The following is a 72,089-nucleotide window of genomic DNA, read 5'->3' on the forward strand; positions in this document are numbered from 1 at the left end:
AGTGAAATGGGGTTTTATAAATGGGGGTGTTTGTTTATGGGTTTGAAACATTGAAAATCAATACTGTACTGACTCTCAGGAGGAAAACGAGCTGTTTTCCCCCCTAATGGAGTGTTTGAGACAGTCGTTGCAGAAACTAATGACGGGGGTTTATTTTTAATGGTTCCTACCGGGCATGTCAGGAGCTAACTCCCTCATGTCCTCTCCTGATTTCTCTTGTTCTCTCTCTCTCTCTTACACACACACACACACACACACACACACACACACACACACACACAGAGTTTAAAACCTTTATTGCATCTTTGCTCTGTGAGCAGGACTCTGAGACTATTTAAAGAAAATAAATAAATATGATTCGTGCCTCCCTTCTGCCCGTGTTTGTCCGCATCTAGCCCAGGTCCGGGCATACAGTAGGTGCTTCGTAAATGCTGACAGATGCAATAAATGCACCACCTGCGTGGCTGTCTCAGTGTTTCCTGGTTCCGGCAGTTCTCTAAGCCTTCCACATCTGCCGGCATGTGGGGATGGTGAGAAGTGGACATTCTCAACCTGGCCAGCCGCGGTACCTGCCAGACAAGGAAGTGAGGCGACCTGATGGAATTCAGTCTGGCCAGGCCCAGCAGCCTACCTGGGGAGTGAGGAGCTCTGTGTCCCCTCTGGAACCCCTTATGGGCCCCCTCTATAAGGACAACAGTGAGCACAGCCAGAGTGGCCTGGTAACAAGGCCCGTTCTTTGCAATACCAAAGCCAAAACAGGGAAAAGAAAAAGCAGCTACTCCCAGGGTGACAAAGGGTGTTCCTGATGGCAATGTCATGGATGGCTTTACCAGAGCCAGAAAAGGCCGATTCTCAAATTCACGCGAAGGAGACCTCATCCACTCTTACCTATTTTGCCCCAGATCAGAGCCTAGCCCAGCTTCTGGAACTTTCGGAAGTCCCGAGGTCAGAGGCTGGATGGCCAGCTGTGAGCAAACAGGGACAATTCTGGGCCTCTCGGGACTGGGGGATGCTCTTAGCTGAGCCAAGGTATGTTTCAGACAGAACAGAGGTAACACGCAGTTGTGGCATCACAACCAAAGAGGAATTTTTCAATGAATTGACTATGTTTACTCAGTTTTGGCTATACTTTTAAAGGAACATTTATTTATCTGGGGGACACGGAGGTAGATGCATGAGGTCACCTTGAATTAGATCAGTTGCAGCTGGGTTCGATGCTGCTTGTCCTCCACCAGGCATTTGAGTCTAGATGGAAGTTTTAGAACAGTTTCTGGTGTGCTGCTTAAGAGGAGAATGATTCTTGTTTCATTGGTGGTCAACCCAGGACCATAAGAAAAAAACAGAGGTAATTAATGAGAATAATTATAGATAATAATAATAATAATAATAGAGAGGACAAGGAAAGGTTTATCATGTTAGTTGTTTCTCTGATTTGGAGGAAATTTATGAAATAGAAATGACACCTGTATTAGGGCTCTCCAGAAAAAGAGAACCAACAAGATATACATGCAGAGATGGGATAAATCTAGGATACGTATATAACCAGTAGAATACAGGTATATAAAGAGAGAGAGGGAGAGAGAGGAGAGAGATTTAAGGAATCAGAAGTGGATTTAAATGTCTCATGACTAAATAATGGTTTAGGGTCATTATTTTTTTAATTTCTTATTTGTTAAGAAAGCATTCATTTATTTATAGTTTTGTGTTCGTCATTAGTGTTTCTCAGCAGTGAACCCCTAGATCAGGGTGCTGGTCATGTAGCCACCATATCCTGAGCAGTCCTGTCCTTTTCCCAGGTCCCCGGTGGCCCAGTTCCCTCTCGGGGACACAGTCACACAGCACTGTCCTTCTTTCCTTGCAGTCTGGGCCACCACTCAGGAAATAAGTGGGAGGAGGCGTGCAGACAGCTGGCTGTCCACGAAGAGTGGACAGGCACCTTCCACCCATACCCCCTGCCTTCCTTGTCATGAGGTGTGGCCATGGGACTACATTCCTGCTAATGGAGTGTGAGTGGGGACATCAGCATGTGGGTCTGGGACCAGCATCTCATGGTGTCCATACTCTTTCCCCTCCTGGCTGGCTGGAACACAGGCTTGGTGGCAACTCAGCTACAGGCATGCAGACAGTGAGAAAGTCAGTGGGATGGGGGAACAACACATGGGTAGGAACCTGAGTTTCTGTGTGCCCATATGGCGCTTAGCAGCTCCAGCCACCTGGAAGTCTTTGTAAGAGAGAAATAAACTTCTGTAATCTAAATCCACAAGAACTGCACACTGTCCCAACTAATAGAGAAGACACACACTGTGGCATTGGAGCCATATAGGTCTGAGAAAGAACATGCCTGCCTGACATATGGAGTTTACAAGGTTGGATACCAGATTTTCTTAGCCTGAGATGCTTGTAGAAGGATGGAGAGTATCTGGTGGAGGCCAGGCAGGCACCTTGGATTGTCCCAGGGTAGCAGAAGGAGCTCCACGGCAGGTCTGGCTGCATAGGGGTCCAGAATGCTGGCCAAAGTTTGTTCAGATTGAGCTTGCAAGCCAAGGGTTGGGCTGGCAGGCTGGGTCTATTACCATAAACCCAGGCCTCAGGGCAAAACAGGAAGAGGCTGCTAAGATCAAGTCCCCAGGTCATCTGCAGAGCAGTGTTTGGCCCAGGCCCAGAGAGCCCATACAGTGAAAAGCCCCATCAGAGGAGATGCTGTCGATGCTCTTCTGGGCGAAAGCAGGGCAGGGCAAGAACATTTGCAGGACATCCATTGGATGTCATGCTCCATGTGCCTATGATCTCATTCAATCTCCAGTAGCCCTTGAAGTGGGTGTTATTATGTCCACCTTGTAGATGAGTAAACTGAGACTCCCTTGGCCAAGGTCACCCCTGTGTGATGGTTACTTTTATATATCAACTTGCTTGGACCATGGGGTGCCCAGATATTTGGTCAAACATTCTGAGTATTTCTGTGAGGGGGTTTTAGGATGAGATTATTTTATTTTATTAAAGATTCATTTATTTGCAAGAGAGAGCATGTGCAGGAGCACAAGCAGCACAAGCAGGGAGGGGGCAGAGGGAGAGGGAGAGAGAATCTCAAGCAGACTCCCCACTGAGCCCGATGTGGGGTTCGATCCCATGACTGAGACCATGAGCCAAAACCAAGAGTCAATGCTGAACTGACTGAGCTACCCAGGCACTCCTGAGATTAACATTTTAATAGGTAAACTGAGTGAAGCAGATTGTCATCCTTAGGATGGGTGGGCCTTATCCAATCTGGTGAAGGCCTGAGTAGAACAAAATGTTGACTCTCTCATGAATAAGAGGAAACTCCTCCTGCACAACTGCATTGAGCTGGGTCGTTTCCTGCCTTTGGACTTGGACTAAAACACAGCTTCTTCTTAGATCTTGAGCCTACCAACTTTTGGACTGGAATTATAACATCAGCTCTCCTGGATCTCCAGTTTGCCAAATGTAGATCATGGAACTTCACAGCCTCCATAATTGCATGAGTCAATTTCTTATAAAACCCCCCCTTTCTCTTGCTACACACATACACACACACGCACACACACACGCACATGTGCATGCACACACATACTCTGTTAGTTCTGTTACTCTAGAGAACCCAGAACCCTGGCTAACATAATAGGTAGTTGGGAAGCTGTAACTCTGTTGGCTTGGGTCCCATCCGGAAATGGTTTCCACTATTCCACATGGCCTCAGCATATGCCAGAAGACTGGAGATGGTTTTTCATCTAGAACAGGGCAGGTTTGCTTGTTCTGGGTTGTTGAAGGACCCTCAATGGTCCTCAGCTAAGGTTCCGTCACGCTCCACATCTTCTGGCAGGAGTGTCTTCTCCAGATGGCCTGGAGTGATGAGGGAGGAGAACATGTAGCCCTAGGACAAGGATCCAAGTTGTCAGTCTTCTTGTAGACACTGTTGACCGTATACAAGGGGTGGAAAGGGCTTTGGTAATAAGAGTCTGGATTATGCCCAGGTTTTAGATCCTGTCTTCTCCCAGTGATAGGATCAAAGGGTTCCAGCAAGGTACTGCATATCTTGGAAAAAGGGGGAAAAATTAATACCTCATATCCTATAATAGCCTGCACTAGAAAAGCCTTGACTCAAAAAAGGGAGTTGGTCCATTCACTCAACAAAGACACTGAATGCCTCCCATGGAGCAGGTGTTAGGTGTTCTGTGGGAATAAGGCAGTGATGGGACCCAGAGAGGCATCAGAGAACTTGGCCATAGACCATGGGGATTCTGCTTTGACTTACTGAAGTGGTAGAGGAGGCTGGGCCTCTGAGGGACACCTGGAGAACTCTTTTGTCCTTACATATTATATTCACTAACTTGATGTTTGGTTATTAGAGATGAATTCCTTTGGACATGAAAGACTTTTAAAGATATATAGACTCTCAGAAAAGTCCTGATGTCATCAGAGTAAGGTAACACCATGCACCATTGCTACTTGAGAATCAGGGTTAGTAAATACCTAAGCAAGAGTACACAGGCTGTGGGCTAAAATGAAATGACATCAGGAGGGGCCAGGGCCCAAGGAAGAACAAGGGTGCTTAGAGCAAGACTGCACAGCACTGACCCTCTCTGGCCCTTCATTTCTGGCAGTAGCCCAACCACGCTTGGTAACACCTCCCTTTTCCTCCTTGTTGTCACATCTCTACTTTTGTTCAGGTTTTCTAGTCTTTGGGGAGAGTATTCCATTTGCTGCTGAAGAGTAAGCCTGATGGGCTTGTGCCAGTGAAGTTTGGTCCATTTTCCTTGCAAAGGGCTGAGTTAAGGGTAAGCTTAAGGGACTCAGGTCTGGCCAATGAGGTACTGGAGAATGGGACAGGGAACATTTCCCAGGGACTATAGGAAGGTTTCCTTGCTTTTGAAGAGAGATGTGGAGAAGACCATGCCTCCTCTCCCACTGGGCATTGATATAGCTGGGTGAGAAGCAGAGCAGGAAAGAAAGACCCCAGAGCCTATCATTGTGACTCTGCTGAGACAGAGCCCTGGAGCCACCTCACCCATCACCTGGTTATATGAAGAATGCATTTCTTCATTGTGTACATCATGTGGAACTTAGTGATCATCCATCCATTTTTTGAACAATTGTTTTTTTTAATTAACATATAATGTATTGTTTCAGGGGTACAGGTCTGTGAATCATCAGTCTTATACAACTCACAGCACTCACCATACCACATACCCTACCCAATGTCCATCACTCAGCCACTCCACCTCTCCCACTCCCTTCCCCTCTAGCAACTTTCACTTTGTTTCTTGAGATTAAGAGTCTCTTATGGTCCATCTTCCTTCCCAGTCCCATCCTGTTTCATTTTCCCTTCCTTTTCCCCACGACCCTCCACCCTGCCTCTCAAATTCCTTATATCAGTGAGATCATATGATAATTATCTTTCTTTCATTGACTTATTTTGCTTAGCATAATACTCTCTAGGCCCATCCACATCATTGGAAATGGCAAGATTTCATTTTTGATGACTGCATAGTATTCCATTGTATATATATACACCACATCTTCTTTATACATCATCTGAACAATTGTTTTTTGAACACCTCCTATGTGCCCAGAATTGCATATACTCTGGCAGTAGAAAAAGAATATTAAACAATAAACATGATAAAGTAGAAGTGGGGAGTAGTAGGTGAGTGTAAATAGGGTGGTCAGGGGACACCTGGTTGGCTCAGTGGGTTAAGCCTCTGCCTTCGGCTAAGGTCATGATCTCAGGGTCCTGGGATCGAGCCCCACTTCGGCTCTCTGCTCAGTAGGGAGCCTGCTTCCTCCTTTTTCTCTGCCTGCCTCTCTGCCTACTTGTGATCTCTCTGTGTCAAATAAATAAGTAAAATCTTTAAAAAAAACAGGGTGGTCAGGAGAAGTCTTACGGAGAAGGTGACTTTCAAGTCCAAAGCAACATAGTGAATTCCTCCATGAAGGCTAATGAAATAAGGCTATCTAAAATGAATGATCTGAGCTCTTTCTAGCAAAGGTTCCTTCTAAATAAGTGGTTCTCAATTGTGGGTGGTTGGCCTCCCCCTCCCAGGGACATCTGGCAATGTCCCCAGGCATTTGTGATCACCAGGACTGAAGGAGATACTGCTGGCATCTAGAGGGTGGAGGCCAGGGATGTAGCTACATACCCTACAAAGCACAGGACAAAACCATCAGCACTCAAGTGGGAATAGTGCCGAGGTTGGGAGTCCCGGTCTAGACAGGCAGACCAGCTTCTGCAGCAAACACTGGGAAACCAAGGTGCATCCATCTGTCCCTTCCCTGGCAGCTCAGGCTGAAGTGTAGACCACACAGAGCTCAGCGGGAGCAGATGGGAACGCCTGGTGCACTCGGATCCTGCAGCCAGGCGCATTTCGCTGACAGGGGGTAAGAAAGAAGAAGATGATGATTTGCACTAACTGGTACAACCTACTGCCAAATCACAAGGGAAGGAGAATGAAACACATCCCGAGAAACTGTTTATGGAGCAGGAAGGGTTTAGTGACTTTACTGCTCAGATTACCATGCGGATATCAGTTTCATCATCACTGACCTCCAATTTCCTGTTTTGCTTATCTTAGAATTACTTTTTTTTATGTTTGCACAGCCCATATGGCTTTGGCTTCAACTTGATTAGATATGGAACTGGTTTATAATGGATTAGAATGCAGGATTTGTTTGCTTTGTAATATTTTAAGAAAGAAATAAAAGAAACTGCAATGATGGAGAGAGATATTATATATTTACAGTCTTATTCTTTTTTCATTACCGGAAAAGACAACTATTTAGGAATGTGGATTATGGCTCTTGGTCACTTTTTGATTTGTGTTTCACTTTAGGGTTTTCCTGAGTTACAAATCCCTACAGATTTGTGGGACTTAAGAGGTACATTTGTGCATTTATTTTTTTTTCTTTTAGCCTTTTTCCTTTTTTTCCCCTCCCCCTGGAGTTGGTTTTCTTTCCCCTTCGTTTCTTTTTCCCTCTAAGCCAGTCTGTGCACCACTTTTTCCTGTGTTGTCTGTACACTTGGAAACATTGTTCGAATTAGTCCTGTGAAACCGATGGCCTGTTGTCCCTGTTGTTAAACACTGATTGACCGTGCATTGACACTCATCTCATTTTTGGTAAACATATTTTTTCTTGATCATTTCAAAGTACCACGTAAAGCCACATCCTGCCTTTTGTTAGATGCCTGGAACAGGCCCATATGCCATGCATGGCTTTGCGGGAAAGCAGAGGAAGGCTGCATGCACTGGTCCTGTGGCAAGGAGACCATCAAGGCATGTCTAGACGCACCCTAGTACTGAGAAGATGGCCTGCTTTTGGGATCAGAACTGAGAGCTTAGAACTTCTGGGGTTTTCTGGGTCTCAAGGTTAGAGGTCTTTGCTGAATTTCAACATAATTAACTTTAGGAATTCCTTGTCATTTCTAGAAGGAGTATGTGTAGTCATGGGCTGAGAACTTGGGATCTAGGATTTTTTTGTCTGATTGTCTTGGGTCCCCACTTACAGCAATAAAACCACACCAATGTTTGCGGGACTTGATGGGCAGTTGCTGTGGGTTGTGTTCCCCAAAAAGCTATGTTCAAGTCCTAACCCTTAGTACCTGTGAATGTGACCTTATTTGGAAATAGGTCCTTGCAGATGTAATTAAGATTAAGCTACAAGAGGAGGAGACTGGACACAGAGAGCACCACGTGAGGCACAGACACAGAGGGAAGACAGATGGTCATGTTACAACAGAGGTAGACTGGAGTTATCCAGCCACAAGCCAAGGAACCGTGAGGGTTGCCCGCACCCACCAGAAATTAGGAGAGAGGCATAGAGCAGACTACAAGTCCCCGAGAAAGAGTCAATCCTGTCAACCTTGATCATGGACCTCTGGCCACCAGAACTATGAGAGAATATGTTACTGTATTAAGCCCTCTCATTGGTGGCACTTTGGTATGGCAGCATTAGGAAACCAATACAGGAGCTCATTAAGAGCAACAAAGGGTTCTCTCACTTCCAATTTCTAGGAGAAACTGAGAGCCAAACATATTTACCCCAGAATAATGAAATAGAAACTATTTTAAAAACTGTGGGAAAACTTATCAACACTGACCAAATGGATCCCATGAATTGGTCAATAAAGACAGCAGGGGGTAGAATACAGGTATTTGTATTTTTAATCAAAACAAAGAACTAAAGAAGGCACAGATACAGCTTTTACTCTCAATTTGGTACCTGGTGTTTACTAGTTAGCTGGAGAACTGGTCTACCTGGACAGGAGTGTGCAGATGAACTTTGAATTCTTATTTTACCACTGCCATTGAAACCAATTGTGTTTTTACTCTTTCATTGGAAAACCCCTCTTAGGAAGTACCCTTTCTCTTTCTTCTCACAGTTCAGCTTTGATGCAGAAACCGAGAGTAAATTAGTTGCTAGTAAATAATCTGTAGTCCGTCCCTGTTGTAGCCCCATCGGAGTGGAGAGCACATCCAAGTATCTTTTGTGTTAATCACAGGAATAAGCTGATACTGGACATAGCTATCCCTAGAAATAGTTCTATCTTCAGTGCTCAGTACGTTGAGATCCCTCACCCCTTATGTATGAAAGGCAGAAAGAATCAAAAATAGCATCCCAGGGTCCTGAGATCGAGCCCCATGTTACCGCCTGCCTCTCTGCCTACTTGTGATCTCTGTCTGTCAAATAAATAAATAAATAAATAATCTTTTAAAAAATAAATAATAAAAATATTATTATTGAAATGAAATCTCTAATAAAAGATTTGGGGGAAAAAAAGTAAAGGCAATCTTCCAGAATTTAAAAAAAAAAAGGGAAATCAGGGAGAAAATGTAAAAGACAGGGAGACCAACTCAATAGTTCCAGTATTTCATCAAGTGGCATTTAAAAAATACAGAAAAATAAAGGTTAAAGGAGGAAATATTCACAAGGAAATAATCAAATGAAATTGCCAGAGCTTAGAAAAAAAAATCTACCAGAACTGAAGAGAAACATGGGCTCAGCTAGAAAGTGCTCAAACGTTGGGTACATTGAAAGGGTCAGGTCTCACACCTAGACTCATCCTTGTGAAATTTCCAAACAACCTAACATAAAGAGAAGACACTAGAAACTCACAGAGAGCAGCTATGTACAAAGAGACTAGAATCAGATTTGCACTGGATTTCTCGTCAGCAACAGCAGGTGTTAGAAAACAGTGGGGGTAATGCATTCAGAACAGTGCTGAGGGAAAGTGATTTTAAACAGAACTTTAACCTGTTGATCAAATGAGAAGGCAAAAAAACAAAGACATTTCATACATGAAAAGACTCAGAAAGTTTTACCTTCCATATAATCTGCTGGAAAAATTACTTAAGGATACACTCCAATGAAATAATGACAGTAATCGCTAGCACTTATTGAGGGTGTACTAAATGCCAGGTACTGTTTTAAACACTTTACATGTGTAATTTCACCCCTACAATGACCCTGAGTTTGGTTACCAGATTTATTGTCATAATCCCCATTCTATGTACAAAGAAACATGCAGAGAAAGATTTGATAACTTGTCCAGGGTCATGCAGCTACTATGTGGAGGCCGTGGGAAGTGAACCAGGAGTTGGCTCCAGCCTGGCACTTCCTCACCACGATGCACTGACTCTCAGAGTTAGATAGAGTCCAAGGAAGGGAAGGCCTGTCTGCAGACACAAATGACCCTCACCCAGGAGGAAATGGAGAAGATGTGTCAGGGTGAGAGTCACTCAGTGGATCTGGGAAGCAAGCTTTCCAACCTAGAACAAGAGGAACAGACTTTGGAAGTATGACTCTACAATGAAACTAGATTCTCTTAACAAGTATGTGATTGAGAAAGCTGAATGATCTTACGAGGGGGTGAAGGAACATGCTTCTTTTGTGAACAAATATTTAAAAAGACAGTTAAAAGCCTGTCGAAACCAAAAACTGTAAAAGGATGTCACGGTTCAAATGTGGAGCAAGCTGAAATGGGGTCATGATTGGAACTATTGATGAGGGGGAAGAAGAGAATCCAGTTGACGCTGACCTTTTGCTCAGTCTCCCTGGAGGGGCCCAGGTGGGTGGCAAAGGGTGGCATTTCCTTCTCCATGGTTGAGTCGTATCACATGGTTTTCAGAGATCAACATTTGCATAATCGTGGCATTATAAACACTCTATACTGGGTTTGGGATTTGAGAACCAATTTTTTAGACCAAACTGTCAGTTATTGATCTGAGTGGATCAAAGCTTGAGTTGGCTGAAAGAGAGGGAAGAGATGGAATGAAGCAGAGAGACCACATTTCTTCCTCATAACGATGCCAAGTCCAATATTGCCTGGGTTGATGAATCAAGAGGTTTTGACATATTGTTGAAAGCAAGGTTTCTCAATGTTGGCACTGTTATGATTTGGCTGGGTAATTCTCTGTTGTGGGGCTGTCCCATGCACCCTGAGATGTTTTGCAGCATTGCTAGTCTCTACTCACTAGACATCAATAACACCTCCAAGCTGTAACAGCCAAAACCTGTCTCCAGGCATTGCCAAGTGCCCCCTCCAACACACCCAGGGGGATTGCTCCTGTTTGAGAACTGCTGGTTTAGAGTTATAAATATAATCAGTAGGAGTACTCAAAGTGAGATAAAGTTTGCAAAAATTGGGAGAAGATGGAGATTTTGCAGGTTATAGATAAGCTAAACCACTCGTCTCTCATACCTATGTTAATAAGATTTGGTCTAAAGTTGATAAATCAAGACAAGGCACCATAATTTCCATGGGACATTTTGAAAATTATGTGTAATAAAGTAGAAAGCGAGGCTCCTGTAGCTAAGCTGCATGAGGAGAAAGAATGGAAGCAGAAGCCCACAACTTGCAGAACCATGCTATGACTATAAGCAATAGATGGCCCTAAACCGTGACATGCAAGACCCACCAAGCTCATTCAGGTCTGTGTTCTTAAGAAGACCATGGATGCGTTGTTCCGGCACGTTGCCTAGTGGACAAATTGACTGACAGTCTCAAGGCTCCTCCTGCAATGGGCCTATGGATGGGTCCATGCTAGTTCCTACAGTTTTACCCCTCCTGGCTCCCGCACCTGAGGTGTTCTACAGTTTCCCTCTGTGTTCTCCAGTCCAGGCCAACACACCTAGCTCTGTTTGCCCACGAGTATGTTCCTGGAGGTCTTGGGCTGGCAAGCTTTAACATACGACACTTAATTTAGAATGCAAAAGTGGGCCCCGTTGGTTATCTTTGCTCTGGCCTGCCCAAAAGATCATCTGCCAATGAGGATACTGGATTTATTCAGAAGCAGTGCAAGGAGGTAAAATTTGGCTTGAGAGGATGTTCCTAATTTCTTTATCAGGGCCATCTTTTTCCCATTCCAAGGGCAAGCCCGGTGCCCAGGTTTAAAAGACCACTCTGCATTGGGAGAGGGGAGACTTCTATTTGTACCCTGCACTAGGAAGGACTCTTAACATGCTTCGTGCATTTGATTTTTACAATAACAAATATAATATTTCTCATTGCGCTGGAGAAAAAGGTGAAGCTGAGAGAGATTCAGTGACTTGTCCCAGGCCTTCTGCCCAGGAAGTAGCCACTGGGTCTTTATATATCTAACATGGGTGTCTCTGTTCTTCTGGGCCAGCCTGGACCAGGGAGGGCAGGGTGACTGTGACATGTGGGGGTGGGGTGAGATTCATCATGTGTAGATCCAAGGAGGCCTGGGCTCGGAGTGGATGTGCCAAGGGCCACTGGGGGCCACGTTCTCAGGATGGGACATTTGCATCTGACCCTGCACCCCTGTCACTTGGGACCTCATGGCCACCATCTTGATACCTCCTGGGAACGGTGAGCTAAGTTGCCACCAGCAAGGACCTGCTTCCCTATCCTTCCTTCCCACACCCACTTCCCCTCAGGGTCTTGTTTTCTCAGGTGCCTTTTCTGTGTGGCTGGGGTCACACAACACTCATGGCCACCCCAGGCACATGACCTGCCACCATTTGTGCACAGCAGCCTGGCTTGTTCCATGGTTTGGGGCCCGTGAAATGAGTCAGGAAGTCAGCCCTCCCCTGGGACCTCCAGGACCAAAACTTACTTAAACAACCCCATGAGTCTACGTTGGGTTGTGTTTCACCTGACGCTCCAGTGCAGGAGGCAGGGGAACCTACCATCCACACTGGGCGGCTCAGGGAAGGAGAGCAATGAAGTCCTGGTCTTACTGGTCCTGGCGGCAAAGAGGAAGCCTGGTGAGGTGCAGGCCTCCAGCCAGAGTGGGTTGGGAAGAAAGGCGTGTTTTCACTGTTCCAGACGTTCATCCACACGGACTGTGGCTCAAGGGCCTCCATGAACAGCCCGAGATAATGATGCAATTCTCCAGAGGCTGATGTCTTCCGGGCCCAAGATGTCAGGTCCCTGGATCTTATTCCCTTGCCCCTTAGCTCTACCCTTCTTGGGGAAAAAAATTAACTCAGAGCCCAATGCAGTTATTATTCAGATAATTCCCTCCAGAACTCTCGTGTTGCTTTTGCCTTTGCCTCTAGCAACCTTGTGCCTTCGTTGCCCGCGTGACTGGAGGGAACCCAGCTCCCTGGCTGGAGGGATTCGATGGAGGAGGGGAGCATCCGGGTGTCTGATATTCCATCCCCCACCCGTGTTTGTCATCATGGAGGCCAGCCCTTGCTCCCAGGGAAGGCATGGCAGAGACTGCTGTCAGCCCGACTGCCTGTTCCTTCAACAGTCAGTTCCAGAAGCAGAAGGGTCCATTCTTCTTAGAAGTTTCTGGCATCCAGACTTCCTAAGAACCGGTCACTCACCTACTCGCATACATGAGCGCTGTCTGCTGAGGCCACAGGGCTATGAGTCTGGGAATTTGTCCTATAGGAGTCACCCCTGCCAGCACGTCTCCATGAAGGGAGACGGAGAGTTGGTGGAGGGGATGGGACACGTTGCGAAAACAAGACACCTGCAACAATTACCTTCTCCCTTTCCACAGTCGGACTGGCTTGCCTTTTGTTTTTGTTGTTTTAGAATTCCAGGGAAAGATGAACTATTTGCAGGTTGATCAGACTCACTAAGGGATACAACCCCAAATTTGTCCGTCTAAAGATGGAGACAAAGAAGCTATTTTTACTCCAAGTCAGGAAATGGTAAAAGGTACGACTTTCCTAAGCTCCCCACTCTTATCATTGGCAGCAGAAAGCTAAACATTAGCCTTCTCGTTAATGGGTTTCGCAACTCAAACAGCAACTCAGGTCAGTTTTGAATGTCAGCTGCTCAACCACCTCTGCTTTCCATCTTTCCCAAGAACTGCGATGGAGACCAGATAAGACTTCTCCCTCCTTATCTGGGTTGCCTTATGCTCCTCACAGGCTGCCCTGTATTGGCTGGGGGCTCACTGCCCACCAGCTCCAGCCCCAGAGCCAATGGCAGTAAAAGGCTGTCTGGGTGATGGTGTTGAGACACGGAAACGTCTGGGGACATTCCAGTAGCTTTGGGGACAGTTTGAAAAACCACTGGACCATTTGGATTCCCAGAGATGGTTGTGGGACTGGCCGTACTCAGGCTTGCTCCCGGCCCTGCTTCCTCTGCAGCTTGTACCTGCTCTGTGTCTCCCCACTTCCCCTACCCTCCCCACCCGTCTGGGCTGGGTCCTGACCTCAGGCAGCAATGCCTGTCCTACATTTAGGCGTGTGGCTTCTCGCTCTTTCTGCCAGTCCACTCCTAAAAACTTAGGCTTTTCTTTCTTCTTCTTCTTTTTTTTCCAGAGACACAGTTATTTTCCATCACCCAGGCCAGGGGGCGAGATTGAGGTCTTGCTCCCAGGGCAGTGGTCCTTATGCTGGCAAGCTTCCAAACCATCCTCAGGAGAAGGGAGACTTGGCCTTGCCTGGTATCACCTGCCCTCTCTCTGGGTCTGATGTTTCCCTCTGGAACGGTGGCTGGTAACCTGCAACCTGCCGTGAACGTCTCCCAGCCCAGCTGCCCACCTCTCTGGATCCTGGGCTCTCCTCTCTCCCCAAGCCCCATAACAGGACTCCCCAGCCCTGCACAGAGGTGGGCTGGGCCTCAGGCTGCTGTCCAGGATGCCTGTCCCTCCCTGGCTCTCTGCACAATACAGTCTGCTTCCGGCTGGCTTCCCCTCCAGCCCTGGAGCTTATCGGTCCTGCATCCCCTGTCCTGCCTCAGACACAGGGGTCAGCACCCCCGGGCCTACCCTGCCCTAGCTGCAGGTCATGTCTGTGTCTCAAGCCCCACGGCTGCAGCTGCTGATGGCTGCCATGCCCCGCCTCCCCCACCACCGGGCTCCTTGCTCAGCAGGTTGGAATTTCCCAAGAGGAGGGATCTCCTCTTTGCCTTTGAAGAACAGCATAAAATTGGAATATTTGTGTAGAATGTTGTGCCCCCAAGAGGATCTGTGTTCTCAAAGGCAACTGCCACTCCAGGGTTTGACCGTAGGGCCCAGAGGCCAGCCGGACATGTGGCCGTCACGCTGAGGTTCAGGGGGCACTTTGATGTCCTTTCCATGTCGGGGTGGGACAGGTGGGCCAGATGCCAGCACTGTGTGTGAGTGCAGCAGGCCCTCCCTAAGCATTGGTTGAACAGAGAAATGCCCAAGGGAGTGAAGAAGAAAAGGGGGAGGAGAGAAGGAGGAGAGGGACAGGGCTTTTCCAAAGCTGCATTCCCAAAGCCTCTGTGAAAAGTGGGATAGTAATTAGCCTCCAGTGGAGCTGAGTCATCTCCTGTAGGAAGCTAAGCCTTTCTCTGACTGAGGGTATTAGGTGGCAAATGCAGGGCAGAGGATGGGAGATTTTTCTGAGGGCACTGATAGGTGTCCCTCTCTGCTTCCTTCCCAGCTTGACCTCTCACTTCCCTCCTAGGCCCTCCTCTCACTCCCAAGAGCCAGGGCTGCTAGAGAGGGTCCCCCCTACTGTATCTGTTTGCTGAGGCTGCTGTAACACCGCGCCATAAACCGGAGGCTTCGACAACAGAAGTACAATGTCTTGCAGTGCTGGGGACTAGAAGTCTGCGATCAAGGTGTTAGCAGGGTTGGCTTCTTCCAAGACCTCTGTCCTTGTCGTGCAGACCTCCCTGTGTCCTCCCATGGTTGTCTCTCTATGCATGTCTGTATTTAAATTTCTCTTTTTTATGAGGACTCCAATCACTTTGCACGAGGGGCTCTCCCTACTCCACTATGGCTTCGTCAGAACTAAGCAGAGCTACAGCGAATCTATTTCCAAATAAGGTCACATCCCGCAGTTCTGGGGCTTAGGACTTCACATATGGATCTAGGGGACGGACACGTTTCAGTAGCAGGGACCTTGGTGTCTTTGACAGCAGAGTCTGGTCATGGAGGAGAGGAGTGTGCATGTTCAGGGGACAGCCCGCTCATTGTCACCCTGAGCTTGTCACCTTATTTCCATCTATTTCTTAAAGATTCATGTTTAACTTGAAGGTGGATAAAATCTGCCTCAAGAGCTGTAATCTCCTACCCAGATTCCATATTATCAGCCTAACTCTAACCTCACTTGAGGCCGGTCACTGGTCCACTTCTGTAATGGTGGTTGGAAGAGGGTGACAGATGGTCCTGCCGTGGTGCCCCATGGTGGCTCCCACAACCTTCAGGTTCTAGGAACAGGAGGCAGGAGGCAGCCTGCTGCACAGGCAACAGGCACAAGCCTGCTTCAGAGTTCCATAAGTTTTCTGGAGAAGGCGAGAACATGTTTCCCTGGAGGCAAGACTGACTCTGGGCCAATGGCTGGAAGGGTTGGATTAGGGAAGTTTGAGGGCATTGGGAAAGGAGGCAGTGAGGAAGATGGGGTTTGGGTGTGTTTCAGGATGGCTAGCGGCCCGGGCTGGCAGGAGTTGGGGATATCTGTAGGGGCACGTGGCGCTGGGCAGCCATTAAGGAGGGCTATGGCACCCTGCTGGGAAACTGGACTTACTCTGGAGTTGGTCCAGTGCCGTGGGTTTCTGATGCGAGGTGTGCATGTGCAAGTGAGGTTTTCAGACAACTAATGCACATCAGAGTGGCACAGACACATTAGAATGATGCAGGGGTCCAGGGGCAAAGCTCGGAGAAGAGGAAGCTGGGTCTGGGTGTGGTCAAGTCAGAGGGAACAATCACAGTGACCATGTGTGGGGTGCTCCACTGGGAGAACAGCCCTTGTATTGATGGGGACATAGACACTGGGAGGGAGGAAGGCATCTGGACAGGAGGCACCGGGAGAGATCACAGGTCTGGAAGCTTGGAGGCCCAGGAATAGCAAGGTTGTAGATTTGGGGCTTGTTCCTGTAACAGAAGCTTCAAAGAGCAGAGGGGCAGAAAGGGCAGTTGCAGAACCTGGGAGACTCCATATTTAGTTGGTAAGAAGAGGAAGGAAGGAGGAGAGACAAATGAGAAGATCATAAGCTTCTGGAGGCGGGGGCCATTTCTGTCATGGCAGCCATAGCCCTGGGCCGAGCACCCTGCCTGGCACACAGTAGGTCCTTTGTAAGTATTTGTTCAGTGAAGGAACGAAAACTGGGACAAAGTTTCAACAGCCGAGTTTGGAGACCATTTTATTTATTTATTTTTTATTATTTTTTAAGATTTTATTTATTTATTTGACAGACAGAGATCACAAGTAGGCAGAGAGGCAGGCAGAGATTGGGGGAAGCAGGCTCCCTGCTGAGCGGAGAGCCTGATGCAGGGCTCTATCCCAGGACCCTGGGATCATGACCTGAGCCCAAGGCAGAGGCTTTAACCCATTGAGCCACTCAGGCTCCCCTGGAGACCATTTTAGAAAGGGACAGTGATCAACCGTAGAGCAGAGCACGCCAATCATTGTACCCATTTCCCTCGGTGCTGCACAAATTGACACAAACTGGGGGGCTTAAAACAACAGAAATTGATAGTCTCTCAGTCTGAAACCTGCAGGGGAGGAAGCTTCCTTCCTCTCCTGGCCTCTGGTGTTGATGGCGCAGCCCGGCATTCCTAGGCTTGGAGAGCATCACTCCCATCTCCGCCTGTCATCACGTGGCCTTCTCTCTGTGTGTCTGGTGTCTAAGCCCTAATCCCCTCTTCTCAGTAAGACACTAGTCATAATGGATTAAGGGCCCACCCTAGTGACTTCATCTTAACTAATTACATTTGCAACAACCCTGTTTCCAAAAAAGGTTACCTTTCAACACATCTTTTTGAGGGACACGTGACCCACAGCGAAGATGGTCTAGGTGCTTGGGAGTTTCTTCAAAAGCCTTACATCTAGCACCCCAAAGAATTGAAGAAGCCTCAGTGGAGGCACAGAAGAATCTGGTGTCAGGGTGTACTTACACCCTGAGAATACTGATTTGGCTTGAGACTCGAGCAACAAATAGCAGTGGCTGAAACAGCATATTTTAAACATAGTTGATTAAAGCTTCCATGAGAGAAAGGAGATGTATTCCGAACATCTCAGGAGAATATCAGCACACTCTCCACCTCCCACCATCCGGGACCCTCCTTGACCAGCCCCTCTAAGTCACGTGGTCATGTAGGCCACTGGGTCTGTTCTCAGTGTCCAGGGATTGAGGGCAAAAGACAAGAAAACTTCTTTTTTTTTTCTTTTCAATTTCAACCAGTTCCCAGTTCCTCGGCTACTACTGGAATCATAAATGAATGAACTGGAAAGATGTTTCTCACATAGACCGATGGCCCCAAACTATCAAATGCTGGAAGTTTCAGAAATAGTTATCCAGACCAGCTGCTCAGAGGCGGGGATAAATTGCAAAACAGGCTGTTAGAAGAGATGGCGTGATTCTAGTCTAACCCCTGGGAAGACCTAACCTTCTTGAATGTCTGGAATCCTTTTAGGACTGGATGGGAAAATTGGGGTCACCCTACCTGCCCACAGGTTGTCCTGACCCCAGGCCAGGGCTTGCAGTGAATCAAGCGCCCCCTGGTGGACATTTTAACACTCTCCTTAGGAAGGTGCATGCCGGCAGTTCTAGGAAGGATTGGTTCCACCTGGATGTGACAGTCTCAGAATAAGAGGAGACATTAAGATCGTCTAAGACATGTTCCTGATTTCAAAGATAAGAAATGGAGGTCAAGAAGAAAAATGACATGTCTATTAAATGTCTACTACATGTCTACTAAAAAATGACAGAGCAGCCAGAGCAGAGCCTGGGTTAGAATCCTTGGCTAGCAGAACACCAAAGATAATTTATCATGTGGAACTTGGTCCTCCTACCTCTTCATCTCTTTAACTGGAAAAACCTTCAGTTGGGGTGGAATAATTTTAAGCTTCTTCCCAGCTCCTGTGTGTGGTTGATAGTTTAGTTATTAGGTGGGGTCATGGGAAATAATGGAAACTACAATATTTTAATCACCTTTTTGAGAGGCTTCTGTTTTAGGGTGCTACTCCTCTTCCAGAAATGGTGTTTCTTTTTAACCAGTGACAATGTAGAGTTTCTAAATAGGACATTTTTATTTATTTATTTTTAAAGATTTTATTTATTTATTTATTTGACAGAGATCACACATAGGCAGAGAGGCAGGCAGAGAGAGAGGGGGAAGTAGGCTCCCTGCTGAACAGAAAGCCCGATGCGGGGCTCGATCCCAGGACTCTGAGATTATGACCTGAGCGGGAGGCAGAAGCTTAACCCACTGAGCCACCCAGGCGACTCAAGTAGGACATTTTTTTTTTAAAGATTTATTTATTTATTTGACAGAGAGAGAGAGAGCGAGAGAGGGAACACAGCAGAGGGAGTGGGAGAAGCAGGCTTCCCACCAAGCAGGGAGCCTGATGCGGGACTTGATCCCAGGACCCTGGGACCATGACCTGAGCTGAAAGCAGATGCTTAACGACTGAGCCACCCAGGCGCCCCCCAAGTAGGACATTTTTTAAAAAAATGAATTTTCTAGGGAGGGGTGGGTCAGGGTGGACTCTTACATAAAATGCTTCTCACAGAAAATACAGTATCTGTCCCATCATTTCCCAGGACTAGGCAGAAAAATTGGTATTCTCAAAATCACTTGTTGGTGTTTGTCCTCCACTTATGAAATCAGATCTAACAGGGATTTCTCTTCTTCATATTTACAGGATATGCAAATTTCTTTTTTTTTTAAAGTAGACTCTACACCCAATGCAGAGCCCAAGGTAGAGCCTAGTGTGGGGCTTGAACTCATAACCCTGAGGTCAAGACTTGAGCTGAGATCAAGAGTCGGACACTCAATTGAATGAGCCACCAGTTTCCCCAGTTTGCAAATTTCTCGGAAACTTTGATTAGTGGGCACCTCTCTTTGTTGCCATGAGGGTGTCTCCACACCTGAAGATGCAAGGGACTCATGGAGACAATATGTTGATGCTAACATATTGGACAACCTAAAAGAAATGGATAAATTTCCAGAAACATACACTCTTCCAAAACTAAATCAAGAAGGAATAGAAAATCTGAGCAGACTGATTACTAGTAACAAAATGAATCAGTAATTTAAAAACTCCCAACAAACAAAAACCCAGAGCCAGATGGATTCACAGATGAATTCAGCCAAATATTTAAAGAAGAGATAATACCTAGTCTCCTCAAACTATTCCAAAAAATAAAAGAGGAAGGAAAGCTTTCGTATTCGTTCTATGAGGCCAGCATTACCCTGATACCAAAACCAGACAACGATACTGCAAACAAAACAAAACAAAACAAAACAAAACAAAACAAAACAAAACAAAACAAAAAAACCCTACAGGCCAATATCCCTGATAACATAGATGTATAAATTCTCAACAAAATATTAACAGACCACATTCAACAGTACATTAAAAAGGTCATTCTCCATAACCAAGTGGGAGTTATTCTGGGGATGCAGTGTAGTTTAACACCTGCAAGTCCATCAGCGTGATACACCACATTGACCAAACAAAGGATAAAACCCCTATGAGCATCTCAATAGATGTAGAAAAGGCATTTGACAAAATTAAACATCCATTCATGATAAAAGCTCTCAACAAAATGAGTTTAGAGGGAACATACCTCAACATACAGAGGTCATCTGTGACAAACCCACAGTTAACATCATACTCAGTGGAAAAAGCTGACAGCTTTTCTCTAAGATAAAACAAGGATGTCCCTCTCTCACCACTTTTATTCAACATGGTATTGGAAGTCCCAGCCACAGCAATCAGACAAGAAAAAGAAATAAAATGCACTTAAGCTGGTACGGAAGAACTGAAACTGTCCCTATTGGCAGATGATTTGATACGATATACAGAAAACCCTAAAGACTCCATCAAAAAACAATTGGAAGTAATAAGAGAATTCAGTACAGGTACAGGATACAAAATTAGTAAACAGAAATCTCTTGCATTTCTATACACTAATAACAAAGTAGCAGAAAGAGATATTAAGAAAACAATCCCGGGACGCCTGGGTGGCTCAGTTGGTTGGACGACTGCCTTCGGCTCGGGTCATGATCCCGGAGTCCCGGGATCGAGTCCCACATCGGGCTCCCCAGCTCCATGGGGAGTCTGCTTCTCCCTCTGACCTTCTCCTCCCTCATGCTCTCTCTCACTGTCTCGCTCTCAAATAAATAAATAAAATCTTTAAAAAAAAAAAAGAAAAGAAAACAATCCCATTTACAATTGCACCAAAAAGAATAAAACACTTAGGAATAAATATAACCAAGGAGGTGAAAGACCTATGCTCTGAAAACTATAAAACCATGATGAAAGAAATTAAAGATGACCTGGAGAAGTGGAAAGATATACTGTACTCATGCATTAGAAGAATCATGTTGTCAAAGTCTCCATACTATCCAGAGCAATTTACAGAATTGGTGCAATCCCTATCAAAATACCAATAGTGGTTTTCACTGAACTGGAACAAACAATTCTAAAATTTGTATGAAACCACAGAAGACCCCAAATAGCCAAAGTGATTTTGAGAAAAAAGAACAAATCTGGAGGTTTCACAATCCCAGATTTTAAGCTACACTACAAAACTATAGTAATCAAGAGAGTATAGCACCAACACAAAAATAGGCATCTAGATCTATTGAACAGGGCAGATAACCAAGAAATGAACCCACGTATATGGTTAATTAATCTACAACAAAGGAGGAGAGAATATACAATGGGGGAAAGACAGTCTCTTCAATAAATGGTGCTTGGAAAACTGGACAGCTACTTGCAAAAGAATGAAAGTGGACCACTTTTTTTTACACCACACACGAAGATAAACTCAAAATGGTTTAATGGCCTAAATGTGAGACCTGAAACCATAAAATTCCTTAAAGAAAACTGGCAGTAATCTTTTGGACATTGGCCTTAGCAACATTTTTCTAGATATGTCTCTTCAGGCAAGGGAAACAAAGCAATATATATATATGGACTATATCAAATTAAAAAGCTTTTGCATTGTGAAGGAAAACATCAACAAAACAAAAAGACAAGTTACTGAATGAGAGAAGATATTTGCAAATGATGTGTCCAATAAGGAGTTAACATCCAAAATATATAAAAAACTTACACAACCCAACATCAGTAAAACAAATAATTTGATTAAAAAAATGGGCAAAGGAACTGAACAGGCATCTTTCCACGGAAGGAATACTGATGGCCAACTGAGACATGAAAAGATCAGCATCACTAACCATCAGGGAAATGCAAATCAAAATCACAGTGAGATCATCACTGTACACCTACCAAAATAGCTAATATCAAAAAGATAAGAAATAGCAAGTGTTGGCAAGGATGGAGAGAAAAGGGAACCCTCGAGCACTGTGTGTGAGTGTAACTTGGCGTAGCCACTGTGGAAACAGTTTGGAGATTCCTGAAAAAGTGACAAACAGAAAGACCATACAACCCAGTGATTGTGCTACTGCATATTTACCAAAGAAAACAAAAACATTTAAAAAGATATATGCACCCTTACGTTTATTGTAGCATTATTTACAATAGCCAAGATACGGAAGCAACCTAAGTGTCCATCAATAGATAGATGGGTAAAGAAGATGCAGCACATCAGTCATGAAATAGAATATTAGTTATAAAAAAGAACGGGGTCCTGCCACTTGTGACAACATGGATAGACCTAGAGAGCATTACACCAAGTAAAATGAGTCAGACAAAGACACAGACCATACGATTTCACTTATATGTGGGATCTAAACAGCAAAACAAATGAGCAGACAAAACCAGAACATCATAAATGCAAAGAACAAACAGGTGGTCACCAGAAGGGAGGGTGGGTAAAATAGGCGAAAGGGATTAAAAGGTATAAACTCTCAGTTATAAAATCAATAAATCACAGGGGTGAGAAGTACAGCCTGGGGAATAGACTCAATAATGTCGTGATAACTCTGTCAGGTGACAGATGCTAACTGTACCTGTTCTGGTGAGCATAACTGAATGTGTAGACATGTCGAATCACGATGTTGTGCCCTTGAAACGGAAGTAGCATTACATGTCAATGCTGCTGTAATAAAAAAGAAAGAAAAGCAATTACTGTCAATAGTTTCTATACCATGCAAAGGAGGTCAGTAAAGAAAAGTATCAGTGTATTTTAAAGTTGCAGGAACTCAAAACAAGAAAACATTATGGGCTCTGCAAGGAGATATTAAAGTGTCATGCTCCGAAGAAGCCTTCTTTATAGAGGTAGCACTCTCCAGCAGTGGTTACTTATATGCCATTTCGTTCCCAAAAGGCTTGGAAGCCACTACAAGCACACATGGCAAATTTCTGTTAATGCAACAGAAAAACCAAGACCGTGCAAAAGAGGAGGAAGCAGGTAGCATAAGCAGAGCCCAAGTCATTACTGGGACTTACACTTGAATTTGGCTCCGGACTTCCTAGAAGTCACTGGTTTGCATAACATTCGTTATTAGGAAGAGGGGAGCCAGCAATCCTTAAGGGGCTTCCCAAACCCACCCCCACACATGGCATTATATATTTATTTGTGAAATAATTATGAAATATTATATATTATATATGCTATATATAATATATTATATATTATTATTATATTATTATATAATAATAATTATGAAAGAGAGAGTACAGGGGTGGGGGAGGGATGGAGGGAGACAGAGAGAGAGAATCTCAAGCAGATTCCCCAATGAGTGGTGGGGATGCAGGGCTTGATCTCACAACCCTGAGATATTGACCTGAGCTGAAATCAAGAGTTGGACACTTAACAAATGAGCTAGCCAAGTGCCCTGACATTATATTCTTAAATAAATAAATAGGTAAATACACTTTCTCTGCCCATGGCATTACATTCCTAAACAAAACAAAACAACTTTCTTGGGTCTTCCCCTGGGCACGCTGGAGCTGGGTGACAGGATGAACCCCGCCTCTGACCACAATGTCAGCCCAAATGCAGAAGCAATCTTCATCCAGCTGCTTCTTGTAATGACCTCAATGAAATCTAAGGGCGTGACCACAAACATGAACACACTGAAGCAACTCTTCCAGGGCTAAACTAATGGGGTCCCGACAGGCCCTTTCCTCATACGTGAGCATCATGGAGGGATGGAGCCTAAACCCATTCAGGACCGGAGACCACAGCCAGGCAGGGCCAGGGAGACGCTGGCGGGATGGGGGGAGTACTGAGTGGCACAAAGCTTCATTCCTCAGGAGCGAAACTTCAGGACCTCCCCACACACATGTGTGTCGATGCCTCAAAATCTTCATCATGGGCCATACGTGGATGCTGGCAGGGTTATTGTCCTGGAGGACAACCCTCATCTAGGGATGTAGGAACACGCAGTTAGCCTGTTCTGACGCCCATGAGATGCTTGTGTCTTTATTGCCCATAAGCACTCGAGAAAAGTTGCAGTTTTTACCAGACACACCCCCCTGCAGACGCCTGTTCAGGGTGTGTTAGAAAGGCAGGCTCGGCTCTGCAACCCACATGTGGAACCGCTTGCTTCACTGACTTCTAGAAATATCTTAGGTAGCAAGTATTTTCTTACTGCTCTGTTAGAAAAATACACGCTGGGCACACGCTGTTTGCTTTACGCACCCTTTGCTGTGAGCAAAACAGAATGGATGTGCTGGGTGGCGGGAGTGCTCGTGGCACCCAGGGCATCAGCCTGGGGAGTCTGGGGTTCTCCTGGTAAAGCAGACGCTGCACCCGAGGTGATAACCCATATGGTATTTCAGCATTTTGTGACTTTCTGCAAGTCAGTTAAGCAGCCGATGGACGGCGGCTTCCCCTCCCGTGGTGAGAAAAGGCCGGGGGCTTCTGCTTGCCGCCTTCAGTGCACCCTGCGGTCCCACCCCCCGAGGCTGAGGGGGGCACCTGGGGTCCCGCAGGGCCGTGTCTGCCGCGGTGGGACACTGGGGGAGAGCTGGGGCCTGCGGCGTGTGGGTTCCGTGGGGTCCCCCCAGCACCCACCTTCGTTCTCTGGAGTGTGTCCTCAGGGATGAAACCGGGGGCACAGGAGGCTGAGGGTGCACACACGTTCCTTAAAACCTGATTTTCTCTTTCACAAAAACAACGGCTCACTGCTTGCTTCCCAGCGAGGCCGGGAGGTGGAAGGACCCCAGCGGCAGGCAGAGGCCTCCAGCTCACTGAGGTGTGGATGTGGGAATGGCGGGCCTCGGGGCTCACACAGGGAAAACCTGCAGGGTTCCCCGGGCAGGTCCAGACGGAGGGAGGGAGGACCCACGGACTCTTTCCTCCAGCTTCTTTTTAATTCTTGCTCTCAACTCATCCCAGAAGCAGCGTTGCATGGGACATGAAGGGCACCCAGGGGAGAAAAGACGCCCCTGTATTAGATGCAGAAGTCTGTGATCCTATAAAACAGGAGTCTGGCTGAGGTTTTCTTCTGACCCCGTATCTGTAAGATTTATATTATTTTATGTGTATTTTCAGTGCTGTCTGGAGAACAACCTAAGATCTTGGACTTAGTATAGACCATTTAGAAAGATGACAAACAGCTGAATCCTGGAATGGTAGTAGGAATTTTTTTTGAGAGAGAGAGAGAGGGAGAGAGAGCAGGGGAGGGACAGAGAGAGAATCTCAAGCAGGCTCCACGCTCAGTGTGGATCCTGACACGGGGCTCGATCTCATGACCCTGAAATCATGACCCGAGCCAAAATCAAGAGTCAGAGGCTCAACTGACTGAGCCACCCAAGTGCCACAGAAATAGAGATATTATGCTAATCTGTGAATGTGACTTAAATAATGTGTGTAGAATATAATATATAATATATATGGCATATAATATACACACACACTGGTGGTCTATTAATCAGGATAACTGCAGGAACAAATTTAGGGCCAAATTTTCAGTGTGTGGCCCTGGGTAGAAAGGCCACATCATGGCAATATGGGGACATGGTCATGGTGACCCAGTGCAATGAAGGATACAAGTCCCCCTCTGGTCACATGTGGCTCTGATGTCACCTGTCCTCCACTTGTCCCCACCTCCTGCAGTGCAGATGCCCGAGGGGGTGTCTGCCTAGTCTTGGTATCATGGGTGCATGAGGCTCCTTTAGGCGGATACCTGGGTCCAGCCGCTGAAGGGCCTCAGAAACATTCATGCCAGGAGCAGCCCAGAAATGGCCGGTGTTTGAGAGAAGGACTAGGAGGAAGGTGACGGTCTTGAAATATTTGAAGGGATGGTCATGGAAAAAAGAAATTAGACTTATTTTGCCCTTCCCCAAGAGATGGGAATTGTAGGGAAGTCTGTTCAGGTTGGCATATAGGACAGTTTTGTACCATGTGATCTAATCCACGGAAAGGGTCTGTCCCCAGGAGCTGTGCGGTGACCTAGAGGGACACATTCAAGAGGACTCGGGGTCCAGGTGAACTGTTCCAATCCAAGAGCTTGTGATCTGTGGGGTTTCCTGTCTGAGAGGCCCGGAGAAAGGTACCGCCACTCCTACTCTGCTTATGGTCCCTGCATGTCAGAAAATTCTTTTAAAGAGTGACTGGAGTGTATTCCACAGTTTTATTTTTGAGCCATTTGAATAGGATTTTACTTTTTGAAGGGTTTGGGGAAATCCAACAATGTATAAAGTTTATTTTAATTTCACAAATGTTACAGATCAAAAGAATCTTCGTGGAAAAAAATACCCTAATGATCTGAGATGATCTAATCTTCGTAGCCTTTTCCCGATGGTTCCATGGCCCCAAGCAGAGGCCACACATGACCCTTTGAGATGTCTTGAGAATGACTGGATGTGTGGCCATGATCACACCAAAGCACAGGTTTTTGTTGTGTTAAAACATATTTTTACGGTTGAGAAATGATATGTAACATTTGTTGTCTTTGTCAAGGAAAAAAGGAAGGAACGCTCGTAGCAGCGGCAAGCACATTTTCCAGATACCCGTGATTCATCCACCCTGGACTTCATGAATACCCGCTTCATTTAGTTACTGCATTTTCGGCTGCAACTGAAAAAGAAATGAAAGTGGAAAAAATAATCAAAATTAATGATGGCCTCACAAAGTCATGTGCACTTTCTGAAAATGAAAACTGTCAACTTCCAAGCTGTGAAGAATTTATACTAAGGTTATGTTATTTTAAAGCATTCCTTACAGCAACATAAAACTTCAAGTTTCATGTTCCCGATGGTGAGTTAGAGTAAGCATGGTTGGCTGGTGGGGTGCCGCTGTGTTTCCCAAAGTGTGTTCCCAGGAGGGCCACAGGCTGCTCGTCCGCTGGTTCTGTGGGTTTTGTGGTCAAAAAAGTTGGGAAAGACTGAAGGCACAGTCTGATATGCACAGCCATAAATCTTGATGGCATTATCTGAGGCTCTGAGGTGTCTTATGACGTGGACCCTTGATAATATCTCTTGGAGCACAGGTTGGAAAGCTCTGGAGTAGGATTAACAGCACTGGGCTGGTTGCCAGGAGATCCAGGGCTCATCCTGGTTCTGGTCTGTGGATTTGGTCAAGCTACTTTCCCTCGTTGTGCCTCAGTTCCTCCAGGTGTATCACAGAGTTAGGGATGTGCTCTGTATGGTAGTTAAGAGTTGGTATTCACAATTATTCACTCTCCCCTCCTCTGTGACAGTATTATACACCGCTGCCCTGTTGCTTTGGGCTCACCCATGGGCTATGCTTTGGCCAATGGAACATGAGCACATGGGCTTGAGCCATGTGTGAGGACCAGCTCTGTCTAGGAAACACTGGGAGCTCCCACGAGCTCTCCTGCTCTTTTCTCCTCCTTGAGAGCCAGGACGGGGCTGCTCCTTGAGTCATGTCCTGGAGTGAGAAGACGGGTAGAGCAAGGCCACTACAGCATAGTGGACCCCATAACACAGTAAGAACAATGTCTTTGCTTCTGTAGTCCCTGAGAATTCAGGGATGGTTGTTACTGCAGCAATACTGACTAATACATCCACGCCAGTCTCCTCCAGCTCAGATACTCCAACATTCTTAAATGCATGTGAACCCTACCTGTGAGTTGTCCCCACCAGTCTCCCCAACCTTATCAGTCTCCTGCACATGGAGATGCCCATGATAGCTCTCCCACAAAATCTCCAAGTGGCCCTGTCACCTCCCTAGAGACTGAGGGTCAACAGCCTTGGGTGGAGACACAGCAAGAATCTAAGTCCACTCACTGTAGGATTTTGATGGGTTTGGGCAATTCCAAAGCCTGCAGGTACCTGAGGCAGGAGTCTAGTGGTCTGGGGCCCAAGAAGCCCCTTAGGAAGGAACCCATCCAAAGATAAGGGCCCCCAGACCTTCCAGCCCAGCCTAGAATAATAATAAGCGAGGATTCTGGAGCGATGGTTCTGGAACCTTCCAGGACTGCTTGTGTACTGGTACAGGGACACAGACAGCAAGAGCCATGGCAATGCTGAGCTTGGACACTATGTGACAGATCTGGGGAATGACTTTGCCCTTCCTCCATCAGCTTAGAGCCTTGTGGTTCCAGACACGGAAGTTGGGTCCTCAGCACAGGGTACTGGGCTGTTGACATCTTGTAAGATGGGCACAGGGAAGGTAATAAGAAAGTGGAAGAAAACCACAGGGTGGCTTGGAGGCCTGTGTCACACTCCCCAGGTGTACAGTTTAGGGGGTGCATCAACGAGGCTTGGGGGGTTCCTCCAGTAGTGGGCACAGACATAGCCAAGAATGCAGGTTGTATCATTACTGGCATGTGGGGGGGTTTTACCCCCAGGGGGTCCTGCCGAGCATAACATGCATGGAGACAGCAGCATCATAAAACCTGCCACATCTGTCCTGATGAAACACCTGGAGACACATGGAGATGTGTGAACTTTAGGAAATGCTCCCTGCAGGGTGGTTTCTACCTCACACACTGGACGCAACCTGCCTGCCCATCAAAGGGGAATTGTTAAACTGGGATCCATTCACTGATGGAACGTTCTACAGCCCCCAAAAAGGATAAACCACGTGGGAAGGGTGTTGCTGTGGAAACAAAGATCTGAGAGGCGGTGCACCATGGAAAAGGCAGATACACAATGGTATGTATCACATGGATTCTTTTTTTTTTTTTTAAGATTTTATTTATTTATTTGATAGAGCGTGCATGTGCAAGCCGGGGGAGTGGCAGGCAGAGAAAGAGGGAGAAGCAGACTTCAGGCTGAGCAGGGAGCCCGATGTAGGGCTCAATCCCATGACCCTGGGATCATGACCTGAGGCGAAGGGAGACACTTAATGACTGAGCCACCCTGGCGCCCTGCACGTGGGTTCTCTTTATTCTAATTATGCACAAACATCTACAGTGATTCTTACAGAATGGGGAGAGGAATTATAGGGACTCTTCTTTGTATGTTTGTGGACATTTTATAATGAAACACGTGCCTCCCTAAAACAAAAAAATACAGATATTTCCATTCTGGGGGGAAGAAAATGTGCCTTTTGTCCAATGAGATGCCTATAGGGTTGCCTATGAGTGATGCCTTGGCTTCCTGGCCTCTTGTGATGATGAGGAGGCCATCCTGCCTAATTTTTCTATTTGATATTGGGGTGAACACTGGGAAGAACAAATGACATTTGGATTCATGGTAGCTCATTCATAAATCTTGCCAGTAGAGGATTTTCCACATTGGCCCAAACGTAATTGATGTCCGTGTCACGTTGCTGGAACTTTAGGGGCAACACTGCAGTCACGCGAGAGTGGATTCGACTTCTGTAATCATGGGTTCCTAGCTGTGAGCTGTCCCTGTGCCATGCTTGACTTCCACAGATGACAAGGAGAGGAGGAACTCCATGGGGTGAGCTGCCAGGAGCTCGGCACTGTGCTTACCCAAGCCGACAAACGCAGGGAACGGACTGCTTGTAGATTTCCTTCTTTTTCTGTGCTTCTCCTGCCTGCACTTTCTTTCTCTTTCATATATTTTGCTTTCCTGTCTCATTTCTGTACCAATGCTCCTATCAGCCTACTGTCTTCCATAAGTTCTTTGTGTCCAGATGGACGACAATCCTTCCCTTCCCTGCCCATGGAAATGGAGAGAACAAACGGCCTGGGTTTTACTGCTCTGTCTGTGCTATCCAGGATGGTAGGCATCAGCCATATGAAATATGAGATCCAAGCCCTTAAAATGTGGCCAGTGCCAATTGAGATACACTGTAAAGTATAAAATACACACTGATTTCAGGGACTTAGTAAGAAAAATGATAAATCTTGTAAATAATTTTTATAATGATTACATGCTGAAATGATAATAGTTTGGATAAACAGGATTATAGAAAATAGGTTACTAAAATTAACTTCAGCTGTTTCTTTTTATCTTTTAATGTGGCTACTGGAAAACATAAAATGACATCTGTGGGGTGCATTATGTTTCTACTGGGCTGGACTGATCTAGATCTACCACCCTCGTTCACCTGCTTCTGGCTTGCTGCACAGATCTCCACACATCCAGTATCGGTTGTGGGGGATGGTGAGTCTGCACGTGGATGATGGCACAGGGGACACGGAGGACAGCAGTTCTTCCTGCCTCTTGGGACCTCAAGCTCTGACAGCCTCTGCAGTCTCACAGGCGTGCACATCAATGTGCCTAAATAAATGTGTTCTTATACACTTGATTCTCTCCAGCCCAAAGATGCAAGGTGGGTCTGAAGAAGGAAAGCAAGAGAAGTGAATTGTTTTTATTTTAAGATTTTATTTATTCATTTGACAGAGAGAGAGAGAGAGACAGTGAGAGAGGGGACACAAGCACGGGGAATGGGAGAGGGAGAAGCAGTCTTCCCGCAGAGCAGGGAGCCCGATGCAGGGCTCGATCCCAGGACCCCGGGATCATGACCTGAGCTGAAGACAGACGCTTAATGACTGAGCCACCCAGGTGCCCTGAGAAGTGAATTGTTAATTTGCAGGAAAAATGAATCATGCAGCCGCTGTGGAAAAGAGTATGGAGTTTCCTCAAAAAAGTAAAAAATAGAACTACCCTATAATCCCACAATTTGACTTCTGGGTATCCTTCCAAGGAAAACTAACTCAAAATGATAGGGACCCGCATGTTGACTGCAGCCTTATTTACAATAGCCAAGATATGGAAGCAACCTTAGTGTCCATCGATGGATGGATGGATAAAGATGATGTTGTGTGCACACACACACACACACATGTGTGGTATATATATATATATATACACCATATATATAATATATAAATATTTAAATAAATATATATAAATATATATACCATATATAATATATAAATATAAATATATATATATATATATATATATATATATATATATATATATATATAAAACAATGCCGTATTGTTCAATCATAAGAAAGGAAGATAATCTTCCCATTTGCAACGACGTGGATGGAACTTGAGGGCATTATGCTGAATGAAATAAGAGAAAGACAAATACTTTATGGTCTTGCTTATATATGGAATCTAAAAAACAAACAAACAAACAAACAGAACAAAACAAAAAACCCAACCAAGCTCCTAGATACAGAGAACAAGATTGGTGGTTGCCAGTGGTGCGGGGCAGCAGGTGGGGGAAATGACACCAGCTTCCAGTTATAAAATAAAGATGTCATAGGATATAAAGGACTCCATAGTGACCCTAGCTAATAATACTGTATTACACATTTGTAAGTTGCTTAGAGAATAAATCTAAAAAGTTCTCATCTCAAGAAAAAAATTTTTGTGGTTATGTATGGTGATGGATGTTGGGTAGACTTGCATGATCATTTAGCATTATATACAAATACTGAAAATCATCATGTTGTACATTGGAAGCTAATACGATGTCAATTATACTTCAATAAAAGTTTATTTTAAAAAAAGAAAAGATGAATCATAAGCTTCCTTGAAAACGTAAATGTCCCTGAGACATTGACAATGCCGTTGGGCCAAGTTTGGTAATGACCAGTGGAGTTTATCCTAACCTTGAGTCTAAGCCTTCTGTCTGTCTTTCACTGACATGAATAAGCTCCCAAGAGGAGGACACATTCTTAATCATCTCCTGTGCCCCCATTAGCTAGCTGTGGGTAGTGGGGGAAGGAAACAGTTCACAGGGTTGAATCCTATGAAGAACCGGGGCCAGGCAGCCTGGTCGGAACCCTGGCTCTGCCCCTTAACACCTGAGTGACTATGTTTTCTTATTGTGTGTATTCTTGATGATCTGGCATTTGGGGCCTTGAGCCTGGAGAAAACGCCCCTTCCAGGGCTGGCTAATTCCTAGAGTCAGTGGACGACTGTCCTACAAGCATGCCTTTGATCAGAAATGAACCAATCCAGAACCAGTGCCTCAAACATATCCTATGTTGGACTCTCAGATGTCACGCCACTCCCCCCACCATGGCCCTTTGTCATCCCAGGGCCAGGTACCTGACACCGAGGGACAGTTCCATAGCCCAGAAACTGCCATAATTATTCAAACTAGCTAATCCGAAACTCGCTTTACTCTACCTTGCCTTCTCTTCCCACAAAACCCCAGTAAGGGCTGTGGGCCAGGCTTTCCCCTTCCCTGCCCTCTGCCTCCTGACGGACCCTGGGGCTTCCCTACAGCCTGCATGGCATCTGCGCCTCCCATTTCTAGGGAACCGTGAGTACAGACTCCTCTCCAGAACTACTTCTGTGTTTGCTTACCTGACTAAAACAATCCCAGACATATCCTCAGAACATCCTATCTTCCCTAAGTCTTGGCTCCTTCATCTCTAAAATGGGGGCAATGGTGTCCCCACAACAGGGAGATCCTGTGTGTGAAGGTCACTTAGCACAGCGCCCTCTCCCACAAAGCTCAAAACATGGGAAGTGACTTTTTTAAAAAGAAGGTACCCTCCAGGAGCGCCTGGGTGGCTCAGTGGGTTAAAGCCTCTGCCTTTGGCTCAGGTCATGATCCCAGGGTCCTGGGATAGAGCCCCGCATTGGGTTCTCTGCTCAGCGGGGAGCCTGCTTCCTCCACTCTCTCTGCCTGTCTCTCTACCTACTTGTGATCTCTATCTGTCAAATGAATAAATAAAAAAATCTTTAAAAAAAAAAAAGAAGGTATCCTCCATGATTTCATTCTCTTTCTCCACTTTGTTGTGTAATTTGTTGTTGTTACACTTTTTTTTAAAAAAGACACACACAAAAAAGAAAAGTAAAAGCCCCTAACCTCAGATTTCACACACACACACACACACACACACACACACACCGGTGAGCAGTATATACTGTCCCACACGTGACCTCTAAATGGGAACATGAAATCCAAATGGCTTTGGATCCCTCCCCCGCCTGTACCTGCACACAAGAAAGGAGGAGGGAGCATTTCCCCCTCCTTCTTCCTCCAGAATCTTCCTGCCCATCCATGAGGGCTGTCTGGGAGGGGTCATGGGAAGGGACATGGCAGACACTTCAGGAAACAGCAATGACCAGTTGAGAGGAACGACCTCATGGCCATGGACCACCAATTCCCACCAAAGCCTGAGCTGGCCAAAGAATATGAAAATTCCGTTCTGCTCTAGAGGTACAGCCAAAAAGTTCACTTATAGACTTGAAAGAAGAGAGTAATATTTGAATATTTTAATAAATCACAGAAAAGTGGGATTTCAAAGGGCCAATGGAAGGAAAAAATGAGAAAGTGATGTGTCTCAATGATGGAGGAAACAAAATAAAATAACAATAAATGAATAATAAATTAAACTAAAAATAAAATAAAATAATCCTTGGAGGGATGGGAGCAGAGGACCCTCCATGCTGTAGGCTAGTGCGTTCCATCAGAGTTGATCCCCTTCTCTTGACTGTCCAGCTTGGCCCATACAACACGATTCTTGTGCAGAATTTATATGATGACATCAAATTTCCTGGTTAGAAAGGAATGAAAACTCTATATATATTAGCTGTAAGTTACAAGGTCAAAGGAAATTTTTGGACAGATACTTAACTATATTACGAGAAACGTCTGTTTGTTGTAAAATCAGGTAATCACCTTATAATGAAAAGGAGGATTTCAAAAATTTTTTTTCCACTTACAGCAGAATGTCTTCAACCAAATAAGTTGAATTGGCTTTTCATGATTATATATTTCAGTCAGCTGCTTTAAGCCCTTTCTGGATCAAGGCAGGGTACAATAAATAACGTACATTTTAAGTTAAATCTGGAAAATATCACGGTAAGCCTGCTAGTTAGAGCCTGGGCCACATAGGTAGGTGTTCAAGAAAACCCAGCAATGGTTGTGTCCATGTGGCAGGCAAAGAGGGTTGGCAAATGTTTTAAAAAGGAAAAAGCAGGCCTGAGACCTCCGCCAATCCATCACAGAGCTCAGTTTCTACCTCCCTGGCTTCCACTGAAACCAGACGGACCCCAACCAGAGCCCTGGTAGAACCCTGTGGCTGAGCATCCACAAGAGTTTCTGAGGTCAGATTAGTCAAACCCATTCTTTTGCAAACACAGCACCAAACCCCCCCACTCCCCACCCCCCCCACCCCCCCGCCGCCCACCCCCACCCCACCCCCCACCCCCGGGACCAAGCTGCCTCCCTCTGTGCAACATCCTTTCAGGGGAGTAAGGAAAATCTCTGACCTGCCCGGATCTAGGGAAGTCTCGACACTACCCAGCTAATTCTGTGTCGCCCCAATGACAGAGTTAGAGTGACAAGGTAGGGCCATCCATAGATGGAAGAGCTCAAGGACTGGGTTAGACACGGGGCAGAATGCAGAAGGAAATAATCTGAGTGTCTTCAACCACTGCCTAAAGCTGGACAACCCACCCATTGATAAGGGATTACAAACCATGATCAATGGCGCAAAGGAGACAGTTTCATTACAAACCATGATCAATAGCGCAAGGGAGACAGTTTCATCCTGATCAATTTATGGCCCTCGTAAGGAAACAATAGAAGTCCCGCACGGACTTCTGCAGAGAGCATCCAGTGGATTTTCGTCTACTGAACCCATGCTTTCCTGCCAAGGGGCTGCACCCTATGCCGATCCAACAAAAACACATTTGAGAACACACCCGGCACCTTTTAAGCCGACGGAGGAGACAAGAAAGTTGGAACAGTAAGGCTTAAAATAAATGTTGGTCTGTGGAACCATTAATAAAAAATGGACTGCCTTTGGCATGGATTTGTCCCACTGTCTTTGGCTGAGTTGAAAACACTAATAAAAAAAATAATGTATCTCTGAATGTAAAAACCATATTACCCCAGTTCTAAAGATTTCTCCTGTCAGGGAACCCCAGGGAGTTGTCAAAAATAAATAAAAATCTAAGCTAAAGAAAAAGTCATTGAGAAGGTGGGATATGGTAAGAGCTTTATATGTGGCACTCAGGAATGCTGGGTTGACAGATGTAGCTAATTCTGCAAGAATAACTTCCTATTTGAATAACAAGTAAAAGGTGCTTAAAGAGAGAAAGGTTATATTTTACTTCAACAAGTACAGCTTTTGGTGAGTGTTACATCAATATTGATTAAAAGCCCTGTGTTTGATTCCTTCACTCGGACAGATAGAATAGGTCATCAGAGCCTTTCTTCCTTGGCTGCTATATTACAGAGATCAGATTTGCCAAGGCTCCTCTGCTATATTCAAGGGAAACCAGGAGTTTAGATTTTATATTATTTTAATGCAAAAAGTGTGTGGGGGGTGGGGAGGGGAGTTGTTGTTAGTTTAGCATCTGGTTTGGCTTGCATTTTACAGTGTTTTTAATGAGGACTATCAGCACAGTGCGGTTTACCATCTACAGAGTGTGATGTGTGATGGGTTTCTTTGGGGCCAGATCCTAAGAAATGACTCATCCTCCTGGAGGGTGAGTCTTGAGGAAAGAGCTAACAGGGATATTCCTGTCGCTTCCCAAAGGCCCTTTACCAGACAGAAATGTTTTTATTTTATTTTAAATTTTATTTTTTATAAACATATAATATATTTTTATCCCCAGGGGTACAGGTCTGTGAATCACCAGGTTTACACTTCACAGCACTCACCATAGCACATACCCTCTTAATCCCACCCCCCTCAGACAGAAATGTTTTGTGCAAGACTTCGCAGAGAGGTCGTGCCGGACAGTCAGAAGGATGCCCAACCCAGAAAACCAGTTGTGTTGAAAACTCCCCTGCTCAAAACCTTATAACTTTCTCCTTTTAGTTCCTGCTCTTTTAGGAAGGCACTCTAGTGCCTGCCTGTCAGTCTTTTAATACTGATACTGATAATGGTAGTAATAATACCACTAATGAGAATAATGGTACTAGTAGTATACCAGTTAGCCATTGCTGTATAACAAAGTGCCTCAACACTATGCAGCCTAAAACAACCATCATTTTATTATAGCAACCAATTCTGTGAGTCATAAACTCAGACGGGGCTGGGCTGGGTGACTCTTTGGTTGCACGTGGTACTGTTGGGTGGAGGTCCTTGGTGGCACTCACCTAGCCAGTGGGCTAATCTGGAGGGACTATGATGTCTGGCACTATGCAGGGATGGGGAAGGCTGGACTCGGCTGAACTGCGGTCCGGAGCGCCCCCACTTGGCTGTCTCAGGGTAGCTGATCTCCCCAATCCTAGCTCAGGGCTCCGAGAGCAAGGGTCCCCATGAACAAGGAAGAAGGGCACAAACTTTCATGACGCAATGTCAGAATTCACACCTTTTCTGTATCCCAGTGGTTAAGGGAGTCAGAGAGCTCACCCAGACTCAAGCAGAGGAGATGAAGACTTACATTCCCTCTTACTCTGCCCCTGCAAAGGAAGGAGTGAAAAATATTATAGCCCTGTTTTAAAATCACCACAAACATACATGTACCCCTATGTTGATTGCAGCATCATTTACAGCAACAAAGTTATGGAAACAGCCCAAGTGTCCATTGACAGATGAATGGATAAAGAAGATATTATATATATATATATATATATATATATATATATATATGTATATGCACACACACACACACACATATTCTTTTTGCGACTGCTTAATATCCCATCATATATTTCCATTAATATATATAATATATTATATATTATATATTATATTATTATATATTATATATATTATATATTTTTATATAATATATAATATTCCTTACATATAAAAATATATATATATTTATATATAAATATATATAATGGAATTTATATATATATATAAATATATATATATAAATATATATAATGGAATAAATATATAAAATGGAATTTTAAGCAACCATAAAGAGAATGAAATCTTGCCATTTGCAATGACGTGAGTGGAGCTCGGAGAGAATCCTGCTAAGGGGACTAACTCAGACAAAGACAAATACCAGATGATCTCACTCTTATGTGGAATTTAAGAAATGAGACAAAGGAGCAAAGGAAAAAAAGAGAGAGAGAGAAAGAGACAGACCATGAAAGAGACCCTAAACAACAGAGAACAAACTGATGGTCACCAGGGCAGAGGGGATGGGGGATGGGGGAAATAGGTGATGGGGATTAAAAAGAAATCAAGCTCTGAATCACTGGGCAGTGCACAATAAAAATAATAGTAGCTTATATCTTATTTTATTTTTTTAGAGAGAGAGCACGTGGGGTTGGGGGAGAAGCAGAGGGCAAAGGAGAGAGAGAATCTCAAGCAGACTCCATGCCCAGCGTGGAGCCCAATGCAGAGCTCGATCTCACAACCCTGAGATCATCTCCCGAGCTGAAATCAAGAGTCAGATGCTCAACCGACTGAGCCACCTGGGTGCCCCAGCTTATATTTTTAGAGCGTTGACTACGGACAACAAAATGGTCTGAAGGCTTTATTCATAGTTCTCACCACCGTTGTAGGTGTTATCACCGTCCCTGCTTGCACAGAGAAGGGACTTGTTGCTTTCTCTCCGCTTTCCAGCTTACATGTGCCAGAGCCCAGATGAGAACTGGGAGTCAGTTTCGGGATCAGCTGTCGGCCACCGTGCCCAGAGTGGAGTGTCTGGTCAGGGTGGGGAGTTTAATATGTCTGTAGTTCTCATTTGAAAAAGGAGATAAAATTAGGTGCTGAGAATGGTGAGCAGAGGTGGTCACTGAATGGTGCAAAGGTCTGGATAATTACAGAAGTGATAAACAAACAGATAAATAACATTACCAGAAGCAGCAAAAGCCAGCATTCTCAGAGCACTTCTTATGTGCCAGGAATCTCTTCGTATTCCTCCGTATTTGGAAAGTTTGCCATGCCAACCACGTTTGTGTTATTTAACTCTTAAAATGGTCCTCTGAAATCAGTGCGATAGTCCGCATCCCGCTGATGAGAAAAATGAAGAAGAGAGAAGTTAATGCACCAAAGTCACACATCTGGGAAACCAGGGTGGAGGGATTTGTACCCTTACAAGGTTGTTTTGAAGTTCAAGTCAGAGCGGGTGTGAAAGCCCTTTTTAAGAGGGTAATTTCTTTATAGCCATCCTGTTTTATAAAGAATTGAAGGTGGTTTTGTCAAGGGCATAAAGTGGTACGTGAAACCAGGGGGTATTGTCTCCCATTGAAGCCAGAATGATTCCAAGACATATGCGACTCCCCCACGCCCCTGCTCAACACCCACAACACTTCCATTGCTGTAACCAGAAAGCCCGTAACCCTTTGCAACAAAACGGAGGCAACTGTCTTCCTTGGGGTTCCAGGGAAACCTCATGTGGCTGCCCCGCCTGTGGGACCATTCCTCAGGGACATGCCCAGCTGTGCCGCCCTGGGGACCAGGACTGCCAGGGAGAGACAGACCCACAGGCCCACAAAGGGGGTTTGTGCTGTGACACGTGAAACAAAGCCTCCCGGCTTCCATACAAGTTTGCAATGAAGTCTACATTGTTTGCGGAGCCTTCCCTGGGTGTCCTACATGTAATTTCAGTTTTCCATCCTTATATTATTTTCCTTCGCACATACCATTCTTCCTCTTTATGGACTGTCCCTTCAGTGGAATGTCAGCTCTGTGGGAGCAGATATTTCTTTTTTTTTTGTTTTTGTTTTTGTTTTTGTTGGGAGCAGATATTTCTGTCTCTCGCTTTATCCCCAGCTCCTAGAAGAATACCCAGAATGTAGGAGGGACTTGATAATTAGATGGATGATGTCATTGCCCACGGAATTGCTCATAGCCATAGTGGCCCCATGCAGGTGGCCCAGAGTTCCAACCATTCAATGGCCATAGGAAGGACTCATTAGTTCAATGAATGAATACTTTTTTTAAAAAAAAGATTTTTTTATTTATTTGACAGACAGAGATCACAAGTAGGCAGAGAGAGAGGAAGAAGCAGGCTCCCTGCTGAGCAGAGAGCCCGATGCGGGACTCGATCCCAGGACCCTGGGATCATGACCTGAGCCGAAGGCAGAGGCTTAACCCACTGAGCCACCCAGGCGCCCCAATGAATGAGTACTTTAATATACGGGGATTTTTTTTATGGTGGGTTGGTGTTTGAGGAGAGTCCCATCCTAAATTTTTTTTTTTAAGATTTTTTATTTATTTGACACAGAGAGAGATCAGAAGTAGGCAGAGAGGCAGGCAGAGAGAGAAGAGGAAGCAGGCTCCCTGAGGAGCAGAAAGCCCGATGCGGGGCTCGATCCCAGGACCCTGGGATCATGACCTGAGCCGAAGGCAGAGGCTTTAACCCACTGAGCCACCCAGGCGCACCCCATCCTAAATTTTAAAGCAATTGAGGACACAGGAGGGAAGAGAGAAAAGGTAGGAGAGCAGAGGAGTTGCAGATGGCTGCTATGGTCAGAGTTGGGCAGGATGTGAGCAGCAAGAAGCTTCCAGAATCAGACCAAGGCCTTGTTACCAAAGTGCATCCTCTAGACCCGCAGCATCGATATCCCCGGGAGCTACTGAGTAGTGCCCAAGCCCCAGGGGATTTATGTGCATTAAAGTCTGAGAAGCACTGGGTGAAGGTGTCACCGAGGCAGGACCTCCAGAGGAAGAGCGGGAGGGAGCCATCTGCTGTGGAACACTCTCCTCTGAGAAGCAGAGTGCAGGCAGGGCAAAAGCTCGGGAAGCCCTGTGGGGAGCGAAGCCTGCTCTGCTCCAGGCCGCAAGGCAAAGTGAAAGGAAGCAATGAAACCCTTCGGATTGGGGATGGAGAAGAACCTAGAAAGTGGGTACCCAACCTAGCCCCTCGCTAGTGTCCTTTGCACCTCCCTCCTGTGCCCTCCAGACACCCCCAACATAAACCACCCACTTCTACCTCCCTCCCACCCACTCAGAGCAGGGAAATGGCCCTTTCCTGTGTGATAGATGTCCTCCTTCCCTTTATTCTTCCTCTCCTGCCTCTCTCCCCTCTCCATCTTCTAGCCAATTCTGTCCACCTTGGAGGTCTCCACTTCACAGTCCCCTCCTCCAGGAAGACTTCCCTGACTAGTTCTCTTCTTGGTTCCCTGGGCCCTAGAACTCTGATTCCTGCAGCTTCTCACTCTTGCAACTACTCATCACACTTGACCTTACATGTTCGATGCGGATAATTCCTCACGTGGCTGGAAGCTTTGGGAAAACAAAAGCTATATTCCCAGCACCAGGGCCAGTAGCGCTCAACACGCATTTGTTCAACAAATGAATAAATGAATGAACAGTCTTTAAGACTTTGCCCAATTGGTTCACTGGAGAATTACATTTTTTCATGAGCACTCTAGAAGATGTTCAGTCTTCACTTTTCTTTCTGGCTAACAGAACCCCAAATCCGTTCAAGTGTTGGGCAAGCCTGGGGGAGGCCTTCCTCCCTGCCCTAGAGGACGAATCGTGACCGGAGATCCCAGGCCTCTTTCTGTTCTGCTGCCCGGTGGTGAGGGTGTGTCCTAGGTCTGGTTCAAAAGACATAAGGGGAAATCGCTGGGGCTCCTGAAGGAGATGTCCTTCCCTAATAACAGGGGGCCAGAGGGTGACCAGCCTGCCCGAGTCTGCCTGGAACTTTCCGGGAAGGCCCCCCCCTCCAGTCCTGCACAAAGGGGGGCTGGTTGGTCACTTTAGATGCTGACCACCTTTTCTTTCTCGTTGGAGATCTTGTATCTGCAGCTGCCAAGGCATCTTACACCCATGAGGGAACAAACTGAAGGATGAAAATCTAATAGGAAATACCTAAGCAGACTCAGAGTCCTCCATGATCTCACTGAGTCACATGAGAGTGACCCTGGGAATTCACAACTTCCCAATTCTTGTTATTGCCATAATTGACCGTCTGGATTTCGTAAGCCCGTCTTCGGTGGATTTGCCATCACTTGAGGCTGAAAGCGATCCCAACTCATACAATCAATAGACTGTAGGGGGGAAATGCCGGCAAAATTAAGACCAGTCGAATAGAAGTAATACGGAAGGCAAGATCTTTGGGTGCTCCAAGTTCTGTGAATGTGTCGGCCAACAGTGGGAGACATTTGGATCCGGGTCTCAGGTTGGAAACAGCTCAGGCATCTTGTTGTCCTAAGTGCCTGCCACACACCCCATCTGTTCAAATATTGTCAAACAGAGAAATCCTGTGTTGAAAAACTCCCGCACAATGAAACTGCACGTTTTACCTGCTGCAACAGGCAGAGGCATTATTGGAGAATTTCCACGGAGCAAATAAGCCTTCACATTTCATTTGGTAAGCCGTGTGTGCAGCGCCCATGAAAAGCTGAGTCACGTGCATTATTTTGTCTTGTTGATGCACACATTTTTCAGGGCCCAGCAGTGGTGTGGGTGTGATTTGGCTCTGTTGAAAAATCCTCTGCCCTTCCCCGTAAGTTTAGAAACAAAAGTACTCTCTTTCCATGTCTCTCATCACCCTTTCCTCGGGAGCCTTCCTGTGAGCGGCTTGATTGAGAGCTCTGAATTCAGAGGGGGGCGGGCAGGAACGCCGGGATTGCTAGCCCTTCCCTTCGCATTCACCTGCGAGAAATGTCGTGTGCCCTTTGCCTGGTCTCCAAGTTAGAAGCCTCCTCTGGCTCTTCATTCCTCGTTCCCCTGGGAGGGTGCTGATGACTTCCCTCGGCAAGGACAAGCAGCAGACGTCAACTCGCAGTAGACGTCAACTCGCAGTTGAAATCAAACAGATCATCTAGAAGGTGCAATTTGTGATATGTTCCTAAATCTGGTACAGAACCCAAGTGGGGTGGTCAGTCTCGGCGCCACTGACCCCTCCGGGGTGGGGGGGTAATCCTGTCCAGTGTAGGATGTTTACCAGCAGCCCTGGCTTCCGTCCCCTAAGTGCCACCAACACTCCTCTCCCCAGTTGTGACGATCAGGTGTTTCCAGATTGCCAAACATCCCCTTGGCCGAGGCAGGAGCTTGTTAAATCAGCCCTGGTTGAGATACTCCGATTTAGGGGAACAGAGAATTTATAAGACAGAAGTTACGAGGGTCATCGAAGCTCACCAAGTCATTCTAGGGATGGAGTTGTGCATTTGGGCGACGTTGACATTAGCGACCGTCATGGCCCCGAGGTCCAATCAGCTCAATTTAGAGTGACTATGGGAGGAAGGTGGGAAAAAGGAGAGGTCAGTTTGTAAGTCCTTTGTGTTTGATGAAAACGTCCTGAGTCCCCGCCCACTTAGCGTACTCCTGATTGCCAAGTACTGTCTGTGTAATTGTTGGCGCAAGGGAACCAGACACCGGTGGAGGGGAGGCTCCCATTTGCTGAAGCCTCTTGTTAGTCTAGTGATCTTAGAGCCACGTGGGCCCCTGCAGGTTAGAGAGGAAGGCCTGGGAGGGAGAAGACAGCAGGTCTGGCCCTGCTCTTCAAAGGGAGTGGATTCCAATGAGGTCAAGGCCATTGGAATGCATCAGTTGCCCCATTATTCTATTAACCAACAGGTGTGGGTGTTGAGCCCTGAGTGACACTAATGTCGCTCTAGTGCAGGGACCTAGACCAACCTGGGGAACCCCTGAGAGTTCACAGGCCAGCTGGGGAGCCAGGATGCAGAGAGGAGGGAACAGCAGGACATGCAGACCCACAAGGGGCAAAAGGGGCCGGTGCTGGGAGCTTGCAGGGGAGGCTTCCGCAAAGCTGGAGGCTGGAGGGGGCTGGGCGAGGATCCCCAGAGGAGGTGAGAGCTGAACTCAGCCCCACAAGCTGCACAGAGCTGGAAAGAGCATGAGCGGAGGCCAGCAGGGAAAGCAGGGTCAGGTGGGACACATTGGCCTCGGTGTCCTTTCTGGGTACCGTGACTAAGCTTGAACAGAGCCGGTCATTCATAGGGGGGACTGGTGGGAGAAGAAGTGGAGGGGGACAGCAGGGTCAGTGTTGGGGAGCCTTGAGTGCCAGGCCAAGGAGGCTGAGGTCCTGTATGAAGTCAGGGAGGGAACCATGGCCGGGGACCCGCACAGGATCAGGGCTTGCAAACACCAAGTGAGTGACCGAGTGAGTGGGATCTGGGCCAGATGGCAGGGCTCCCACCGGAGGCCAGGCCCAAGATCAGCTTACACCAGCCCAGCGTCTCCCTGAGGAGCCAGCCCCTGCCCCTCCATGGCCCCCACACACTCCCTGGTTGTGTTCCTTCCATTTTAATGGCAGTAAACAAAACACTCCTCCACAAAGGGCCCAGTGTGTGCAAAGCAAGGGGCTGCATGTTTCTCAGCATCACACCCCATTTATCCCATGCGAGAACGGCACCCCCATCTGGAAGTGGGGAGCTGGGCAATTATCAAGAGAATGTGATCGATGGAGACAACCAATTGGGAATAATTAGGTCAAAAGCCCCTCTGTTTCCTAAGCACCACTTGGCTGTGGTTGAGTTTCTGCCAGAGTCATCTGGAGATTGGCCTGGGTTCTGCTGGCCCCTGGGCATGGGGGTGTGGGCAGGCCTGGGAGCCCACACAGACCCCGGGCCCCTCCTGGCTCTGGGGAGACAAGGGTGGGGCTTCTGAGGTCTGGGACACGGTGGGAAGGCAGATCCCGCGTCCAGGATTCAAGTCCTAGGGGCACGTTTGGAAGCTGCCTCCTCTGGGTCCCTGGGCTCTTCAAGGTGCTGTGGCGGCAGGAACCAGGCTGGGTTGCTTCTCTGGCTCTTGGTGCTACCTGGCAGCATTTTGGGTTTTCTTATAGCCCCTCCCTGTAGGATGCGGTGTGTGGGATGGGCTGGAGGGTTTGTCTAACGGAACAGGCACCCCGGATCGTGGTTTCCCTAACCCCATGGCTCCGTGTTCAGGAGTGGGTGGTGCCCAGCTTCCCCGTAGGAGATGCTTCTTTCCAGGGAGGATGCTGGCTTCCCAGCACTCACCCCTGTCAGCTCTCCAGATGCAGTCTGGGTGGGGTGGGCTCCAGCTGGAACCAGTGACCTTACACAGATCAGTCTCTGTTCCCTGGGGCTGGCTGTCTTTGTCACAACCACATAGGGAGGCTTTCCTGCCTGGGGAGGGATGCCACACTGGCCAGGCTGTGGGATCTTGGTGGTGTTTGCCTTCCTGTGAGCAACTGGGCCACCTCATTCAAAGCACAATTTTCATAGCCCACAGGCCAACGTCCCAGAGGCCGGGGTATGAACGTAATTAAAACAGAGTCCCAGCCGTTCCAGAGCATAGAATGTTGTTTGGAACAGATGGGCTTACTAAGAAGTGGTGCAAGTTGGTGAGTGTTTCACAGTGCGGTGGGGGCAACTGCCCACATGGGGAGTCAGAACCGGCCCCTCATGAAGACAGGGGCAGGGGCCTCCCTCACAAAGAGGGGGGCATTCTTGGAGGAAGGGTCTAGAATTGCATCTAGGTGGGAAAAGGATTCAGAGTGGGGCTGGTGGAAGGGGAGGGAGAAGGGTAAGGGGACCATTTTCCATCTTGGAGTCCCACCACCCAAAATTCAGATTTTCAGGAGAGAGACTGTCGGGGGCCAGCTCTGACCCATCCCGTGCCCAACTCTTGAACCAGGAGTACCTCTGAGCAGCAGCCAAGCTTGCACATGGGGTGGTTCCCCGGGAGAAGTATCCAAGGTGCTCCTGGCATCCTGGAGGTGGAGTGCTGGTTGTGGAGGAGTCACAGGGGAAGGACATTTGTCCCTGGGGGCAAGGAGAGGTAGAGAGTAGGCAGCTCATTTGGCCACAAGAACAGGAGAGCCCAGGAACTCAGGAGGCAGGAGACACTAGTGGTGACAATGGCCTACGTCTTCCATGGGGGGGGGTCTTCCTTTCCAGGATCGCTGTTGGTATTGGCTATCTTTTACGGAGCATGAGTCCCTTTACTAAGGATCCTTAATATACTAAGAAGATCCATGATTCTGTAAAGCCAGTGATCTTTTCTCATTTAACCGATGAGGAAACCAAGGAAACCCGGAGATGCCAAGCTGCCCCCTTGATGCCCACGTGTCCCTGCTGAGACGACTGCATCCTCCTCTGGATAGGCCACTGAACTCAGTTAAAAAAATAATATATCACTAAACTCAAATGTTCTTGAAAATGCCATGTTACCCTTTCCAGGAACGGTGATGGGTCCAGGTAGTGCCTTAAAACCAGGCTTAGGGGGGCGCCCGGGTGGCTCAGTGGATTAAGCCTCTGCCTTCAGCCCAGGTCATGATCTCAGGGTCCTGAGATCGAGCCCCACATCGGGCTCTCTGCTCAGCGGGGAGCCTGCTTCCTCCCCCCACCACTCTCTGCCTGCTTCTCTGCCTACTTGTGATCTCTGTCAAATAAATAAATAAAAATTAAAAAACAAAACAAACAACAACAACAAAAAAAACAGGCTTAGGACCCAGCTCATCGGCCGGGGGAGCTGCTCTTCACCTGGAGCCCCAGTGACACTTGTGGGTATTAACAGGACTTATGTGCCCTTGTTCAGAGCAGGGGAGGGAAATCAAGTATGCGGACAAATAACCAGCTGGGTTGGATATACAATGAAGGCAGGCATACTTACTCTGTTTTGAAATCATTTCTTAGTCTTTTCTTTTTAAGATTGTATTTATTTATTTGTTTATTTATTATTTGAGAGGGAGAAAGAGAGAGAAAGCAAGAGCATAAGAGCAGGGAGAGGGAGACACAGATTCTCTGCTGAGCAGGGAGCCCAATGCGGGACTTGATCCCAGGATGTCAGGATCATGACCTGAGCAGAAGGCACAGACTTAACCAGCTGAGCCACCCAGGCATGTCTATTTCTTAGTCTTGATCCTACATTCTCACGGGTCAATAATCTAAAAAACAGAGGAAAATCCGGAGAGAACGCTCTGGCCTGCCTCATGCCCACTCCCTACTCCCTCTCCTTTCATGCGTCTTTTCAGAGTTCCCTCAGAAACCATGATTTATCTTCGAGGCTGTAGATCACCTACTCAGGAAACTCAGTGTGTTTAGTGAGTGTGGAACACAGTCTTCCACTCAGAAAAGTCTCCCTCTCAGCCACCCGAAGGAGTTTAAAAACCCTGTTCTGGAGAATCTTTGCTCTGAGGGAAAAACACTTAACTTCATACCTTTGTTCATCAAAGAAACTGAAGGGAGATCGAAGGTCTCGTTCTTAAAAATGCAATCTGTCGTCTAGGAAGAGACTCTTTCTTTGGCTTCGAAACACTGCTGTTTTGTCTAATAGCCAGAAAATACATTAATAAAGCCCAAGGGATCCTTTGCATTTCGAACTGCCTCTGTCGTAACAAGATCCCCAGATGCCCAGTTTCCCTCCCTGCTGTAGACCCTTCTATCACTGGTGTAGCCACTGGCGCTGGTCCTATCTGGGCCACTGAAGGAGCACCAGAATGGAGGCAGACGCAAGAGCTCCTGAGTCAAGAAACTGGAGGTTGTTCTTTCCTATGAAGTAAAATGAGCAGAATCTTCCCTCTCTTCATCTATACAGGCTTGGCACTCTCTCAGCAAGAGGTAGTAATAAAACATTCTCCAAACAAGGCCAGTGTCTGAGAGTTTATAAACGACACACCAGAGAGGGTGCATTCCTTTGGGAGGTTCTGGGTTTTTAATGAGCAGCAGGATGCTCTAAAGAACTTGTAGGGAATGAGGAACAGCCAGTGTTGCCAGCAGCCAAGACATGGAGGCCACGGTGACCGGTGACCAGTGGAGTAGCTGAAGCGCCATCCGCCTCCCTTGGGGTAGAAGGTAGGAAGAGCCCAAGAGACCCTATCGTAAAAGCGGAAAGGAGGTCCACCTTGCTTTGTTCCAGGACTCCAACAGGAAAGCTTCTGACCTTTTAAACTCATTGGCCAGGGGTTGGCAAACTATGACTTGTGGGACAAATCTGGCCCACTGCATATTTCTATCAATAAAGTGTTATTGGAACAGAGCCATACCCCTTTACTTATGGATGCATCAGCTGTGGCAGAGACCCCTGTATGGCATGCAATGCCCAAAATACTTACCATCTGGCTCTCAATAGAAAAAACTTCGTTGACCCCTGTTGTAGGCAAAAAAAAAAAGGGGGCATCGCCTGTAAAGGAAAGGTAGGAGGCATTTTCCTGGGCTGTGAGATTACTGGAGGAACACAGAGAATGAGAAATATGGCAGGTGATTTCTCTTTTTGGAGACTCCCCAGCGGGACTGTTTGGAGGAAGCTCTAGCCCTGGCTTGTGGTGTGAACTTTAGTTAGACCAGGCAGGAGATAGGCGTTCCAGGGATACAGGTGGGAGTTAGAGGGAGAAGGGCAACGGGGCTGTCTCAGGGATGCCTGGGATCAGAGAACCTTCAGAGCTGTTTTGTCTCCAGCAGAAACTCTACAGATGTGTGGCCTTTAACCCCAGCTACCTGGGGGTCCTCAGAAGATGGGGCTCTTAGTGCCAGTGCCTCAGACCAGGTCAGTCCCAGACCATCTTCAAACAGCTCCTCCTCATTCAGCCAGTAACCTCGGTGTCACTCTCAGGGGAATGGTTCTGTCCACAGCCAACAGGGGTGCAGTGGGGCCTCTGAGGGTTTGACCCCCTGCCTGGGTCAGGAGGAGGAGGCTCCTTAGGCAAAGAGGAGGGCTGCAGAGCTGGCAGGGCTCTCCTCCGGGAGGAGACAGAGTTGAGCTGATGAGCCTCCGGTGTTGGGTCCCCTGACTGTGAATAGCATCGGGGACTGGTGTCACACCCCAGTCTCATAATAATATACTAAAAGAGTCCCCTTAACCATCGGGGTACACATACGGGTTTCCCCCTGGGGTGGGGAAGAAAGGAATAGAGTGAGAGAGGAAGGGAAGTAAGAGGGAGTGGGGGAGAAGGGAGAGTGGGAGAAGCAAAGAGCCTTGAGGAGTGGGGGAAGGGAAGAAAGGGTGTCCTTCCACCAAGGATGGGCTTCAGAGCCCGACTGTCCAAGCTGTGACAGACGCTCTCAAAACTCTGATGCGATGACTTCTGACGCAGTGAAGCGCTCTTGGTTATGGACAAAGCAAAACAGAGTCTTTCTTTGATTTATCCAATGTTTGCATTCCCTGAAAGTGTGGCGCAAAATTCACCTTATATGGAGTTAGTCTCCAGGCTCAGGCACTCGTGTAGGTTTTCACGTACACGAATGGTGCGTGGGACAAACGGCCAGTTTTCTGTCGAGCGCTGCTCTTCTGCACCGCCAGGTCCCAGGCTGCTGTCGCCTGGAGGCCACTAGCCCATTTTCCCTGCACCCTAAGGGTGCCAACCAAAAACACCTTCGCCGATCTGCAAAATAACCCCTAGGGGGCAGTACCGCCCCTGCTGAGAACAGAGATCTTCTGGCTCCTCACTCCCATGCCAGGCCCTGTGCCAGGCTGGGAGTACAAATGAATCTAGTTTGGTGCCCAGCCCACGAAACATTACATGAGGGTTGCCAGATTTAGCAAGTAAAAATATTGCCTGGGACATACACCAAAAATTATCGGTTGTCTCTTTGAAATTCAGATTTAACAAGATGCCCTGTATTTGATCTGGCAACCGTCCTGGTCATACAGAGACCAGGAGCTGTGATGACAGTGCTAGCACAGGGACTGAGGGGACTCAGAGGAGAGGTCTGCAGGAACGGAGACTTGGTGACGGTTTCTGGCATTGGCGATCCATCGTCGCTCCTTGAGTGCCCACCTAAGCCAAGGGTGCACATCGTTTTCCCCAGCTGGCCAGTGAGGCCACCAAGGTACTAAGAGGTCACCTGACTCCTCTGAACACACATCCAGTAAAGTTGGGGTCAAGGGGACGCTGATAGAGCGCTCCCTATGACCGTCTACACCCCAGGGTTGGGAGAGGGCGGTGGGGAAGGGCAGGTGTGGAAGAGGCCTGGCGGGAAAACTACCACTGGATGTGGCCTCCTGAGTGTCAGGAGCCTGGTTGAGAACTGGGATTTAGGGAGAGCGGGCTTAGAAACAGGGGTGAGGGTCCGCAGGGCTGCAGAAGCCAGGTGCTTGGAGCGTGAGAAGAAAATTGCTTTCAAGTTTTCTTGCACCAAGAAGGGTGCCCCCCCCACACACACCAAGAGAAAAGGATAAAAGGTATGTACATGGTCTGAGGTCTCCCCTCACAGGTGCCTCCAGCCCAGCCCAGCCCCCAAAGTCCTGCACACTCAGCTTCCCGGCCCTGACACCGCCTCCTTACCAACCCCTTCCTCTTCAGGGACGAGGCCAGGACATGCTCCTGAGATGCTGTGGGATCAGCCCGAGCTTGAGGACCGCTCAGGAAGCCACGCGCTGGGGAGAAGTTTCTCCCCTTCAGGAGTGGGTCTTCCGGGTTTACAGGTGGCTCCTCACAGATGGGGTGCTCTCTTAACCATGGGTGAACGAAGGTACTCAGCGGGGTCCCCGCAGTCCCTGCGAATGCCCCCTCACACAGACAGAGAGCACAGGGAAGCTGCTGGAATCAGCAGGCCTCATTCTTAGCTGAGGTGTGTTCTTATTTGCACATGGCTTAACTGCACCCGCTTCCACGGAAACTCAGAGGTCGTATCTTTGGGGGATGAGCTCACAATGAGTCTTGGAATGTTCTCTCAAATAACAGGAGCTGAGACCTTGTTCTAGACCGACAGCTTCCTCACGTCACAGCTGGAGGCTGAGGTCTCCACTGTGAGCAGTTGAGTGGGACACTCAGGAGATCATGTCCTGTCACCCTGCATCCTCAGACTAGTGGGGAATTAAAGGACATTACCTTCAACTCTCAGGGGGAAGGGTAAGGGAAAAAAAATCCAGAAAAGAAAGCTTCAGGGAGTTGGAGCTGCAGCAAAATCTTCAATTGCTCTCTTTAGAATATTCAGGGGAAAAGCCAGACTGGGTTTGCCAAAAACCTGGGGGTAGAAAGAGAATTGATTTTGTGGGTTTTTAAAAAATTATTATTAATGCAACTTTTCCCCGAATGTAAAGACATCTTAAAAGTATATTCCAGGGGTGTCTGGCTGGCTCAGTCGGTTAGGTGACCGACTCTTGGTTTTGGCTCAGGTCGTGATCTCAGGGTTGTGAGATCAAGGCCCTCGATGGTCTGGGCGCTCTGTGCAGAGTCTGCTTGAAATTCTTTCCCTCTCCCTCCCCCTGCCCCTCTGCCCTCCCTGTTTGTGCTCTCTCTCTAATTAATGAATTAATTCTTTAAAGTATATGCCAGTGTTACAACATTATCCTTGCTGAAGACAATTTAGAAAAAATATGGGAATAAATCACAGTAACTGAAAATTACGCATTGTCTTGCTACCCAGAGTAACTTTTTTTTTAAGTAAAAGGAATAACTTAAACTAACCATTTAATAATTGAAACTTCTAAACATTGCTCCTCCAGTCAGCCCTCTCTTTGTGGGGAACAAAGAGTCATTTGTCATTAATATGTAGGTGGTTTGTATAAACCGAGATGCAAAGCTGGCTTTAAAAGACTCTTGAGAACATGGATGCCTCCTCTTAATCTTGCTGAATTTCCTGGCTAGGCTCTCGTTTTCTCATGGACAGCCTAAAGGTAAACTTTATTTCAGTCTTTGTTAAAATAATTAAAAAGGAATGAGGTCTTGCTAGATGGATCCTCAGACAAGTCTTAATATTTCAAAAATAGACCCCAAACTGCCCAAAACCAGGATGGGAAGAGTGGAAGAAGAAACAGAAGCTAAATCATCGTCATCCCCCAGCTTTGCCAAATTATAACATAATAGGCAGGACATTTAAATGTCTGACCCTTAGTTTCCCTTTCTGTAAAATGGAGGGTGCGCTGCATCAGTGTCTCAGCTGTAGGTATCCTAGAACCACACTGGTGAGCTTTTAAAAATACACATGTGCTGTTCCCTGCTCTGGGGGACTCTGGCAACTGTGTGTGGTGTGGGGGGAGAGAGGCGGGTCTTGGGTATTTTTAAAAAGCCTCCCAGACAGTGATGTGCTAGAATGGCTTATTCTAACTCAAGCCAATTTTTAAATCGGAAATTTTGTGAGCTCATCGTTAAAGGGTCATTATTAAAAATTAAAATAGATCAACTTGCAATTAAATAAATTACATTTCAAGTAAAAGTTAAAAATCTTTAAACCCATCACTTCCTCATTATTTTAGGACATTTTGTAGTTGGCCTTTGAACACCATGGGTTTGAATTGTGTGGGTCTACTTATATGCAGATTTTTTTTTTTCAATAAATATATTGGAAACTTTTTTGGAGATTTGTGACAAATTTTTTTAAAAATTGAAAAAAAAAAAGACAAACTGGGCGCCAGGTGGCTCAGTGGGTTAAGCCTCTGCCTTCGGCTTGGGTTGTGATCTTAGGGTCCTGGGATCTAGCCCCATGTCAGGTTCTCTTCTCAGCGGGGAGCCTGCATCCCCCTCTGTCTCTGCCTACCTCTCTGCCTGCTTGTGATCTCTGTCTCTGTCAAATAAATTCTCAAAAAAAAAAAAAAAAAAAAAAAAGACAAACCACCTAGCCTAGACATATGAACCCCCCAAATAAGAAAAAGTAGGTATTAGTAAGAATACAATACATAATACATTTAACACACAAAATATGTGTTAATCGACTGTTTACACTGATTTATCAGTGAGACTTCAGTCAACAGTCGGCTCTGAGTAGCTAGATTTTGGGGAAGTCCGAAGTTATACTCGGCTTTTCCACTGCACAGCGGGGGATGGGGTGCCCCTGACCTGCATTATTACCTCTGCTCAGCTGTAGGTGAGCGGGACCCGTGTAAACCAGCAGTGCACAACTTCACATCTTTCTAAGTCTCCCTCAGTGAGTCCCACTGTAGCCTGAAATCAGCTACTGTGGAAGGATTCACACCACAGAGATGGGCAGATGCTACAAATCAGCTATTCCCCAAACCCCTGCCAGCAATCTAGGTGTTCCACACTCCCCCACAGACCACTGTCCCCAGCCTGACCTGGGGTTGATTCTGAGCCCCACTGATACAATGAGCCTGGGTTCGTTTTTGAAGGCTTTGATCTGAAGGTTGATCCGGGTTTAAAGCTTCACTGGCCCGAGATGCTAGCGCCTCCTGGGGGGACTGGCTTTGGGGCTACCGTGTCTCTTTCTCTGCACGTTTCTGTGAAATGAGACGTGTTTGCTCTGTTCTCCGCGGCCCTGAAGAAGCAGGTGTGTTTGTGCAGGTCTTCAAGGTAACTTTAAAGTAAATAGGCTTGATAAAATCTTTCCTTTTCTCTTTCCTTCATTCTTCTGTTACTTGTATTGATCTAGGTCTTTCCACAGGCACAGAGTACTCTGGCTGTGTTTGTACATTTCTGCAAATAGATAATCGTGGAAGCCTAGTCTATAGAAACAGGCTCTGGTACGATGAACCGGGGCCAACGGGGGTGGCCAGCGACTTCCTCTCCTTTGAGATTTTGGTCTTTGGAAGATTTTCACTTAAACTCCTTTCCATAACGTGGCCTGCCTTCTTTGTGGCCTTATTTGGAATGCATACCAGCTATCGTGGGGGAAACAATACCAGAAGATAAATCAATTCACTCCTTAGCCTTTTATGGAAAGTTCAAGCTTGCCTTGGGTTGGGCACTCTCCTTTTCAGCCTCAGGTATAAATTTTTTTGGCACACAGGGAAGGAGACTGGCAAGGATGGATGGTGTGTAAAGTGCTGAGAACCTAACTGGTGCGAAGAGTGGGCCCTGCATGTCTCTGTCTGGGGTGCCTGATACATGGGGTGCTCTTCCCTGCTCTCCCCTGAACCAATTCAGAATTGAAATCAGGGAGTAAGGCATCCCCAAGATCACCCTTACCACTGCTAAAGTCTATGTTGGAAGATACGGCTTATATCTATCTGCAGGCAAATAAACTCCCTAATTCTGAAGACCCAATTTAGTCAAGGATATATGGGGGATCTCGGCATATCCCGCTTGCCCCATAGAGAGCCCTCCTGGAGGTACAGCTCACTCTTAATAGTAAACCAAGAAGCTGGGGCCTCTCACTGCGCACATCTGGATTCTTCTTTCCAATGTACCAATCAGGAGGTTGGGAATGATGGGCAGAGGCAGCCAATGTTGTGTTAATGCACCCTCTCACCAGGAGCCAGGGTTAGAGGGAGCCAGTGTTGTGTTAATGCTCTTTCTTACTTGGAGCCAAGAGGTGTGTTAATGGGCTCTGTCATCTTGAGGGGCCTGGCCCGGCCAACAGATACTGTGAGCACATGTCCTCGCCTGTAGTGGCTCTGGAAAACTCCTTTATTTGAAAGCTGAGCCCTGCCTGTATTAGAATGTTTATAGAATGGAAAAAGGAGACCCATGGTCATTTCAGAGTGCTTTGGGGAAGAAAATGGGATATTGTAGCTAAAGTCGGCTATACTTAAAAAGTCAAAAGTTCTGGCATTCTTTATCCATAAGTTACCGTACTGTGTTGGGTAATATCTCTGCAAAATTCGTGTCCACCAGCAACCTCAGAATGTGGGCTGATTTGGAAAAAGGGTCTCTGCAGTGGTAAGTTAAGATAAGATCATCCGTGGGGCTCCTGGATGGCTTAATCAGTTGACCATTTGACTTTTGATCCCAGCTCAGGTCTTGATCTCAGGGTTGTGAGTTTAAGCCCCATGTTGTTTCCAGCAGGGCATGGAGACTACTAAAAAAAAAAAAAAAAAAAAAAAAAAAGATAAGACCATCCTGGATTAGGGTGGATCCTAAATCCAATATGGCAGGTGTGCTTAGGCGAGGAAGAAAATCTAGACACACGGAGAATGCCATGTGAGTATGAAGGCAGAGACAGGAATGCAGTCAGCAACACCACGCAATGCCAAAGATTGCCAGCAAGCTGTAGGAGCCAGAAGAGGCAAGCAAGGATTCTTGCCTCGAGCCTTCCAAATTAGCAAGTTCCAACATGTGGCCACCGAGTTGGCCCCTTCAGGCAAGGGGTGGTAGAGTCTCCTTGGTGGAGTGAAGATGAAGGAAGGCAAAACCCAGACTACAAGGTGGCAGCATGGGATAGGTTGTCCAATGGCTGAATGTCCAGTGGGGGCCCATGTCTCTGCGAAGCTTGCAGCCTTTCTAGTCTGTCAATCACCTCCCTGACTGGCGCAATTTGTCTGCAAAACTGCTAGAGTTCACCTGGGCTTCTGTTAATAGTCTCCAGGCAGGACCCACAGGTTATTCAGACTCTTGGGGTGGCTTTCCCTGAGTTTCATGTGTAGTTGGAAGGGCTTTCTCACCCTCTATCCAGTGCAACAACACCCACTCTCTTCCGAGGGTTGGCAGGAAAGGAAACCTTGTTGAGACTCTGTTAGCTCCTCTATAGCACAGGAAGGCTGGGAAGGGGTTGTGAGGGTTAGTCCCATGTGGACCGAGCGTTTGGGGCTTGCTGGACAGTTGTTACAGGATGCCATTGTACCCTTCCAGATGCTGCTGAGTACCTGACTACTCCTTCAAGGCCTCGGCCAGGTGCTCTGCTATCATTCTTGACATTAAAGAGGACTGGAGACAGGAGACCTGAGCTGCAGGTCTTGCTAGGTCATTACCAAGTTTAATTTTCAAGATAATGGAATGTTCTGGAAAGAGAAGCTTCCATTTCTGGAGACGTAAAACCCATTCCCTACAGCTGGTTTGTCGAAGATAGAAGCTGTGTGAAATTCTTGGTCTGAGGCAAAGCAGTGCCTTTTGGGTCAACAATGGGACATGCTGGTGGGCTGATGAGTTGTGTTATGGAAGCCAGTCCCCCTGTGGACCCAAGGCAGAGATTAGCAGACTGAATTTCACCTTGGGCATTTGCCTTCTCAGACCCCAGTGCTGGCCTGACTCCCAGCTCAGTTTTCTCCTTTTCCCTCTGGGGGCTCAGTGCCTGCCCTTGGCATCTGTTTTCCCACTACCTCCTGACCACTGAGATAGAACCCATTTATCAGGTTCCCCTCCACAAACTGTCTGATTCTATTGCTAAAAAATTGCCATTCTTCAAGCAGAATAGATTTCCTTGGCAGGATCTTGCCTGTTTGGGTTAAAGGGGGAAAGTTGCATTTTTCTACCTAATCCTGTTGTGAAATGTTCCCCTTCATTAGATGGATTCATTCAGATAACACCTCTCAGCCTTCCCATGTCTCACTCCTAATCTTTTCTCTTTTCCAAGATTTATAACTTACATATACATCTGTCTCTCTCTTTAAATTTATTGTACTGCCTTCTCTTTCCTATCACACCTCTGCATCCACCCCGCCTGCCCACTGTGAGTCCTTGGTGGAGCCCAAATGCAACGATGTATGCTCTACTGCACCCTCCCTTCCTTGGCTTGGCACAAGCCATCCTTCTGATCAAAATGCACCACCTTCTAAAATGTCTTCACTCTGCCCAAAGACGATATGCCTTTTCATATTCACAACTTCTGGAATGGATTGAAAGCAAAGCAGATTCTAATCTTCATGAAATAAAAACCACTTGCTTTTCCTGCATCTCAAATCAAGGCCATTTACTTAAAACAACAAAAATACGAAATAAGAATAATCTTGGCATAGTGCCTTTTTTGAAGGACTTTTTCATTAGACTGGTCCCAGTAGCCCCACCATCAGTTAAGAAGGCTGACACAGCCAATGGACAAGACACGTAAACACGGCATAGTCCGGGGTGTGTGCTCATTCCACCCCACGGGCACCTACCCTAAATGAGTCAGCTAGTTCCCGATCTCTCTCATTGTTTCTTGCTGTGTGTTTTGAATTGATTTAATAAATCATGTGATTTGAGCATCCTGACTTGGTCTGTGAGCCCTTTCTGTCCCCTGACAGCCCGCTTGGTGGGACACTTGGAGACAAGCAGGGCATCAAATGCAGGATCATTCATCTGGCTGGGACTGCTGTCAGCACCCCGATGTTCCCCAACTGTGTTCAGTGGGTACATTAGTCAGGGTTCTCCAAAAAAAACAGAACCAAGAAGATGTGTATTTATATGTTGTGATGGTTAATCTTATGTGTCAACCTGATTGGGCTAAGGAATACTCAGGTAGCTGGTAAAAGATTATTCTGGGTGTTTCTGTGAAAAGATTAATTAGCACTTGAATTGGTAGACAGAGTAAAGACTGAGTAAAGAACATCAGTCTCACCAGTCGGGGAAGGGGGTGACTATCCCATCTGTTGAGGGTCCAAATAGAAAAGAAAAACAGAGGAAGGGCAAATTTGCTCTCTGCTGGTGCTGGGGCGTCCATCTTCTCCTGACTTCCTGCTTGGACTGGAACTGTCCCACTGGCTTTCTTGGACCTCCAGCTTGCAGATGATAGATCTTGGAATTTCTCAGTATCCATAATCTCATAAATCAATTTTTATAATCAATCTTCTTCTATATATCTTATTAGTTCTGTTTCTGTGGAGAACCCTGACCACTGCATAGATAGATAGAAAGATAGGTAGATAGATATTTTAAGGAATTGGCTTACATGATTATGGATTAAGTCCCAAATCTACAGTGTGGACCAGCAGCCTGGAGACTCAGGAAGAGCTGATGTTGCAGATGAAGTCTGAAGGCCATCTTACTCGGGAGAGGTCAGTGTTTTTGTTCAATCCAGGCCTTCAACTGATCCAGGCCCACATTATGGGAGGGTAATCTGCTTTACTTTCTTTTTTTTTTTTTTTTTAAGATTTTAATTTATTTATTTGACAGAGACAGAGAGATCACAAGTAGGCAGAGAGACAGGCGGGTGGGGGCAGGGAAGCAGGCTCCCTGCCAAGCAGAGAGCCTGATGCAGGGCTCCATCTCAGGACCCTGAGATCATGACCAGAGCCGAAAGCAGAGGCTTAACCCACTGAGTCACCCAGAAACCCCTGCTTTACTTTCAAAGTCCATCAACTTAAATGTAAATCTCACCCAGAAGTATCCTCATAGAAAGATCCAGGATGACATTTGACCAAATATGGGGTTCTGTGGCCTGGCCAAGTTGACACATAAAATTAACCATCACAGGAGGGGCATTTGCAAATGTGCTGACACCTAATAAAAATATTCTGTGTTGAAGGGAGTATAAGAAAGGCTGGGTTAAGCAGAATTATGCAGTTCCTGTTTTACTAAAGGACTTCTCAGAACATTTAATGGGCAGGATAGAGTATACAATGTTTCATGAACTCTGCCCATGGGATCCCTTTTTGCAGGACATTCTTTGGGATGGGTGTACCTCTGAACACAGTCTGCAAAATGTAGGTTTAGGCCACTCATAGGCAGGCAAGAAAGTCAGGAAGCCACAGAAGGAACAAACCTTAGGGACACTATGATCTTGAAAATTAGGCTTTTAGAATGGTGAGAACATAAATTTCTGTTGTTTACACCACTTAGTCTGTGGTACTTTATTAGAAACTCTGGCAGACTAATACACCTACCTGCGACCACCATATAGATATATATGTTTGTGTTTGTTTTTTGCCTTATTCTTAGTTTCATTGTCTGTCTCCCATACTTGCACTTTCCTCTTTTACATCTACTTTTTAACTGATGCAACTCGGTTGTGTTTTAGTTTCCCTTTAAGCTTTCTGAATTCAGGCATAAGAAAAATAAATTTAAAGAATTTTTTAAAAAGATTTTATTTATTTATTTGACAGAGAGAAATCACAAGTAGGCAAAGAGGCAGGCAGAGAGAGAGGGGGAAGCAGGCTCCCCGCTGAGGAGAGAGCCTGATGTGGGGCTCGATCCCAGGACCCTGAGATCATGACCTGAGCCGAAGGCAGAGGCTTAACCGACTGAGCCACCCAGGCACCCCAAATTTAAAGAATTCTTACAGTGATATCTACTGAGTGTCTCTGGTCTGGGAGTCTTGTCCTGGATATCAGGGAGCTTCAGCATGGTGGGCTGGGATGTGCCCAGCAGAGTACCTCGTGTAAATAAACCCTAAATAAGTGTTGGTAATTATTACCAGCTATAAGTTGCTATGCCAGTTAGCTTTTGCTATGTAACAAACCATCCTTAAACTTAATGGCTTAAAATAAACATTTATTATGTTTCGTGATTCTGCGGGTTGGGCAAGCAGTTCTTTTCATCTGAGCAGGCTTAGTTGAGGCTGGATGGTCCAGGATACCATCTTGCCTGTGTCTGGCACCTCAGGTGGAAGGCTGAGATGGTTGGGGCCTCTCTCCACGTGGTCTCTCATTCCCCGTGGGCCCAGCCTGCACTTGTTTTGTTGTGGCTAATGGATTTTCAGCAGTGGTACAGGGGAGTCCCAGCACATCCACCCTTCTGATCTCCATGATCCAGCACATTTTCTAACGTCCCCTTGGCCGGAACAAGTCACATGGCCAAGACCAGCTCAGAGGCTGGAGGAATAAATTCTGTCTTCTGATGGGAAAATCAGCCATGTCACATTATAAGAAGGTTGCTGGTATAATAAGAGATATGTTTGGGTTTTGTCCAATTCCTGATATGGAGCTTCTCAAACCCTTGAAATTTCCTCAGTGGTGGAAGAGCCTTTGTCATTCATTAGGAGCCCTTTTGAGCTTAGTGCTAATGAGGTGACCCCAACATCAAGTTGGGGCTGGTCACCAGAGAGACCACATAATTACAGAGTTGGAACTTTGAGCCCCACCCACTAACCTCTAGGAAGGAGAAGAGGTTGGATGCGTATTGACCCCCACAAAAACTCTTGAATGAGATTTGATTAACTTCTGGTTGGTGAACGCATCCACATGCCAGGGGTTGGTGCACCTGAGTGGGGACATAAGTTTCTGCTCTCAGGACCTCTCCCTATATACCTCTTCATCTGACTGCTCATCTGAATCCTTTATATCTTCATAATAAACAGATAAACATAAGCAAATGTTTCTCTGTCTTTAGTGAGCTTATCTAGTTAATTGATCAAACCCAAGGAGGAGGTCTTGGGAACCTCTGATAGCCAATTAGTCAGAGCACAGGTAACAACATGGACTTGAGATTGGTGTCTGAAGGGAATGAGAACAGTCTTGTGGGACTGAGGCCTTTACCTGTGAGATCTGATGTTATCTTCAGGTAGATAGTGTCAGAATTGAGTTAATTTCTAGAACACCAGTCAGTGTCCTTTGAGAATTGGAGAGTTGTTTAGTGGTGTTGGAAAACTCACATCAGAGAGATAGATGCAGAAGGAGAATTTGGCACCATTTATAATCACTGAATGCAAGAAGGTGCTGTGCTAGCCACTTTATACCCATTCTTTTCCTTAATCCTGCAAGTATTTCCAGCTTCATTTTAAAGATCAAAACAGAAACTCAGAGGGCATATGGCGCTCATGCAAGGGCACACAGTTGATGAGTAGCAGAGCTGGGACCCGAACCCAAGTCTGCTCACCTCCTAAATGGCTTTGCTTTCCAGCCCGCCATGCTGAATCACTCTGGTGCACAGGACACATCTTACACACCAGATGTACCAATATGCATTAAAGTGTTGATTGGCTTTCAATCGGAGGACATACTCTATAAGATAGGAATGAATAATGAACAAAGATAAGCACGCAAAGTTTTAGGTCAAGCTCTAGAACAACATTGGAACCTCCTAATGGGCAAATACTTAATCTTTCTGGATCCTGGACTTCAGCTGAACAACCAAGACCATAATACCTGACTGGTTTTGGTCATTAGGATAAGGTTCATGTGGGAAAATGGAGGTGAATGTGCTTGGGAAAGTTACCTGGGCATAGAACACATGGAAGGAAGAAGTTTCTTTTCCCTTCACCTTTCCTGGACAACAAAACGTTTTAATCTTAATCTTTAAGTTTTATTCCTTTTTTTTTTGGGGGGGGGCATGTTCTTGTCTTTCCCCAGACTACGCCATTCCTTAAGAAGCTACTTTCTGTGTGTATTTCTCCTCACTTCCTGGGTGGATTTCTCCCACTGACCACTGGCCACCTCTTCCGTGTTTTTTCCCCTCCCCTAAGGCTTCACTACCAGCCCTTCCGTAGCATGTTTTTCTTCCATGGGCCCCGTTCACCTCCTTGCTTTTCCTTCTTGTTTCCTAATGCCACTCAGTCTGGGCTTTCTTCTGAATTTGAACACCAAGAGGCACCAGCAGTGACCAGAAACAATGAGGCCTAAGAAAACAAGTTATTTGAGCTGAGAGAGACGTCAGTGAAACCATCTTAGTATTTGATTGTCCCTTTGTTAAGAGAATAGTGACTCTTTAAGCCAGGCCTGAGAGAGACACTGGCCTCTTTTTAGAGTGGACAGAGTTAGGATGGCAAGTCTTGAAAGGGCAAGGTTGGCAGCTGAAACTAAGTGTGCCACACACCAGGACTGTCAGAGGGTCTGAGAGACATCCTGTGCAGGAGCAGGCAGGGTACCGGCCAAAAGTCCAGCAGCCTCAGGAATGATGAGCAAATGAGGTCTGACTGGAGACTGAGGGGACCTGATTGGTGGGGAGGTCAAGCTGGGGGTAGCTACGGAGAGAGAACACATGACCTGCCAGGCAAAAGTTAGGCACCGGGAGCACCTGAGCAAGAGGCTGAGTAAGATGTTCAAGAGGAGCTCAGAAAAACATTCAGGCACAGCACCGAACAGGGTGGGACACACACCAACACGGTGAGTTGCACTTCTGGTTTATGAATTATATCTCTGCTGAACTTTATCTTGACGTTGGAGTTTGCTGGAAGTTTAGAATAATTAGAGCAGGCAGGTTAGCTGGTGGTTGGATGGGCAAGGAAGTAAGCAAAGGAGAAAAAGATGGAAGGAAGGAAATGATGAGAAATGTCTATGCTTCTTAACAAGTCAGTTGGGTGGTCAATGATTAATTCACCAGCTTTTTTATTAAGTGACTCTGATTGCCTGGAATCTAGACAAATCTATTTATCTAGACTCTAGAGGATATCAGCAAAACATACTCCTATTCTTACCTCACTTTGCTAAGAAGAGATGGTTTGATTACTTTTCCATCACTGAGTACATGAAAATGAGATAATGATTTCGGGATACATAGGCTTTGCCTTCATGCAGATTAACAGCAAGATTAGTTTCCAAAAGAAAGATAAACTGTACTGCACTTCTGGTCTGTGTGGGGGTCTCTGGGAGAGCCACTGCACAAATGTCACTGCATTCTCTATTAAGGAATTCCAGAGAAGCTTGTTCCCTGGGTTTATGAGCTCATCTTGCCAGAAAAAGGCAGGTGATGCCTTGTAAGAGCCAACAAGATGGCTCCGTCCTCTAGGGAGTAAAGGAAACCAAGTATAAATCATGAAGGACTTCATTAACAGCTGTGATGTTGTAAAGTTCAAGGACCATAAACACCTACGAAATTGTGTTTGGGAGTGTCTGTCTATGTTGATAAATGCTGTGTGTGCCTCCTGTGGACAAGGTACCCACTCCCGAGACTGTCTCCATTACCAAACACCACACAGGGCAGCATCACTGCTTGTGTTTTTATTCGTTCTTTTTGCTAAAGCACTAGTGACATTGCAAGAGATGGTGGCCAAAAACATGAATTCTGGGAACAAACCACCTGGATTCAGACCCCAGCTCTACCATTTAGTAGATGTAAATTATATTACCTGAGCCTCAGTTTTTTTCTCATCTGAAAAATGGGGATAATGATAGTCCTACCTCCATAGTTACGGAGATAAATACTAACGTAAGTACCTGGCATATAGCGTGGGCTCCATTCATTTGATCAGTTATACTTGGTGGATTGTCATGGTTTGAGCTCACTAAGCATCAGGGTCAGTTTGAGTTGATAAATCCAAAGAGAAGCCAAGAGTGGACCAAGGGACCCCTGCATGTTGCCTGATGGTAAATGAAACAACAAATAAACAGCGTGACCAACGCTGGTAATCTGAGATCATTTGCGAAATAGAAACTTCAGGGGCGCCTGGGTGGCTCAGTAGGTTAATCCTCTGCCTTCAGCTCAGGTCATGATCCCAGGGTCCTGGGATCAAGCCCCGAATCATGCTCTCTGCTCAGCAGGGAGCCTGCCTCCACCTCTCTCTCTGCCTGCCTCTCTGCCTACTTGTGATCTCTCTGTCAAATAAATAAAATCTTTAAAAAAAAATAGAAACTTCAATTCTATAAAAAAGAATATGGTATAGAGAATTCTATAAAATGATTTAATATGGTGACGTGTTCTAGTATTTTCATTTTTAGGGAGACACAAAGATATCAGTTTTTCATTTGACTTACCTTGCTAAATATGATTTTATTTCTTAAAATACTCTCTACTGGTAACTAAAGATGTGGGAGAGGAGGCAAAGGGGAAGGAACCATAGCGTCGGAAAGTGGGTCAGTGGCTTTAAAGAGTTTTATTCCCTGAATTCCCTAGAAATTTAGCAGGTTGGTAAAACAGTCCAATCAAAGCCTTGTCATTTAGTTAAGTGGAAAACATGGTTTCTTTATGTTAGAAACTATTTCACCATGAACAGTGTATTCTATTGTTTTCATTACTCAAAATTCTTTTACATGAAAAGAATTCTAAAAATTTCATTGGGCGCCTGGGTGGCTCAGTGGGTTAAGCCGCTGCCTTCGGCTCAGGTCATGATCTCGGGGTCCTGGGATGGAGTCCCGCATCGGGCTCTCTGCTCAGCAGGGAGCCTGCTTCCCTTCCTCTCTCTCTGCCTGCCTCTCTGCCTACTTGCGATCTCTCTCTGTCAAATAAATAAATAAAATCTTTAAAAAAAATTTTCAAATAGGCCTACAATTTCAGAAGTCTCACAGTTTGACCAATACCATCATGATATGTATATTCTTTGCAAGCACATGTGTGAGAGCAGTTCACTAATTAAACATTTCAATTTCTAAGAATTTTTCATTTCTTATTTTTAAAGGTGTTACTTAGGCATAATTAACATAAATGAGATGTTTAGTTCAACAAGCTTTTGACAGTTGTATATACTTTGGTAGTTCCCACTCAAAACAAGATACAGAACATTTTTTATCATATCAGAAATTCCCCTGAATCTTTCCAGCCTATCTCCTTTCCACCCATAACTTTCTGACTTATTTATAGGTTTATATATAAAGATTACTTTTAGCTTTATTTCAACTTCTTATGAATGGAATCAGACTGTATATACTCTTTTGAATTTGGCTTCTTTTGCTTGGACATATTGTATTTGAAAATCATCCCTGTTGTTGGGTGTATCAACAATTTATTCTATTTTTCAGTGGTGAATTGTATTCATTGTATAAATATGGCATATCCAGTCTTAGCAATATTTATTACAAAGACTTTCCTTTCTTCATGACTTTGGCATCAACTGACCATCTGTGTATTGGTCCATTGGTTGACTACCGTTTTATTCAATTGATTTATATGCATATGTGTATGCCAATACCCTGCTGTCATAATTATTGTCACTTTATAATATACCTCAAAATCACATAGTGTGGGTCCTCCAAATCAATATTTTTTTTCAAAATCATTTTGGATAGTCTAGATCCTTTTGGAATCAACTCATTCGTTTTTTCAAAAAAAGCCTGCTGGGATTTTTATACACTGTGTTAAACCAATACATAAGTTTAGGGAAAAGAGACATCTTCACAATATTGAGTCTTCCAACCAATAAACATGGCATTTCCATTTATTTAGGCCTCTTTTGTTTTTTTCTCAGAAGTATTTTGTAGTCTTTATGTAGAGGTCTTACATGTATTTTCATAGATTTATTTCTAAGTATTTGAGGTTTTGGATGCCATTGTACTGATTTTTAAAATTCCGTTTTCAAGTGTATGTTAAGGTATAGAGTGATAAAACTGATTTTTTATATCGACTTTGTATCTTACACCCTTGATGAATCCCAGTGATTTATTTATCCATAGTGTTTTCTTGATATAATTAAGAACTAACTAGACAGAAAATAAATTAGGAAAGTTAGGTGTTACAGTTGTAACCCTCTGTCAGCACGTCTTTATTTCTAAAGGTTTTATTGTGGGGATATGGTGATCATTTTGATGGGGGTGATTTGCACAGAGAAAAGTATAAAACAAATTCTTCATATCAATTGCAAGGTTTTAAAACTTTGTGGTTAAACACCTAAATAGCCCCTAAACTTAATTGAGTCCCAAGGTTTTGTAACTATTTATAATTTATACCTTTGTCTAGAGAATTTTCCATTTGAAATAGCTGCAGTGTTACTATCTAGTACAGTAACTTTTCTCCAATTCTTACAGCATCTATTTCCTGCACATGCACAGCAGACACTGTTTTGAAATACCCTTCTACTGTTATTTGGTAAATCCCATGCTCAGTTTGGCGTGGAGCTGGAGGAGCCTGTAGCTGTCACTTAGGGCACACCGACCATATACTAGGAACTGAGCTAAGCGACTAATATGCATCATTTCATTTATTCCTCTCAAAGACCTTATGAAGTAAGAATCATCATTAGACCTCTTTTACAGACCAGGAAACCGAGGCTTATATCCAATTGCTTGCCAGGCCACACAGCTAATGGGCATCAGAGTCAAGATCTGAATCAAAGTTCTTGACTTTGGAGCCCTCAGCGTTGACCAGTGTCTGCCAAAGCGTCTGTTGAAAAAGCAAACATCCTTCCTATAGAAAAAGGAATTTAGCCAGGTTTGGAAAATTCTCAGGCCAATAAGGAATGATACTAGCTTCCTTTTATTACTACATAATGGTCGAGGTGTGGTAATAAATATCTTCCATCAGCTGCCTAAGTGAGGTACTAGGAAGACCAAGATCTCCTCTGTAATCCCTGGTTACCATGGGCAACTGTGTAAGGGGTGCAGAGCTCCATAACTGGAGAAACAACATCAAAGCCAACCTCCACAGAGGGCAGGCCACCCAAGGTGCCATATACGATGGGCCACATCAAGTGAGTTGGAATGCCATGTGGTACTCCCTCGGGGAGCCTGCCATCAGAAGAGCACATTCAGTTCACATGTACACAACCCACACAAGCCCCCCGCACAGATGCTGATGATGCCAGGGCTGGAATTACATAGCTACCCCCAAACAAAACAAAACAAACCCAACCAAGGGCAGTAAAAGCCTGGGATAACAAGCCCGGAAGGCATCAGCACCAGAACTGCAAAAGTCGCCCTGTATGCTGCAGAGTCTAGAATCATAAAGAGACGCTTGTAAAACAAAGCCTGTTGTGCTTCAGTGCAGGCCTAACTTGGCAATCCCGTCACTGTATCTGATTTCAGAGGGAGGAGGGAATCCTTAAGAAATGGCCTTGAGACGATTCAGCCAGACTCCATCTTTTGCAGATTCTTCCCAGTGAACTCCACAGCATTGTTTTCATGATCATTTAAATTTTCTTTGTGTTGACCTTTACCCTTCATACCTTAGACACGTAGGGGTGAGGAGAGTACTTTATAACTCCTGGTGACGTTCCAAGAAAATGTCACTCACAGGTACCAGCACTCTCCTGGAATTTCCAGTCTGGGGAACGGAATTTGGCAGGGTCTTTCTACATCAATCAGGGCACCTGCGGGTAACAGTGCGTTCTCTCGCTCCAAAGGGCATTCCATTCCAAGAATCTCCATCTCTTCAGTTGGCGGTTGGGTTGGCAGTTCACTCCTTTGCAGGCATCTCCTCCTTGAGCCACTGGAAACCCCCCAAATCTGAGGCGTGCTCTGAACCTTGGGTCCACAAGCAGTATCCACAAGAGTGGATACTGCTTGCTTCTAGACATTAAAGGACACCTTCTCTTGGGACCCTTTATGCCACCTGACATCACAACCATGTTGTGGACAAACAACATAACACAGAAACAATAGTCGGCAAAACTTTACATTACACTGAATAAGCTCTGTGTTACAAGGCATATAGGAGGAGGTTTAAAAGTACTTTAATTGTCCTCCCTTATATAATTTAACCACACTTGAGAATTACTTTTTTGAATATAGTTCAATAAGGGTGTTAGAGGGAACATGCTGTGTACTGCTATTCTTCTGAATGGCTTATTTTTCCAACTTGAATTGTTTCTAAACTGGGCCAGTAATCTTGTTTTCACAAAACCCCCAAGAATATGTGGCTTTCTACACAGTGCCATGAAAATCCTTGGTAAAAAAGTAGGCGTATTCTCCAAAAGCTTTCGTTTAAAATGTTTTGTTTTTCAGGATCTCTTTCTTTTACTTTATATTGTGAACAGTTTCAAGCATACCTGGAAAAAAAATTAGTATAATGAACACCTGTGCACTCGACATCCAGATTTAATAATTACTAGTATTTTGTCACATTTGCAGCAGTCTGGGTTTTTGCTGTGACATTACTACATGAGTATATGGACACATTCCTACGTAGCTGACACTACCTTTATTGTCTTCACTGGCAATGCGCTATCCTGCTACTTCCTGCTCGCTGGTGGGTAGGTCTCAAGGATTGCTTAACTTCAGATTTAACATGTTTTTGCCAAGAACCCTTCACCGATGGTGCTGTGCACTTCATGGTGCATCCCGTCGGTGCCAGGCTACCCCACTCTTCATGACTCAAGACTGATGGCTAGGTTAAGAGGGTGCCCATGGATCTCTCTCTCCATTACAAAGTCATCTTTTTTACTCTTACAAGTCTCTTGTGCGGCAAGACTTTGTCCTTGTGGATTATCAGGTGCCCTATGAACTTCCAGTGTCCACTGACGATCCCTGACAAATCACTTATTTCATTCCAGGTTGCAAATTGCTGGTTTTTCCTTCCTTCCTTCCTTCCTTCCTTCCATCCATCCTTCCTTCCATCCATCTTTCCTTCCTTCCTTCCTTTATTTCTTGCTTTTTTAAAAGATTTATCTACCTATTTCAGAGAGGGGGGGTGCAGAGAGAGAGAATCTTAAGCAGACCTGCAGAGCCCAGAGCACAGGGCTCAATCCCCACCCAAGACCAAGACCCAAGCCAAAATCAAGATTCAGACATCTAATCAACTAAGCCACCCAGACACCACCAAAGTGATCTAATCTGATCATTTACTTGATATTTCTTAGTTAGCATTCTTTCATAATGAAGAATTTTTTTCTCAAAATCAGGGCTGTTTGGTAACTCCTTTGTATAACCTAATACTTGCATTCTAGTTACCAATTTTTAGAGTAAATTGGCTTATTATCTGGAAACTTTGAAATAAAATAATTCACTGTCCTTATATTGTAAATGCTGCATTATTTGCAGTTTACTGGTGTAAATGGCTTTAGCATACCAATCTAACTCCAGGTATATAAGATACCAGAGAGGGGCGCCTGGGTGGCTCAGTGGGTTAAGACACCAGAGAACCAGTAAATTCAGCAGAATCCCTTAATTCACAATAAACAAAAGAAAAATTCAAATTGGTTAATTAAGTTAATTAGGTATTGGATTAAAATGATGATCAATTCCATCAAATGACTTGTCCGGGAGCCTCACAGTGACCCTGCCCCAGTCTGAATTTTTCAAGGAATAATAGGGAAGGTGTGTTTGTGAAAAGATGGAGGGGATATAGAAAGAGGGATTTCCCTCATTGTTTCTTGTACCAGGATTTCAACTGTTGCGTTGTCATCAGCCAAAAGGATCTGAGTGGCCACTGTGTTCACACTCCCCTCCCCACCGCCGCCCCACTGCTCCTGTGCCATGGGTGCTAGGGAAGCCCAGAGGGGAGCTCCAGAGCACAGATGACCCGTTAGAAAAGCCCATGTCAGGTGGCAATGCCTGGGATCTTGTTCCTCCTTCTTGTTCAGCCATTGGTTGGGACAACACAAGGACAACATGATCTTGGCTCAAGAGCTGAAACAAGCCTGATGAGACACAGCAAACTCTTCTCCCTCTTTTCTTTAAATTGAAGTATAATTGACATGCAATATCTTATTGTTTTCAGGTGTACATCATAGTGATCTTATATTTTTATACATCTTGAAATGATCCCCATAGTAAGGTCGTTACCACCTGTTACCACACAAAGTTACTACAATATTAGTGATTATTTTTCCTCTGCTGCACATGAGATCCCTTTGATTTATTTATTTTATAATTGGAAGTTTGTATCTCTTAATCTCTTTTCGTATTTCATCCATTCCTTCAAACCCTCCCCCATCTGGCAGCCAAATTTTTTCTTTTTGAGAGAATTTCTGTTTTGTTGTTTTTTAGATTCCACGTATGAGTGAAATCATACAGTATTTTTCTTTCTCTGTCTGACTTATTTCACTTACCATAACACCCTCAAGTTCCATCCATGTTGTTGCAATTGGCAGGATTTCATTCTTTTTCATGGCTGAATAATACTCCATTGTATATACCTACCACATCTTCTTTATCCATCCATCTATTAATAGGTACTTAGGTTGTTTCCATATCTTGGTGGTTAGAAATAATGCTGCAATGAATGTGAGGGTGCAGATATCTCTTTGAATTGGTGTTTTCATTTTCTTCAGATAAAAACCCACAAGTGGAATTGCTGGATCATACAGTCTATCTATTTTTAATGTAGGAAGGAAAATCCTACTGTTTTCCACAGTGGTTGCACCACAGTGAGGCCTTTCTTGAAGGGGGTGAAAGTAGACCACCCCGTACTGCACCCATGGCATGTGGGATCCCTGTCTGACTCACCAGCTGCATGACCACCACCCATGCTCCACCCAGCCTAGGCTTCCTACAGCTCTTCGAGTCCCCTCACACGCTCCTCATGAAGCACTGGGCCTTCCGTGTCCAGCTCCAGCTTCTACAATCCTGGAAACGCTTCCCAGAAGCACTTTCTACTTGCCTTTCCTCCAGGTCTCTCACTCTATTGTAACTGCTGATTTTCTCATCTGTCTCCCAGGTTGGACTGTGAGGTCATATGAAAGGGGGACAATCTTATTTCTTTCTGAATCTGTCTTGACAGTACTGATCTGCCACATAGTAGGTGCTAAGGTAATGTCCTCTGAGTGAAAGAAATGAATGAAAAAACAACAACAATAAGAATATAGGACTTTGACTCATCATCAGGAAAACATTGACCTCCCTACTTCTCCCTTCCGTAAGGTAAAAGGCTGAACTGACTTTGCCCAAACCACCCCGGGGTAAATTACATCTGGTGCTGAGGTGCACAGAGACTGGATGATTTCAGGCTCCAAGGGAGAAAGTGGTTTGCATGTTAAGAGTAGCCAAGGAGGGGGCACCTGGGTGGCTCAGTCATTAAGGGTCTACCTTCAGCTCAGGTCATGATCTCAGGGTCCTGGGATAGAGTCCCACATCGGCTCCCTGCTCAGTGGGAAGCCTGCTTCTCCCTCTTCCTCTGCCTGCTCCTCCCCCTGCTTGTGCCCGCTCTTTCTCTCTCTGACAAATAAATAAATAAAATATTAAAAGAAGAAGAAGAAGAATAGCCAAGGAGGGTCTATGTGGGACCAGGAACAGAGAGACAGAGCAGACAGGGTGGAAACTGTTCTGGGTTTACAAAAAGGCATTGTAGTAAAGAGCTTATGAAAGCTGAACGAAGTAAACAGACCCCCCAACCCCCACACCCCCAAATGAAAGCGGTCGTGTAATCGCACTATGATTAAGGAATGCCGTGAGTAAAATGCTCTGGAATACGTGAATAGACATAAATCAGGAATTCCGGTTTCGAACGTAACATTCCTTAACATCCATTAATCTGCGGTTGGAGCCTCTTGAGGCTCGAGGGCCCCTCTGGGCTTCTCTATCTCTTAATTGAAGCGGTGTGCCTTGGAGAATTATTGCTTTCCTCCATCAACTCTCCCTTCCAAGGGTGGATTGCAAAACAAACGGAGGAAAAAGAAACTGGATTCAATTTCGAGGCAAGAGCTTTACTGGGGTCTGTGTGAATGCGCATGCTCCCAAACCCGAGCCGGTAGGCCCCAAGACCAGGCTCCTAATTGCTGGTGAGCTCTCGTCTTCGGCCGTTGTTCCCGGGGACTCTGGGGAACGCCGTCGTTGATGAAATGCAGGACTGCAGATCAATTCACAACGGGATGAAGAGGTTCTCTGGAAAATGTAGCATCAGCATCTTTAATGTTCTCCTTCTCCATTTATCCCAACCTTCACAGTCCCGGAAGTGCAGCGGCTGCAAGCACCTCCCCCTTCCTGCGGGGAGACGGATGTCTTCCGGCCTCCCTGCCCATCACCGTGAGGCTCCTGATTTACAATCCTGAGCCCAAGAAGCAGGGCCTGCGGAGGCCAGACCATCACCTGGCCTTCGGAATTCATTTGGTGGAGGACGAGATGTCCAGAGTAGATGGGCCACCTCATTTAGGTTTGTGCTGTGTCATTGTGTGAACGTGGCAGCCAGCTGATGCCACATCTGGAAGGGATGGAGTGCTGTGCATCCAAATCACGGAAGAGCAGCTCCATGAAGCACTGTATAAACTGTAACGGGAAGAGCTTATGTATAAGGGCAGGTTATGTGACTGTACAGCCCCCGAGCCCGCCTCGGAGGGCAGGGTCACTTCGAGTGTCCCATTTCACTGAAAAGGAACGGGAAAAAGGTTTTGATTGAAAAACACAGGGGAATGCCATGGTTTTCTTTGCAGGGCTGGGTGATATTTGCTGAGTCTCTTAAGTCACAGGCCTCTTAAGTTCTCAGTTTTCAAAAATAATATTTGTTTGTTTATATTTGTTTAGCAGACCCTCTTGAAACACCTACTATGGGCCTATGAAGTGTCTTTCTCATACACCAATTGCAATTCAGTGGTCATATTATTAAGTACATAGAATATCTCTTATATGTGTGTGTGCTAAACTTCCTCCCACAAACTGGTTTGAACATTTCGTATTCATACCAATTTACTATCTAACAGGTCTTACTACAATCAATGACAGAAATAGGACTTACTAGATTACTTAGGTATAAGAGGTATAAAATAAGAGATGTTAATATGATCAAAGATCTCTTAATAATTTTCTGAGTACTGATGATTTTAGGTTTCAGTGGTTTTCAAGTAAATCTTATGGTATCAAACTAAATTGAAAAATAACTTAAAAAGGAAAAAAGAATTACAGAAAGCACATTCCAGAGTTAAAACTGGTCTTAACCATTGGCGACTAGAGTCTTTGGTCGACTCATGGCTACTTGTGACACTGCTTTTTGGCTCTTCAGGATTTCCATTGGTTCTGAGCAACTGCAGTAGGGGAATGAGGGAATTTAGTTACAGGACCATCTGTAAAACAAAACATAATTGCTTTGAAAGACTCCACAGAACTGTTTATGGCAAAGGCCAAATTGCTGCAAACGTGCTGTGCTTTCTGAAGGCCTGGGGCTCTGCATGCCCCTCTTGAAGGGTGGGGGACTTTAGACATGCTTCAGGGTGTGCTTGAGCCTGGCCAATTCAGCCTGTGAACATCTCTTCCCACCTCTGCATTCAGTAATGTTGGTAGCTTGATGCCAGCCATAGTAGAAACATTTACACTGCAGAAATTGGCATATGCTAAGGGCACCTGGGTGGCTCAGCTGATCAAGCACCCAACTCTTGACTTCAGCTCAGGTCTTGATCTTAGGGTCATGAGATTGAGCCCCATGTCAGGCTCCATGCTGGGTATGCAGCCTGCTTAAGAGTCTCTCTCCCTCTGCCCCTCCCCCCACTCTCTCTCAAAAAAAAAAAAAAAAAAGAAAGAAATTGGCAGATGTTACAGCAGGGCTACTTGCCACCCCCAGAACCAATTGACTGGTACACCCCAGGAAAGGAAATCTGAAATTCTGTGGATCTTTCCAGCAAGTCAAGGTCACATATTAAAGGAAGGAAGAGGAGAAAGAGGCGGGGAAGAAAGGAAAATGGGAGAAAATGGAAACCATAGGACTCGAAGAAGATTGCAGAGTTGGTTTTGAAGAATCAGTGACTTTGGTGTTCAAGATGGCTGTCTTTCTCAAGAACCAGAGAGAGAGCCTGGGGACCTCACGGCTGTCCTCACAAGCAGAGAGAAGAAGAGGCAGGCAGAGAGACAAAGCCATTTATCCACCCACTACCTCCAGCCCATCCTGTGCCTGCTTTTACCCACGCAGCCAGCCTCTGCTCTAAACTTTGTTCCTACCTGACTTTCGTGATTCTGAGAAAACAACAAAATTAGCTCTTTTCTCACTTGTGTCAATCAGCAGAAAATGTTGAGGCAACTATATTAGTTTCTTATCGCTGCTATAACAAATTATAGACTAGCTGGCGTCATACAAATGTATATCTTACAGTTTGGGGGGTCAGAAATCAGTCTCACTGGGCTAAAATCCAGGATTTGGCAGGGCTGGGTTCCTTTCTGGAGGCTCCAGGGGAGAACACATTTCCTCACCTCTCCCAGCTTCTAGGAGTCCACTTACATGCTTGGTTCATCATCCCTCTTTCCATCATCAAAGCCAGCCATGGCAATCCAGGCTTTCTATATCACATCTCTCTGACTCTGACTCTGACATTGCCTCTGTCTTCCACATGTAAGGGTCCTGGTAATGACATTGGGTCCACCCAGATAACCCATGATAATCTTCTTATTATAAGGTCAGCTGGTAAGAAGTCTTAATTCCATCTGCAATTCCAACTGGCCCTTACCATGGACCATAACACATTCACAGGTTGGCATCACACCATGAACAACTTCGGTGAGAAATGATTTTACCAATCACAGCAACACATATCAGCTAAGGTCTTTAGTGAAACACCCTGGAAGTGACTTTAGAACAACATCTGTCTTTTTCTGAAGGGACCTAACCAAAGTGACTAAACCAACCCCAGCCTCTTTCCTCAGTGACAGCTAGGGAAATGTAGGGGTAAAACCACACCTGTTCTAG

The 72,089-nt window shown here is 45.8% G+C and overlaps 1 long non-coding RNA gene across 1 annotated transcript; it reads right to left on the reverse strand.

Annotated features, from left to right (window-relative positions):
- Nucleotides 1-26,199: 26,199 nt before the first annotated feature.
- LOC125094917 (uncharacterized) lies at nucleotides 26,200-49,013 on the reverse strand. Its single transcript, XR_007125781.1, has 3 exons — nucleotides 48,723-49,013; nucleotides 29,765-29,995; nucleotides 26,200-26,356 (listed from the first exon to the last, which is right to left on the reverse strand). It is a non-coding gene; the product is annotated as an uncharacterized LOC125094917 (long non-coding RNA).
- Nucleotides 49,014-72,089: the final 23,076 nt, after the last annotated feature.

Source organism: Lutra lutra, chromosome 1 (genome assembly GCF_902655055.1).
Source record: "Lutra lutra chromosome 1, mLutLut1.2, whole genome shotgun sequence".
NCBI classification, from domain to species: Eukaryota; Metazoa; Chordata; class Mammalia; order Carnivora; family Mustelidae; genus Lutra; species Lutra lutra.